This window comes from Lygodium microphyllum, chromosome 9 (assembly GCF_053477565.2).
Source record: "Lygodium microphyllum isolate KBCC chromosome 9, Lygodium_microphyllum_v1.1.10, whole genome shotgun sequence".
Lineage (NCBI taxonomy): Eukaryota > Viridiplantae > Streptophyta > Polypodiopsida > Schizaeales > Lygodiaceae > Lygodium > Lygodium microphyllum.
In genome coordinates, this window is record NC_141143.1 from 31,995,009 (window position 1) to 32,067,097 (window position 72,089).

The window sequence follows — 72,089 nt, forward strand, 5'->3', positions numbered from 1 at the left end:
TCCTCTCAGTCCATGCATCATTTTTCTCTACATCTAGATGATTACTAAGAAGAGAAAATCATCGATGCCTTCCACAACTCTCTTTCCCCTCAATTGGCACCTTATAGAAAGAAGATAAATTTCATGGATTGGCTCCAAAAGAACAAGAATGGGGGCACATAATTTCTTTAATAAAATGATGCAATTTGACAAATTTTCCTTTAGGCATTAGTTGGGAAATCACCCCAATATGGAGGCCCACATATTTTGTGTCTCAAACACCTTCTTCACCAATGCAAACAACATCATGTCACTTGTTAATGTAGTGGTCCACAAGTTTGATATCTATGAGGTGAATTTCATTGATCACCTGACATAGTTCTCCTCAACAGCTTAAAGAATTGGCCAATTTCTAATCACATTGGGTTGCTACTTTATTTTACTTGATGATTGTTATTCTCATGGTTTTGTTTTCAAAAGGTTGATTAAGAGTCTACAATTAGAAACAAACCCCTCATTATACAAAGTCTACATTTCAAGGTATTTGATATCATTAAACATTGAAAATTATAGGATAAAACATTTCTATGAATACATACAAAGAAAAGTGTGAACTCATAGTTGCACTTAGTCAATCATCTAACATTATCTTGGGCATGCCTCTTAGACATCAATACAATCCAAAGATTGACTATCACATACATACCATCACTTTTTTTTGAAAGGTCAATCCATCTCCTTGACTAGTAACCCTAAGACTAAATTGCATCCCCTTATAAGCCATAGTTGATCTAAGGAAGCCCTTAGGAAACAACAAAAAGCATATGTAGCTTCTATCACGACAACAAAAAGGCTCCATAGACGGCTTGTAGATGCAATATTTGAACTGTGTTTAAAAATCTCGAGCGCGTTTATTACCACATCTACTGGCGCGTCTAAAATTTTGCATCTACAAGTGCGCTTATAGGGAAAACTACACACGCATATAGACGCGTCTATTGACGCACTCCATAAATATATAATCATATTTATAAAAAAGTAGATATATTCATATTCTGCATCTATACACGCGTGTAACTGCGTCTCTAAAAAGGTGTATACCCTGTAATTTTTGACGATAATAGACATACATTTTTCCTACAATTTAGACGCGTGGATAGACGCACAAAACAGAGGTATGAAAAAAAAACCAGAGAGCATGCGGCTTTGCAAGCCACATGCTCTCTAGTTTTTTTTCCCCCCATCAACATCAAATTGTATGCTTAGGGAAAACAAAGAAAGATTATTATAATAAAAGCAAAAGAATGTGGAGAGCCAAAGTCCATATATTGATAATAACACATGGTGAGTATACTGTGCTGAATCATTTGTACATATTTCGAAGATTTTTGTACTGAAAACAAAACAATGTATGTAGAACACGAAATTTCATATATATAGATGAAACGTTTTTACATGACGAGTTCTAGTGCTTGTGACCTCAAGCATGGTCATAATCGCAAGCACTAGCTGAAAGTAATATATATCAAAAATGAAAACTACAAGCCAAGGGGAGGTATGCATGCACGGGGCTCCTCTACATCTCCTCAAAAGAGGCATCATCGTCGCTACTATTGAGATATCGAGCTCCACTCGTGATACGCCAGGGTGACCGTTGTGTATTTATGTCACTGACTTGTCAGTTGCAGACGCGGTTGGTACACCGCCCATGAATAATAGCTACATGATTGCTATCCTTATCTACTCTAGTTCGTGGCTCAGTTAGTATGCCACCTTAGTTAGTTGAGTTTGGTTTGAGACCCATATATAGGGTTCTTCTATTTCTTTGTATCAGAGTTCTTTTTGGCTTACATAACTAAGAAGAGGAAAACTGTTTTCAACCTCCACCCTTGTGTGTATTCCCCCATTGTGCAAGCAAGAAAGCTTCAAGTGAGACTCCTTCCTTCTCTCCCACAATCTTGACATGGTATCAGAGCCTTGTTCGTGGTAAGGAGCTCAAGAAAGCAAGCCAAGCTCGCGGTGTTCTGGTAAGAGGAGCAGTGTTGCTTTCATTTTCTGTTTTGGGAGCAGATCTCTGCAGGTAGCATAGCCGGAAAGTGCAGGAGTGCATTGTCTCAGGTTGAGACGCCCTTCGCAGCGACCTTGTTTTTTTTATTTGAGGCCATTTCGGGGCTTGTTTTGGAGGCGGAAGTTTTCTGCACGCACTCAGGAAAAGGCCCAGTTTTATGCTGTGCAGCCACTGTTCTACAGGTTGGTGAATAGTTACTGTAAAAATTGCATTGTATGCTTGTGCGCAGAGACATTGGGAGTTACAGAATCATCCCTATTGCCTATTGATGCAAAATCGTCACTAGGAAGTGACTGTGTGGTCAAATACCACTTTCGCCAATTTTGCAGATTTTCCCTTGTGAGGGTGAAGCTGTGGTTTTTGCAGTGACAGAATTTTTTGCAGTGTTCTGTAATGGCATCTGATTCTCTTTCACAGATTGTCACTGAAAAGCTTGACAAGAACAACTTCCAAGCATGGAAGTTTAGAATGACGAATTTCCTTATGGGAAAAGGATATTGGGAATTTGTTGCAAGAAATGAAGAAGAACCAGTTCTTCCTGATGTTCCCAATCAACAGCAAATGCAGGCATTTAAAGCATGGCATGAGAGAGCCAGGAAAGTTATGTATTGGCTGTCTATCAGCATTTCAGACTCTATGATTGTGCATATTCAGGATGCAAGTGCGCCAAAGGAGGCATGGGATACTTTGTCAAAAATGTATAGCACAAATACGCAAGCCAGGAAAATGCAGCTTAAGCAAGAGTTGCACAATGTGCAAAGAGAAAATATAAGCATCAACGACTACCACATGAAGGTGAAGAAGATTGCAGATGCACTTGCTTCCATTGGGTCACCAGTGGAAGATGATGATTTAGTTTCTGTGACCTTGAATGGTCTACGAAAGGATTATGCACAGTTTCGGACATCCATTTCAGTTCGTGAAAGATTTCCCGACTTTGAGGAGTTGATTGCTCTTCTAATTTCTAAGAAACAGAGAAATGGTGGTGCATCTTCTTCAGGAGGAACTTCAAAAGAAGCTGTCTTCTACTCAAATGCTGGAAGAGGTAGAGGCAAAAGTAGAGGAGGTCAATTTGGAGGCCGTGGTAGAAATCAGAATATGCAGCAAACTCAAGAAAACCAGCCCTATGGAGGAGGATGTGGTAACTCTAGAGGCAGGGGGAGCCAAAGAGGTCGTGGTGGATGGCAAAGAGGTCAAAATGCAAACAGTAATGTTGAATGCTACTACTGTGGTAAAATGGGTCATATGGCTAAAGACTGCTATAAAAAGCAGAATGACATCATGAATGGAAAACTGCAACAAGGGAATTATGCATCTTCTAGCAGACAGGGTGATGACAGAAATGAGCATTTGTTCATGGTGCAGCACATGAACAATTCTTTGACAAGTGTAGAAGAAAGCAATGATGTATGGTATGTTGACTCAGGTGCATCAAACCACATGACAGGTCATGCAGAATGGATGGAGGATGCAAGCAAAATGAAAAAACCAGGATTTGTGGAGACTGGTGATGATACTGCACATCCTATTGTGCAGATTGGAAAAATTCCCTTGTCTATGCAGGATGGGAAAAAGAAATACCTGTCCGATGTATTTCATGTCCCGAATATCACCAAGAATCCTCATTGCTTTCTTCTACACTTGTCAACATACCATACATCATTGCTTTGTCAGATTTAATCCTCATGGATGCTTTGTTGAGGATATGAAAAATAAAGGTCGCTTGATAGCAAAAGGAAAGAAGAAAGGCAGAATGTTTACGTTGGATGCAGACATGCCTGAATTGAACGCAGCAATGTTTGCACATGGGACCGGCGTAGTTGCAGATATTGATATCTGGCATAAACGCATTGGTCATGTTAATGTACAGAGACTTAAATCAATGCAGGCCCAAAATATTGTTGCAGGTTTGCCAAAATTCAAGGTTGCAAAAATGCATAAGGTATGTGAAGCCTGTCAGTTTGGAAAACAGGCAAGGAAACCATTTCCTAGCAATGTTCAAGAGAGTAAGAAGCCATTGTAATTAATCCACTCTGATGTGTGGACAACTAAAGCTGCATCTCTTGGAGGCTGTCATTATTTTGTCAGTTTTATTGATGACTATAGCAGAAAAGTTTGGGTGTATTTTATGAAAAAGAAAAGTGAAGTTTTTGGGTATTTCAAAACTCTTAAAGCGATGGTTGAAAAAGAAACAGGCCTGCAGATAAAATGCCTAAGGTCAGATGGAGGGGGAGAGTACCTCTCAAATGAGTTTGCAAGGTTCCTACAGGAGCATGGCATAAAGCAGCAATATTCATGCAGTCATACCCCACAACAAAATGGAATTGCAGAAAGGAAAAACAGGCATATTGGAGAGGTATCTCGTGCCATGCTCAATGAAAAAGACTTGCCAGATTTTTATTGGGCTGAAGCAGTTGCTACAGCAGTCTACATAATGAACAGGACTCCCACTGCAGCAATACATGGAATGACTCCAGAGGAGAGGTATACTGGTAGGAAACCAGATATTTCTCATTTGAAAATTTTTTGTTGCATTGCCTATGTACATGTGCTAGATGAGCTGAGATCCAAGTTGGATCCAAAAGCTGAGAAGTGCATCTTTATTGGTTACTCTCTGCAGCAAAAAGGGTATAGATGCTATAACCCTTCTACTCGTAAGTTTACAGTGAGCAGAGATGTTGTTTTTGATGAGATGAGTAGCTGGTATAAACTAATAAATGTGATTGATGATGTACATGCACAAAATGGTAATGCTGCACAGAATTCACAGCAGCAGTCACAAAATATTAGTGGACCTGGAGCGTCCTCTAGCAGTGGTTCACATTCTTCGCCATGGACAGGCAGATTGAGATCAGGAGAATCTTCTCAAAGCAATGCAGATAGTGGTATGTAGATATCACGAAAAGGAAAAGAGAAGGTTGATCAGCCCATGTTTGATGTGAATGCAGGTCACTCTTATGTGGATGGTGAATCTAGTGGCTCAGAGCAGAGCATTGATGATGAGTTGGGTATTCCTTCTATTGTTACACCTAGAGTAAGGAAGACCAGGGATGTTTTGAGAGCACCTGGGAGTGAACCTACTTTGCGCAGGTCTACGAGAGCTAGGTATCCTGTGGATAGGCTGAAATATGATGGATTTACAGCCATTCACTATGCATATATGGTCAAAGTGATACAGGAACCAGAACCCACTTCTTTTGAGCAAGCCATGGGAAAAGAAAAATGGGAGAGAGCCATGGATGAAGAAATGGATTCCTTGGAAGAAAATGCTACATGGGAATTGGTACCTTTGCCTAAAGGTAAAAATGCAATTGGCTGTAAGTGGGTTTATAAGGTGAAGCACCATGCAGATGGTTCTGTGAACAGATACAAGGCAAGATTAGTAGTCAAGGGGTATGCACAAACATATGGCATTAACTATGAAGAAACATTCAGTCCGGTTGCAAGGATGGCAACCATAAGAGCAATCATTGCTATGGCTGCATCAAAGGGATGGTCTTTACATCAGATGGATGTAAAGAATGCCTTCTTGCATGGTGATTTGCAAGAAGAGGTCTATATGGAGCAGCCACCAGGTTATGTGCATGATGTTCATCCTGAGTTTGTTTGCAGGTTGAAGAAAGCCTTGTATGGCTTGAAGCAAGCACCTAGAGCATGGTCTGACAAGATAGGACAGTATCTTGTCACTATTGGCTTTCAGATTTCCAAGGCAGATTTCTCACTTTATGTGAGAAAAACAGAGAAATGTATTATGCTACTTGTCATTTATGTTGATGATTTGATTATGATAGGTGACAGTGATGAAGATATCCTTCATGTGAAAATGCTATTGAAGCAGAAATTTGAGATGAAGGATTTGGGAGAGCTGCGTTATTTCTTAGGCATTGAGGTGATTAGATCACCAAGTGGGATACAGCTCTTGTAGAGGCAGTATGGATTGGACATGCTGTCCAAATATGGGATGACAGGCTGTAAGCCTATTTCAGTTCCTTTGGAGCAGAATGTGAAGCTGAGCACAGATGCAGGTGAGCTTCTAGAAGACCCTACTATGTACAGACGCATAGTAGAAAGTTTGATTTATATGACTATTACCAGGCCAGATTTGAGCTATGTTGTTGGATTGGTAAGTCAGTTTATGCAGGCTCCAAGGAAACCACATTTGGATGCGGCTAGACGCATACTCAGGTATGTGAAGTCCACATTGCAGTATGGACTATTTTATGAGACTGGGGTTCAGATATAGTTGCATGGATACACTGATGCTGATTGGGCTGGTAGTATTTTTGATAGACGATCTACCAGTGGATATGTGTTCTCTTTTGGGAGTGCTGCAGTCACTTGGAGCAGCAAGAAACAACCTACAGTTGCCTTGTCTAGCACAGAGGCTGAGTACAGGGGTGCAGCAATGGCTGCATGTGAGGTAGCTTGGTTGCATAAGCTACTTTATGATATGCATCAGTCTACAGATGGGCCAGTTGTCATTTATTGTGACAACATGAGTAGTATACACTTGGCAAATAACCCAGTCTATCATGCTAGAACAAAGCACATTGAGGTGCATTATCACTATGTGCGGGAGAAGGTTTTACTAGGTCTTATTGATCTAGTTTATGTCAGCAGAAAGGATCAGGTAGCTGACATATTCACGAAGGCATTGGGCGCAGAGAAGTGCAGAGAAGCTGCGCAAGTTCAGAGACCTGCTTGGTGTGCAGGAATTGGGATTGAGCTCGAGGGGGAGTGTTGAGCCAGGGTGACCGTTGTGTATTTATGTCACCGACTTGTCAGTTGCAGACGCGGTTGGTACACCGCCCATGAATAATAGCTACATGATAGCTATCCTTATCTACTCTAGTTCGTGGCTTAGTTAGTATGCCACCTTAGTTAGTTGAGTTTGGTTTGAGACCCATATATAAGGTTCTTCTATTTCTTTGTATCAGAGTTCTTTTTGGCTTACACAACTAAGAAGAGGAAAATTGTTTTCAGCCTCCACCCTTGTGTGTATTCCCCCATTGTGCAAGAAAGAAAGCTTCAAGTGAGACTCCTTCCTTCTCTCCCACAATCTTGACAGCTACCACCACTGCTATTCCTAGTCCCCCCTTCGCTATCCTCAACTACATCAGGGTTCACCTACACAAAGGATTAAGGTACATAAATACCATTACAAACAATAAATTAGAGTTTTTTATACCTTTCATATAAAAAATAAAACATACCTCTTCTGGTTGTGGAATAGTCATGGCACGATTATATTGCTCCTTCGTGATCAGTCCCTCCTCGTAGAAATGCTACCAAGTGAACGCCTGGTTATGACCTCGATGGTAGCCTACCTCTCTAGGAGTAGGCATCTTACCAACGATATGATACTACAAAACAATTTTAACATACAATGTATTAGAACACACTACATAATGAGTTGAAACAAATTGCAAAATTTAATTTAAAAAAAAAATCAAATAATACTTACAAACTCAACCTCCCATGACTCCCTGCCACCCCATCCATAATGCGACGATCTCATGGTTTCCATCTGGATACGTCATGCCTCTGCATACTGACGACTTGTTCTTTTCTCTGCAGCTCTCTTCTTGGCCTCTTTCCACTCCCTGCAGTGGCCATTGGGTGGTTGGCCATATCGAGGGTGCCCTTGCTCTTGTCTCCACAGTGACTCCTTGTCGCGCGTCATAAGGTGAGACCTCTTGTTATGAAGCGTGTCTCTCACCTTTGACCATGAATCATCTGAGAATCATGAATTCTCGGGATTAGGGTACCTTCTATGTACTACCCATAGCACCTCTTGCCACAAACCATTTTTTTGGTGCTTGAAGGGAATCATACAATCTTTGTATGTAGCATGCATGACACTCCTTAAGTAGGCTATCACTTCCCTCCCCTGAGAGTTATGCAAGATACCACCAACATATGTGATAGAGTAGTACATTTGTGGAGGCTCACCTCTCTCATTTTCCGATGAGGGTGATCGAGAGCCACCACCTAGGCAACCTCACTCGATTCACGTGGTTCTACAGATGCACGTGCGTCGGCCGATCCATGTACTTCACCTGATCCCTATGTATCAGCTGATTTGTGTGTATGCATAGTGCGTGGAGAACCTGTTAGTAGAGGTGTACCAAGGTTTTGTGTGCCAAGGTTTGGTGCTTGTGCGGCAGTGCTAGGCAAAGATGTGATAGGTATCCCAGACATGGCACTAAAAACCTCCTCTGTAGTGGGAGGGCAACCAAGATAACTGGTTATCTCCCCCATGCATTGCTCCTTGTTCGAAAAACCTCCAAAAAAATCACTAACACCTCTAGAAAACTCCGCTAAGGTGTTGTTTATGCGTTCCAACTCAGGATCAGTGCTGGAAGATCCAGAATTCCACATCTACACAAGCAAAAATCCATTACTACCCTGTGCAGATAAAACATATTACACACTATGTCTATATCTGCATCTATACCCGAATCTGTCAGCGCATTTATATATGGGTCTAAAAACATGTCTACACTGTCATCTAGACGCGGCTACAGATGTGCAAAGTCGGACAATATTTTGCAAACTATTATAAAAACCACACAAAAAACCTCTATAGATGACAATCTAAAGCATGTAAAGAGAGAGAGAGAGAGAGAGAGAGAGAGAGAGAGAGAGAGAGAGAGAGATAAACAGACAAGGAGAAAGCAAACAACATTGAGAGAGAGAAGAATAACTCACCTTCTTTGATTGTTCCGATGGGTGGCGGCTAGGTTGCAAGCTCCTTGTCCTCCTTCTCCCTTCCCTTGGTAGATTGCGTGATTCTTCTTCTTCTTCTTTTCCTTGATGTTTGGCTCTTGTTCTTTACTCTTTGGCTCTTCCTTCCTCCTGTCCTCTTTTTACTCTTATTTCCTTCCCTCATTGTCTTCATGAAGTGATAGATAGACATGATTTGTGATGTCGAGCTCGAACTGCAGAAAACACACAAAAAATGTAGGAAAGCACTGGTTTGAAAAGAAAGCCACAATTTTTTTTTAAAAAAATTATATTTGTGTGGCATTTCTGTAAGCGCGTGTAATTGCACATCTATATACGCAAATAAAACATATTACACACGCTGATAGACGCACAATTACAATTAAACTTATTAAATGCTAGCTTATGGTTATTTTTGGATCAACATGACTTTCCTAGTCTTTCAATATCAAAATGTTTGTCTCCATGTTGTAAGTATGAGAGATGTTGAGCCAACAAACAGTACATCCTCCAGTGAGGACGAGACATTGTGTCTTCACAATGGAGATGCTTGGCTACAATGGAATGTATGTGTGCTTGTTGTTGAGGATGTTTTTTTCAAGCACGTCAAATCACCATGTCACACCTCAGCATGTGCAGAGAGTGGGACCGAGAAAAAGACCCAGTAATTTTTATTGCTTTATTTACACAAATATTATTAGTCTATGTTGCGTCTTTACCATTTAAAAAAACCTCCTTTTTTAATTGAGCACGATGCGATACCACATCCTCAAATGGTCCCTCCAGGGCGTCGAGAGGCTGCCAAGCGTCGACGCGAGGAGGTAGAGTCCTCAAGAAGAGTAGAGATTGATGACGATGATAGTAGTCCTCTTCAAATGTCCCATCAAGTTTTGAAGGAAGAGATTTTGGACAACATGGTGCATGATTTATTTTCCCATGAGGTTCGGGGGGAGGGTGCCACTAGAGAGACAAATGACCTGCTACACATAGCATCAAAAACTCCATTGTACAAAGGTTTCACATACTTCGTTATACATGCATCTCTCGAGATACTGAACTTACAAACCATTTATGGATGGAGTAATGCTAGCTTGAATGCATGATTGAAGTATGTATCATTTGATATTAATTCATAAATGCTTCTAGATAATATTCGCGGTTTGTTAACTCTATTTACACAATATATGCAGGTTATTGTCATAAATGCTTCCAAATGGAAATAAATTATCAACTAGAAGGGAGCAAGCAAGGCGTTTCTTGACATCTCTTGGAGGTCTCAATTACGTTAAAATCCATGCATGTGTCAATGATTGCATCTTGTTTCGTGGGGATCATGCATCTGCACGATAGTGTCCTATTTGTGGTGAATCAAGATACAACCAGGAGATGAAATCAATGGATGTGCCTCGTAAGGTTTTGCGACATTTTCCTATTATTCCACATATTCAACTTATGTTTAAGTGTGATTCTATTGCGAGACTTATGTTATGGCATGCTAGTCACTATTCAAGTGATGGAAAGTGGAGAATTCCTTCAGACACACTAGCTTGGCAACGCCTAGACAATTTGTGGCCTACTTTCAAAGAAGAGCCCAGAAATTTGAGATTTGGTCTAGGATTAGATGGAATAAATCCATTTTGTATCAAAAGCACCTCATATAGTGTATGGGCAGTGGTATTGGTGAACTATAATATGCCTCCGTCCATGGCAATAAAAAAAGGACATGTAATGTTGTCCATTTTGATTCCTGAAAAACACAAAGTAAAAAACATGGATGTTTACTCAGAGCCTTTGATCGAGGAGCTAGAAATTCTATGGAGAGGTATTGAGGTGCAAGATGTGAGTGCATCATTGTCCTCTAGAGATTTCACTTTAAAGGGCATGTTGTTGTGGACCATGCATGACTTTCCAGGCTATGGAGAGTGTTCAGGTAGTTGCGTACTCTATTTTATTCATTCTTACCCTTAATCAAATATATGTAATCATTTACCCACTTGTTTTTACAGGTTTAACTACATCAGGATATCATGCATGTCCATGTTGCGGTCCCTCTCTGGTTTCTTCTAGACCGACACGCTTGAAGAAGGTTATCTATGACAATCATCATCGTTTTCTTCCTATTGACCACCCCAAATATGCACCCCCCAGTATTGGAAGAACTCCACAATCTCTGACCATTCAAGATTGGAAGGAAACTTGGACACATGCCAATGATCATCCTCCACTCGGCATGCGGTAACTAGTTTACTTCTTTTGCTTGTCTTTAAAGTACACTCCATTATGAGAACGAGAAATAATAATGAATGGTCAAGAGAGAAAGTGGTGCTTTATGACATCTAGGTCAAAGAAGAAGCACATAGCCTACTAATAAAATGAGTTTTTGATCGAGTGCTACTTTAAACATTAATATGTTTAATTGACAAAATTGTCAAGTTTGAAAGTTATCATCAAACTTTCATCATCGATCCACTAATTTGAGCTTATGGGGAAGGTTGCGATGTCTTGCTACAACTCCTTCACAAACCATGCCCCGGCTCCATTACATGGATTGTAGCTACCAAAGTCCCAACCCAAGTACTAAGAAGCCACCCTAGAGAATACAAGATGAATAAGGTTGCAACAAAGTGCACTCACATGTTTGCTACTAGTAGTGATGTCATCATTGACAAGGTAAACCGGATAGTTCACTATATGTATACCCTCTATAGCACATGTGTTCAAGGCATATTTATAGATATCCTTATTTGCGATTTTTTCCTTAATTAAACATAACCCTTTTCTATTAAATCTGTAAGTAACTCCTTTATATGGGACCCTTTTGTATGTAAAAAATGTATTTTAAAAATCCCTTATATTGAATCCATCTTATATATATATATATATATATATATATATATACATATATATATATATATATATATATATATATATATATATATATATATATATATGATTAACATCCCTGGGCAAGGTAACAACATAGATCTCCACCCAAATTAAAATAGCTTCACTCAATGCCTCTCACATCATCATCGTCATGACAAATCCACCTATCTAGCTCAACTCTTCAGATGCCACTACCTACCATGTAACGATGTCAAGAAGCGTTGGTACAAGAGATCTGCCCATTTATTCAAGGATTATATATATATATATGAATGACTAACATCCCCGGGCAAGGTGACAACATAGATCTCCACCCAAATTGAAATAGCTTCACTCAATGCCTCTCACATCATCATCATGGCAAATCCACCTATCTAGCTCATCTCTTCAGATGCCACTACCTACCATGTAATGATATCAATGAGCCTCGGTACAAGATATTTTCCGATCTACTCAAGGATTAATAATAATGCACTTTCATCCCAAAGGAAGAAATATAGTAAGATTCCCTATCTTGTTTATAGAAAATGGTTTCCTTAAGCTTCTCATATGTACAATACCAAGTTTTTTTATAATACAAATCATGTGAGTAGGCTATCAGATGTCTCAATTTAAAAACAAGCCTCAAGTAACTAGTAATGCAATCTCACATTTAATTAAGAACTAGAAAATTAATCTAGTAAAAATGTAACTTCCAAATCAAATCAAGAGTTGATGCATCAACTTCCATTCCATTGTCACATGTTAAATTGACCTCCCCCCACCCAATAAAAGAAAACTCATTAGTCATTCATAGTAGAAGCTCACATGTAACATCTAATTTTATCATATTCTTACATCAATGATGTGTTTGTTTTTTAACCTTATATGCATGAGATAAGAGATTCTATGGGAAATTATACAAATGTAACATTTGAAAAGGTTAATTTAATGATGCTCTCATCTAGTGCACCTAGAAATAGAGCAAGTTTTTCTCTATGAAGTCTTCATCAAATATCTAGCTTGTTTCATAATCAAAAGTGTAGAGTGATGTGTCTTCTTCACCCATGCATGCAACCCCGTTCTTATGGCTTACTATCAACATCCATCTCAAGCAAATTTTGAACTTTAGAATCTTACAAGCCTAGATCTAGAAATAGAGCCTCAAGAGGGAACTGAGTATTATAAAAGCCACTATTGGCAAGTCTCCATCCAAAAAGCAAGCCTCAATCTAAATTGAAAGTTTGAAGTATAAGCACGAAGATCTCATTATTTATCCTTCAAGATGGCAATCTATCTTCAAAACTTTTCCTTGATTCTATTTCGTGTCATTGTATTTTTATTTTAATGCCTCCTCATAAATGAAAATGTAAAATAAGATTGCAACAATAATCGCAAGTTTCCAAGGCACCATCACCTTCTACCTTTTGAACTACATGGAATACTAAGTGTATGATTTTACAATAGCACATGTCACTACAAGGATATCAGGGTATAGTGATGCCCATTAGCAACGAGAAATAGTGGCATCGCTATTTGTGTCGCAAATGCAATGCTAGTAGTGATGCAAATAGCGACACAAATAGCAACAATACCCAGAGGAAAAAAACGCGGGCCGAAACCCGAGTGCATCATTTTTCATGCATTCACAAAAGAGAGAGCGAAAGGGAGAGCGAGAGGGAGAGCAAGCATCTTGCTGAGAGGGAGAGAAAGAGAGAAAGAAGGAGAAAGAAGGCTTCTCATCACCACCAGCACCGCTGCCGCCGTTCACAAAGAAGAAGAGGAGGTGTACGGGTGGTGAAGAGGAGCCGCCGTCACGAAGAGGAGCCGCCAAACCCTTCTTCGAGCCTTTATGGTGAGTGCATTGTCCATTCTTGCTTTGCTTTTGTGTTTTCTCTCTCTCTTTTACTTGTTTTTGGTATAATTCATAGGTATTGAGAGAGGGAGAGGAAATGAGAGACAAAGAGAGTGAGAGGGAGAGGGAGGGAGAGGAAATGAGAGAGGAAGAGGAGAGAGAAAAAGAGAGAAAATATGTTAAACATAATAAGGAAAGATAGAAAGAGAGGCTGAGGGTGAGGGTGAGGGAGGGAGAGGAAATGAGAGAGGGAGACGAAGAGAGAAAAGGAAATGAGAGAGAGAGAGAGAGAGGAGAGAGAAAAAAAATGAGAGAGGGAGAGGAGAGAGAAAAAGAGAAAAAAATTAAACATAATAGGGGAAGAGAGAAAGAGAGGGAGAGGGTGAGGGAGGAAGAAGAAATGAGAGAGGTAGAGGAAGAGAGCAAAAATAAATGAGAGGGAGAGGAGAGAGAAAAACATTAATCATAATAGGGAAAGAGAGAAAGAGAGGGTGAGGGTGAGGGAGGGAGAAGAAATGAGAGATGGAGAGTAGAGAGAAAAAGAAATGAGAGCGGGGGAGGAGAGAAAAAAGAGAGAAAAAACATTAAATATAATAGGAAAAGAGAGAAAGAGAGGGAGAGGAAATGAGAGAGGAAGAGGAAGAGAGAAAAGGAAATGAGAGAGGGAGAGGAGAGAGAAAAAACATTAAACATAATAGGGAAAGAGAGAAAGAGAGGGAGAGGGTAAAGGAGAGAGAGGAAGAGAGCAAAAGGAAATGAGAGAGGGAGAGGAGATAGAAAAAGAGAGAAAAAACATTAAACTTGATAGGGAAAGAGAGAAAGAGGGAGAGGGTGAGGGAGGGAGCGTATACGAGAGAGGGAGAGAAAGAGAGAAGAGAAAATGAGAGAGGGAGAGGAGAGAGAAAAAAATGAGAGAGGGAGCGAAGAGAGAAAAAAACCATATATCTAATAGAAAACGAGAGAAAGAGAGGGTGAGGGTGAGGGAGGGAGAGGAAACAAGAGAGGGAGAAAAAGAGAGAAAAGGAAATGAGAGAGGGAGAGGAGAGAGAAAAAAATGAGAGAGGGAGAGGAGAGAGAAAAAGAGAGAAAAAACATTAAACCTAATAGGGAAAGAGAGAATGAGAGGAAGAGGGTGAGGCAGGGAGAGGAAATGAGAGAGGAAGAGGAGAGAGAAAAATCACTAAACATAATAGGGAAAGAGAGAAAGAGAGGGAGATGGTGAGGGAGGGAGAGAAAAGGAAATGAGAGAGGGAGAGGAGAGAGAAAAAATGAGAGAAAGAGAGGGTGAGGGTGAGGGAGGGAGAAAACGAGAGAAAAGGAAATGAGAGAGGGGGAGGAGAGAGAAAAAAATGAGAGAGGGAGAGGAGAAAGAAAAAGAGAAAAAAAATATTAAACCTAATAGGGAAAGAGAGAAAGAGAGCGAGAGGGTGAGGCAGGGAGAGGAAATGAGAGAGGGAGAGGAGAGAGAAAAAACACAAAACATAATAGGGAAAGAGAGAAAGAGAGGGAGATGGTGAGGGAGGGAGAGGAAATAAGAGAGGGAGAGAAAAGGAAATGAGAGAGGAAGAGAAGAGAGAAAAAGAGAGAAAAAACATTAAACCTGATAGGAAAAGAGAGAAAGAGAGGGAGAGGGTGAGGGAGGGAGAGGAAATTAGAGAGGGAGAGGAAGAGAGAAAAGAAAATTAATTATTGTTGTTTGTTGTACTAGTAGTAGTTGTTGTTTTTTTTTTTCTTTTCTTGTTTATTGTTGTTAAGTTTTCTTATTTTTTGTAGTAGTAGTAGTTTTTTCTTCTTTTCTTGTTTATTGTAGTAGTAGTAGTTGTTGTTGTTGTTTTTTTTAAATTATTCTTTTCTTGTTTATTATAGTGGTTGTAGTCGTGATAGTGATAGTGGTACGTAGTCATGGTCGTGGTCCTGGTCGTGGTTGTGGTCGTAGTCGTGGTCATCGTGGTCGTGGTCGTGGTCGTGGTCATTGTAGTCGTAGTCGTGGTTGTGGTCGTGGTCGTGGTCATGGTCGTGGTCTTCATCGTAGTCATAGCCGTGATTGTTAAAGAAAATGAGAGAGGGGAAGGAAGAGAAAAAAGAAAGAACGAGAGAGAGGGAATAAACATACATCATAATAAAGAAAGAGAAAAAGAGAGAGAGATGGAAGGAGAGGAGATAATGAATGGATTAAAAAAAAGAGAGAGTGGTGGCGAGGTCCGATGCAACACCACGAGACGTGAAACACTCATATGTTAATCTGTGGGTGGGTGGGTGGAGACTTTACATATGTTAATTTTTGCTGAGTTACAAGAGAAGAAATCCCTTCTCAAACAATTTAAGAAAGAAAAAAAGAATGATAACAAAAATAAATTGTTTGTTGTAACATAGACAAAATGAAAAACGATGAAGGTCTTGTTGTTCAAGATCACGAGGCGTATCTTAATCAACGTGTCCCATGTCCTTGCTCTCAATGCAAGCTCGCAATTAGACGAAAACGTCGATTGTCTATAGAACATGTACAACGCTTTGGCGAGTTTCAATCTGAGATAATTGATCAGGCGATCTTGGATTTTCAGCAACGGTAAGAAAAGTTAATATCAATCATGCATTGTACTCGCAAGCTAATTAAATACCATATACAAGAAGATTGGGTGTGACTGGTAAATTTTCTATCCAGGGAGGTGACATCTCGTCCCAAGGAAGAGTGCACCCTTTGCGACCAATTGGAAGAGTTTGTGGGCGTGTGATGGATGGAGTGCTTGAGCCAATCCACTACTTCGAAGGTACTACCCAATCTATACCGTCAATAGTAGAGGAGATAGGCAGCCTTCTAGACCTATCTATAATCTTGGAGCCTCAGATTGAGGCAATGATCGATGCATTGATTCCCATGGATGTCGAGACTTCTGATCCGCTTAGAGAGGAAGCATCCATACCATTATATGATGGGTGTCAAGTGTCTCACCTAAAGACACTGCTTGCACTCCTTAGTGTACGAGCAAAATACGGGTGGAGCGATGCGAGTGTGATCAAGTTGTTCAGGTATCTTTTACGCACGCTTCGTTGATTTCTTTTAGGCACTATCATTAAAAAGTTTTGTGCTTTTTCAAGGTGTTTTATGATTTTTTTTAAGTTACTAAAATATCATATATTACCACCTACAAATACCATGCCTGAGTCTCGTGATGATGCATGTCATGTTTTACAAAAGCTTGGCATGGACTACAATAGTACGCATGCATGTATAAACGATTGCATACTGTTTCGAGAAGAATACGAGACTATGGGGACATGTTGAAAGTGTGGTTCTCACAGGTATCGATAGGACTTGCAAGAGCAAACCATCCCTCAAAAAGTTCTTAGACACTTTCCGCTTATCCCCCGCATAAACCACATGTTTCATACGTCCGGCATGGCGAGCTTGACAACATGGCATACGCGGAATAGGTCCACAGATGGAGTTCAATGAATATCAGCAGATTCACATGCATGGAGCCACATTGACTCTACATTCCTAGGCTTTGCCCGAGAGCTAAGAAATCTTCGGCTCGGTCTTGCAATGGATGGCGTGAACCCATTTGGTATGCGCTCCACTTCTTATAGTGTGTGGTCTATAGTCCTTATCAACTACAATATCCCACCATGGCTTTCTACGAAGAAATGATATCTCATCCTTAGCTTACTCGTCCCCAACTGCTACAAAGTCAAAAATATGAAAGTGTATCTTCATCCATTAGTCGATGAGCTTAAGATTTTGTGGGAGAAGGGGGTCATCGTACAAGATATGAGCAAGCGCGATGGTGGACGGTTTGCCAATATTCGAGCCATTCTCATGTGGACGATGCATGACTTTTTGGGATTCAGAGAGTGCTCAGGTAAATAGGCTTCCGTTCTCATTGGTAATATCTATACTTTATCTCTTTCAAGTTTGTATTCACTGGATAGAGGTGTTAGAACAGGTCTAGTTACCTCAGGTTATCATGCATGTCCATTGTGCGGGCCACATTTAGACTCCCGAATGTCACAAACCATGAAGAAGATGGTATATCAAGGACACGCCGCTTTCTTGCCAGAGAGTCATGAACTCAGAGAAGGTTTTCTTGGATGACCTCCAACACGTATGAATGCCGCAAGGCTGGCACGAGCTGAAAATGGTCCACACGGAGTCACATCCAAACAAAATGCGATGGTTGTCAGTTTTCTACGAGTTGCCATATTAGATCCACTTACAAATCAACCACTTGTTGGATCCCATGTATATTTTCAAGAATGTGGGTAGCTTCCTATAAGACCACATCACAGGAAAGAGAGATACTATAGGGGCACGAATGGATTTGAAGGAGGTAGGCAAGATGGAGGAAATTTGACTGCAATCGAGTGCTGATAGTCACATGCAGCTACCTTGTGCTCCTTGGGTTTTGTCCACTAAAGAAGAGCGCATTGTGAAGCAAGTAGTCAAGTCTATCCGCACTTCGACGGGTATGATGTGTTCTCTCAGGTCTACATTTTCTAAAGACGACCAATTATCAGAGCTAAAATCCCATGACTGGCATAAGATATGTTAGATTTGTACTACGAATGGATTGTAATTGGAGTGTGCATTTTGCTATTTAGAGTGTAGCCATTGTTTATAATGCTTTCTCATTTGTAGCAATTTGTACTACCGATCACGATCGCATGATACCTTGCTCCAGAAATACGCAGGCCATTTACCGGTTGTCGACTTTGGTGCAATGGATCTCACAGAAGGAGATTAAGACGTTCTCTATTGAATCTGTGAGGCGGGGAGCAGTGGAGACAGTCTCTCTCTTTGAGAAATACCTGCCTACCAACATGCACATGCTACAAATCCACCTTCTTGTGCATCTTCTTGTAGATAAAGTGAAGATTGCTGGACCTATCCATACGCAGTGGAATTTCTTCTTGGAGCGCTTCATGAAAACCTTGAAAGGCTTTGTGTGACAACGAGCTCGGCCAAAAGGTAGCATGGCTGAAGGTTGGTTGGTGTCTGAGGCACTAGTGCATATTTCACAATGGCTACCAATGGTGGATCCAGACAACAAAATGCTATGGTCTCTGAAGAACGATGATAGACTGACCAGAGATGTGGCGGTTGGAAATGGGATAGAAAAATGAATGGATGTTGCAATGGAGGAGAAGGTAAATCACTTTTGTATGTTGCACCATGTCTCTATGGAGACGTGGCGCTCGCCAGGTTTGTACCAGATCGCTAGGTAAGATTGAGAGGAAGCGCGATCTGAATTTCAAAGTAGTGTGCGCCATTGATCAATTCGATATCCCGAGGGCATGGAAGAGATGCCACGGTTCATGTCAACGCGATGGTTGCATAGAGCTTTGACCGCAGCGTCTTGCGAAGGGGCGGAGGTCTCAATTGAGGAGTGGGAATTCTCGAGGAGATGTAGTCCAAAGGTGATGATGTGTTTAGGATTTGTCGTATCTATATTTTATATACGACAATTAATTTGAGTGTTTCAATATACAGTACAAAATATATAGTGCAGTGTGGTCGCGTGGAAGGTATTTTCGTGTGGAGCATATTGACAAAATGCTATCCACAATGGACTATGGTATCATGGCAAGGTTCGAGCAGGAGAGCCGACAATGAGCAACGGATCCAAACACGGTTATAGATGAGATGGAGTATTTTGGGAACTTGCAAAGTATTGTTACGGTGGATTAACGTAGCTTCTCTGTGATACTATTCAATGTGCAGTGGTTCAAAGTGATACTTGAAGGAGCTGGAGCAATAGTTCGATGAGGTTCATCTGGATTTCTCGAAATAGATTTCGAAAAAAAATGAAAGGATTTGCGCGACACCTTTGTGTTGCTGGTCCATTGTGAACAAGTGCATGAGCTCATTTGTTTGTTAATTATATCACGACATAATACATGCTATAATAGTTTAATCTCTTTGGTACATGTTTGTGAACATGTAATCTTCTATCCAAACCCCGACAACCTCGATGGTGGTATGTTATAACTTCAGCTCCCCAAAGTGTGAGAGTATATGATCAAAGCGATGTTCTAAGCATAGATTATGACAATATACAAATAGAGGGGTCGATATTGCAAGGGGTGGAGGCCACCGAAAGCTTGGAGCATGTAGAGGAGCAGCATCAGTTAACAATGATGGAAATACAATAGTCCAAGATTGAGAATAAGATGGACTCATCTTTTTGTGGTGACTTGTCTATCGACCTTCCAGTATATGTGGAGTTGTGTCAATAGATTGGCATGGAACCATAGGATACTTTATACTTGGAACATCCACTTACTCAATTCGTTGACTAATCTCTTATAAGGGTACATAAGATATGCATTTTAAGTGAGATCATTTTTTTAGGATTTATATTACTGTGCTTTATATGATTTAAATTGTTTATGCTAACATCATTTTTTGTCTGTGCAGGTGACCTTTTCAGGATGAGTTGAGGAATGAGCGATGAGGAGTTACATGATATCTTCATGCACATATCTTCAGATCAGATGGCGAGATTCAGAGACATGGCAGACCAGGAGCTGTCTCAGACATTGTCATGTCACTTTATTAGATCTACTTTGGTGCGATCAGATGCTTCAGCTTCGAGCAAAGAAGGTCGACGCTCCAGACTTGGGCCAGAGGAAGGGAGTGCTTTAGGGTCAGGGGAATACTATAGAGATATGGAGGCAGTGAGCCCATGGTCAGTACAGGATACAGGTGTGACTCCTCGCTCTGATGGCGGTTCCAGGGAACGTGGCTCAGGTGGTTGCTGTGGAGGCATAGATGCGCTATCTCCGTCTCGTCATTCTATTGGAGTTGCGTCACCTCCAGGATTTGTCACACCTGTGGGGACGTCTACTCCGGTTACTGTGGCTTTTGCTTAGCCGTCTGCAGGTAGGTGGCACCCCTATGGATGCTACACTGATAGATACTACCCCGATCGGTACACTGAATGTATAGGGGTCTCTTGGATATGCCCAGGAGCGTGGACGCAAGTGAGAGAGGACCCATCTTAGGCATACCCCAGAGGGATATGCCTATCTTGTCGATGATAGGTTAGGAGCCATCATCATGAATGATGAGGAGAGGAGGGTGATGGCTCACATGAGAGAGTTGTGCCAACAAGTTTTTCGACACAATGTCTTAGATCATTGGAAAAACATATTAGAGGGGAGCAAGGACTACATAGTAGCATCCTTGCATGAGGGGTTTCCAATTTCAGCCATAGCAGATAGATTTTCTATGGGTTGGATGATGGATTGCATGCGTGTATATATGTCACATAGACGATCGGACGTACGCAAGGCACTCAAGAGTGGGGCTGCAAAGCCGGATTGGCTAGACGCAGACGACTAGCGCCAACTAAGGGAGGAGGCTACAGATTCTCCAAGACGTTGGAGTCAGCGCAGCGCGAGGCAGCGAGGGCACGACTAGAGGCCGGAGTGGTCCATCATCTTGGGAGTGGCGGCCACATGACATATCTGGAGGACTTTTTAAATTTTTCTTTTGTTTTACTTTCTTATTTTTTTGCAATATCCTTTGTACTGACTGTCAAGATTGTGGGAGAGAAGGAAGGAGTCTCACTTGTGTCTTTCTTGCTTGCACAATGGGGGAATACACACAAAGGTGGAGGCTGAAAACAGTTTTCCCCTTCTTAGTTTGTGTAAGCCAAAAGAACTCTCATACAAAGAAATAGAAGAACCCTATATATGGGTCTCAAACCAAACTCAACTAACTAAGGTGGCATACTAACTGAGCCACGAACTAGAATAGATAAGGATAGCTATCATGTAGCTATTATTCATGGGCGGTGTACCAACTGCATCTGCAACTGACACGTCACTGACATAAATGCACAACGGTCACCCTGGCGTATCACGAGTGGAGCTCGATATCTCAACACTCCCCCTCGAGCTCAATCCCAATTCCTGCACACCAAGCAGGTCTCTGAACTTGTGCAGCTTCTCTGCGCCCAATGCCTTCGTGAATATGTCAGCTACCTGATCCTCTGTGCTGACATAAACTAGATCAATAAGACCTAGTAAAACTCTCTCTCGCACATAGTGATAATGCACCTCAATGTGCTTTGTTCTAGCATGATAGACTGGGTTATTTGCCAAGTGTATACTACTCATGTTGTCACAATAAATGACAACTGGCCCATCTGTAGGCTGATGCATGTCATAAAGTAGCTTATGCAACCAAGCTACCTCACATGCAGCCATTGCTGCACCCCTGTACTCAGCCTCTGTGCTCGACAAGGCAACTGTAGGCTGTTTCTTGCTGCTCCAAGTGACTGCAGCACTCCCAAAAGAGAACACATATCCACTGGTAGATCGTCTATCAGAAATACTACCAGCCCAATCAGCATCAGTGTATCCATGCAGCTGTATCTGAACCCCAGTCTCATAAAATAGTCCATATTGCAATGTGGACTTCACATACCTGAGTATGCGTCTAGCCGCATCCAAATGCGATTTCCTTGGAGCCTGTATAAACTGACTTACCAATCCAACAACATAGCTCAAATCTGGCCTGGTAATAGTCATATAAATCAAGCTTCCTACTATGCGTCTGTACATAGTAGGGTCTTCCAAAAGCTCACCTGCATCTGTGCTCAGCTTCACATTCTACTCCAAAGGAATTGAAATAGGCTTACAGCTTGTCATCCCATATTTGGACAGCATGTCCAATCCATACTGCCTCTGCAAGAGCTATATCCCACTTGGTGATCTAATCACCTCAATGCCCAAGAAATAACGCAGCTCTCCCAAATCCTTCATCTCAAACTTCTGCTTCAATAGCATTTTCACATGAAGGATATCTTCATCACTGTCACCTCTCATAATCAAATCATCAATATAAATGACAAGTAGCATAATACCTTTCTCTGTTTTTCTCACATAAAGTGAGAAATCTGCCTTGGAAATCTGAAAGCCAATAGTGACAAGATACTGCCCTATCTTGTCAGACCATGCTCTAGGTGCTTGCTTCAAGCCATACAAGGCTTTCTTCAACCTGCAAACAAACTCAGGATGAACAGCATGCACATATCCTGGTGGCTGCTCCATATAGACCTCTTCTTGCAAATCACCATGCAAGAAGGCATTCTTTACATCCATCTGATGTAAAGACCATCCCTTTGATGTAGCCATAGCAATGACTGCTCTAACGGTTGCCATCCTTGTAATCGGACTGAATATTTCTTCATAGTCAATGCCATATGTTTGTGCATACCCCTTGACTACTAATCTTGCCTTGTATCTGTTCACAGAACCATCTGCATTGTGCTTCACCTTATAAACCCACTTACAGCCAATTGCATTCTTACCTTTAGGCAAAGGTACTAACTCCCATGTAGCATTTGCTTCCAAGGCATCCATTTCTTCATCCATGGCTTTCTCCCATTTTTCTTTTCCCATGGCTTGCTCAAAAGAAGTGGGTTCTGGTTCCTGTATCACTTTGACCATATATGCATAGTGAATGGCTGTAAATCCATCATATTTCAGCCTATCCACAGGATACCTAGCTCTGGTGGACCTACGCAAAGTAGGCTCACTTCCAGGTGCTCTCAAAACATCCCTGGTCTTCCTTACTCCAGGTGTAACAATAGAAGGAATACCCAACTCATCATCAATGCTCTGTTCTGAGCCACTGGATTCACCATCCACATAAGAGTGACCTGCATTCACATCAAACATGGGCTAATCAACCTTCTCTTTTCCTTTTCGTGATACCTGCATACCACTATCTGCATTCCTTTGAGAAGATTCTCCTGATCTCAATCTGCCTGTCCATGGCGAAGAATGTGAACCACTGCTAGAGGACGCTCCAGGTCCACTAATATTTTGTGACTGCTGCTGTGAATTCTGTGCAGCATTACCATTTTGTGCATCTACATCATCAATCACATTTACTGGTTTATACCAGCTACTCATTTCATCAAAAACAACATCTCTGCTCACTGTAAACTTACGAGTAGAAGGGTTATAGCATATATACCCTTTTTGCTGCAGAGAGTAACCAATAAAGATACACTTCTCAGCTTTTGGATCCAACTTGGATCTCAACTCATCTGGCACATGTACATAGGCAATGCAACCAAAAATTTTCAAATGAGAAATATCTGGTTTCCTACCAGTATACCTCTCCTCTGGAGTCATTCCATGTATTGCTGCAGTGGGAGTCCTGTTCATTATGTAGACTGCTGTAGCAACTGCTTCAGCCCAATAAAAATCTGGCAGGTCTTTTTCATTGAGCATGGCACGAGATACCTCTCCAATATGCCTGTTTTTTCTTTCTGCAATTCCATTTTGTTGTAGGGTATGACTGCATGAATATTGCTGCTTTATGCCATGCTCCTGCAGGAACCTTGCAAACTCATTTGAGAGGTACTCTCCCCCTCCATCTGACCTTAGGCATTTTATTTGTAGGCCTGTTTCTTTTTCAACCATAGCTTTAAGAGTTTTGAAATGCCCAAAAACTTCACTTTTCTTTTTCATAAAATACACCCAAACTTTTCTGCTATAGTCATCAATAAAACTGACAAAATAATGACAGCCTCCAAGAGATGCAGCTTTAGTAGTCCACACATCAGAGTGGATTAATTCCAATGGCTTTTTACTCTCTTGAACATGTCTAGGAAATGGTTTCCTTGCCTGTTTTCCAAACTGACAGGCTTCACATACCTTATGCATTTCTGCAACCTTGAATTTAGGCAATCCTGCAACAATGTTTTGGGCCTTCATTGATTTAAGTCGCTGTACATTAACATGACCAATGCGTTTATGCCAGATATCAATATCTGCAACTACACCGGTCCCATGTGCAAACATTGCTGCACTCAATTCAGGCATGTCTGCATCCAATGTAAACATTCTGCCCTTCTTATTTCCTTTTGCTATCAAGCGACCTTTATTTTTCATATCCTCAACAAAGCATCCATGAGGATTAAATCTGACCTGCAAGCCCTGCTTAACCATTTGACCAACAGAAACCAGATTCTTGGTGATATTCGGGACATGAAATACATCGGACAGGTATTTCTTTTTCCCATCCTGCATAGACAAGGGAATTTTTCCAATCTGCACAATAGGATGTGCAGTGTCATCACCAGTCTCCACAAATCCTGGTTTTTCCATTTTCCTTGCATCCTCCATCCATTCTGCATGACCTGTCATGTGGTTTGATGCACCTGAGTCAACATACCATACATCATTGCTTTCTTCTGCACTTGTCACAGAATTGTTCATGTGCTGCACCATGAACAAATGCTCATTTTTGTCATCACCCTGTCTACTAGAAGATGCATAATTTCCTTGTTGCAGTTTTCCATTCATGATGTCATTCTGCTTTTTATAGCAGTCTTTAGCCATATGACCCATTTTACCACAGTAGTAGCATTCAACATTACTGTTTGCATTTTGACCTCTTTGCCATCCACGACGACCTCTTTGGCTCCCCCTGCCTCTAGAGTTACCACGTCCTCCTCCATAGGACTGGTTTTCTTGAGTTTGCTGCATATTCTGATTTCTACCACAGCCTCCAAATCGGCCTCCTCTATCTCTGCCTCTACCTCTTCCAGCATTTGAGTAGAAGACAGCTTCTTTTGAAGTTTCTCTTGAAGAAGATGCACCACCATTTCTCTGCTCCTCAGAAATTAGAAGAGCAATCAACTCCTCAAAATCAGAAAATCTTTCACGGACAGAAATGGATGTTCAAAACTGTGCATAATCCTTTCCTAGACCATTCAAGGTCACAGAAACTAAATCATCATCTTCCACTGGCGACCCAATGGAAGCAAGTGCATCTGCAATCTTCTTCACCTTCATGTGGTAGTCATTGATGCTCATATTTTCTCTTTGCACATTATGCAACTCTTGCTTGAGCTGCATTTTCCTGGCTTGAGTATTTGTGCTATACATTTTTGACAAAGTATCCCATGCCTCCTTTGGCGTACTTACATCCTGAATATGCACAATCATAGAGTCTGAAATACTGATAGACAGCCAATACATAACTTTCCTGGCTCTCTCATGCCATGCTTTAAATGCCTGCATTTGCTGTTGATTGGGAATATCAGGAAGAACTGGTTCTTCTTCATTTCCTGCAAGAAATTCCCAATATCCTTTTCCCATAAGGAAATTCGTCATTCTAAACTTCCATGCTTGGAAGTTGTTCTTGTCAATCTTTTCAATGACAATCTGTGAGAGAGAATCAGATGCCATTACAGAATACTGCAAAAAATTCTGTCACTGCAAAAAACACAGCTTCACCCTCACAAGGGTAAATCTACAAAACTGACGAAAGTGGTATTTGACCACACAGTCACTTTCTAGTGACGATTTTGCATCAACAGGCAACAAGGATGAATCTGTAACTCCCAATGTCTCTGCACACAAGCATACGATGCAATTTCTACTGTAACTTTTCACCGACCTGTAGAATAATGGTCGCACAGCATAAAACTGGGCCTTTTCCTGAGTGCGTGCAGAAAACTTCCGCCTCCAAAACAGGCCCTGAAATGGCCTCAAATAAAAAAAACAGGGTCGCAAAGGGCTAAAGCCCTTTCCCGCAGTATATACTGCCCTCTTGCTTCACTCCGAAGGGCATCTCAACCTGAGACAATGCACTCTTGCAATTTCCGACTGTACTACCTGCAGAGATCTGCTCCCAAAACAGAAAATGAAAGCAACACTGCTCCTCTTACCAAAACACCGCGAGCTTGGCTTGCTTTCTTGAGCTCCTTACCACGAACAAGGCTCTGATACCATGTCAGGATTGTGGGAGAGAAGGAAGGAGTCTCACTTGAAGCTTTCTTGCTTGCACAATGGGGAAATACACACAAAGGTGGAGGCTGAAAACAATTTTCCTCTTCTTAGTTTGTGTAAGCCAAAAGAACTCTCATACAAAGAAATAGAAGAACCCTATATATGGGTCTCAAACCAAACTCAACTAACTAAGGTGGCATACTAACTGAGCCACGAACTAGAATAGATAAGGATAGCTATCATGTAGCTATTATTCATGGGCGGTGTACCAACTGCATCTGCAACTGACACGTCGGTGACATAAATGCACAACGGTCACCCTGGCGTATCACGAGTGGAGCTCGATATCTCAACACTGACAATCATGTTTCTAATAGTTAGTATTTTGTTTTCTTTGCAACACTCTATTACAAATCGTGATCCGACTGGCCTTGAGACGCGATATGCAGAGAGCCACAATCTCACTACATTGATCGACCAATTGTATAGAGGCCGCGGCCCTGTAAGTCACTCATCTTTCTTATCCGTAGTTACCATGTTTAATTAGAATGCATTATTGTATGGTGGACTGATGTGTAGTTGTTTTGTTTTTTACAGAGTCTGTTCGATGCTCCTTTGTGGAGGGACGAGCTTTCGGATGGCGAGGATATGTAGCTTGCCCTTGGATCCCTGGAGCTCATACACCCTTATTTTTTGGTCACTTGATCTATGTAGACATTTTCTATGTAGTACACTACAACAGAAACGAGGCATAGACGCGCAAAGTCGGGCGCGTCTATCATTGCATCTACACGTGTGTGTAAAAGACCGTATAAATAGATGCGAATTTTGCATCTATATATCCGTGTAAATAGACGCTAATATAGACGCGCTTCCAGATACGAAATTATTTAACCACTTGAAATTAGACTTAATATAATAAAAAAACCAAAGTTAACAATTATTTAACCAGCTGAAATTGATTCTTGAGTATACACGTGTGCGCATGATAAAAACCATAGAATTAAGAATACACATTGAATCATTGAATTAAAAAACCAGAGTTAATAATTATTTTTACATTGCTCTCTAATGAATGACAGTTCCTCCAGTTGGCAAGCCTGATATAAGTAATTAGCGGCAAGCGACGAAAACTTTATTATACAATTATTAGCAAGCATTGCAATATGTATCTCGTAATTTCTCTACTTGAAGATGATAAAAAATACTTCATTTTTATTATGGAAAATTCAATTTAGCTTTAAACTTGACTATTGATTCTTGAGTATACACGTGTGCGCATGATAAAAACCATAGAATTAAGAATACACATTGAATCATTAAGAAAATTAAGTATGTTACAGTAAATGATCCATCTCATCTTCAATGAGATCAGCCCTTGCTAAACTATCTACTTCTAGGTCCATGTTACCAAGAGGTAGCGAAACAAATAAGTCTATCCCACTATCAGATGTGTTGCTATATTGCTCAATAACTTCATCAATATCATCGACAATCACATTATTATCTTCTTCTGCATTTCCTTGAACATCCTTGCGAGCTTTATCTTGTACTATATCACGCATATCATCCATTATGGTGTCATCATGTACATCATCATTAATTTTTGGATTGTCATCTGCTATCTCCATGTCGGTAGTATTACCATATATTAGTTTTGAACGATTAGATATAGGGATGACATACCACCATCGGTTATTGTTTACCATTGGATGATACACAATCTGTATTTAAAAAACAAAAGCAAGAAACTTAAATACTTATTATATTGTGTATATGTATCAAATGTATACATATTAAAAAATTAGCTTTTGCATAATACCTGCTTGCATTGTTGAGGTAGTACTAATGTGTCATTCTTGTTTTGGTGAAATTTTGTAGAGTCAATGATTACAAAACCACTTGGATAACGTCTGATTGTGCAATGCTCACCATTTGTTACCACTTCTTTAAACCACTTCACATCCAGTACATATATAAAGAATCGTCTAAAGTCAAGCTTCAGAATATCTTGGATCAAGCCACAATAACCTTCCATGGTACCATTGGCATCCTCGAAGTGAGCAAGGACACCACAATCTTGGGTATTTCTCTTTTCATCTATACGTTGAGTTCGAAGATGTTTACCCTCATACCAAATAGCATTGAATAATGTGCACTAGTAGTAAAAGATAAAAGATCAAACATGTAAATTATTTATATAAAATATAACTTATAGAAACAAATTAATTGATAGTATGTCTCACCTTTGATAAGAAACCTCGTACGTATTCCCACTCTTCTTGAGATATATTAATTCCTGCTCTTTTTCCATTCTCTCCATTTCCTCATGTAACCAGTCTATATCAATATGACGTGGGAGCGCATTTAGATGATCTGGAAATGAGACATTACGTCCATATCTGGTGTGAAATGCTTGTCTTTCTCTTTTTCTTCTTGCCCTTGCTTCATTATATAGTGTCACCCATTTGCTCATTACATCACTATTGAGCACACAAAAACTATTTAACTTACGACAATCATGTTTCTAACAGTTAGTATTTTGTTTTCTTTGCAACACTCCATTACAAATCGTGATCCGACCGGCCTTGAGACTCGATATATGTAGAGAGCCACAATCTCACTACATTGATCGACCGATTGTATAGAGGCCGCGGCCCTGTAAGTCACTCATCTTTCTTATCCGTAGTTACCATGTTTAATTAGAATGCATTATTGTATGGTGGACTGATGTGTAGTTGTTTCTTTTTTTACAGAGTCTGTTCGATGCTCCTTTATGAAGGGACGAGCTTTCGGATGGCGAGGATATGTAGCTTACCCTTGGATCCCTGGAGCTCATACACCCCTTATTTTTTGGTCACTTGATCTATGTAGACATTTTCTATGTAGTACATTACAATAGAAACGAGGCATAGACACGCAAAGTCGGGCGTGTCTATCATTGCATCTACATGTGCGTGTAAAAGAGCGTGTAAATAGACGCGAATTTTGCGTCTATATATCCGTGTAAATAGATGCCAATATAGACGCGCTTCCAGATACAAAATTATTTAACCACTTGAAATTGAACTTAATATAATAAAAAAACCAAAGTTAATAATTATTTAACCAGCTGAAATTGATTCTTGAGTATACACGTGTGCGCATGATAAAAACCATAGAATTAAGAATACACATTGAATCATTGAATAAAAAAACCAGAGTTAATAATTATTTTTGCATTGCTCTCTAATGAATGGCAGTTCCTCCAGTTGGCAAGCCTGATATAAGTAATTAGCGGCAAGCGACGGAAACCTTATTATACAATTAGTAGCAAGCATTGCAATATGTATCTCGTAATTTCTCTACTTGAAGATGATAAAAAATACTTCCTTTTTATTATGGAAAATTCAATTTAGCTTTAAACTTGACTATTGATTCTTGAGTATGCACGTATATGCATGATAAAAACCATAGAATTAAGAATACACATTGAATCATTGAGAAAATTAAGTATGTTACAGTAAATGATCCATCTCATCTTCAATGAGATCAGCCCTTGCTAAACTATCTACTTCTAGGTCCATGTTACCAAGAGGTAACGAAACAAATAAGTCTATCCCACTATCAGATGTGTTGCTATATTGCTCAATAACTTCATCAATATCATCGACAATCACATTATTATCTTCTTCTGCATTTCCTTGAACATCCTCAAGAGGTTTATCTTGTACTATATCATGCATATCATCCATTATGGTGTCATCATGTACATCATCATTAATTTTTGGATTGTTATCTGCTATCTCCATATCGGTAGTATTACCATATATTGGTTTTGAACGATTAGATATAGGGATGACATACCACCATCGGTTATTGTTTACCATTAGATGATACACAATCTGTATTTGAAAAACAAAAGCAAGAAACTTAAATACTTATTATATTGTGTATATGTATCACATGTATACATATTAAAAAATTAGCTTTTGCATAATACATGCTTGCATTGTTGAGGTAGTACTAATGTGTCATTCTTGTTTTGGTGAAATTTTGTAGAGTCAATGATTACAAAACCACTTGGATAACGTCTAATTGTGCAATGCTCACCATTTGTTACCACTTCTTTAAACCACTTCACATCCAGTACATATATAAAGAATCGTCTAAAGTCAAGCTTCAGAATATCTTGGATCAAGCCACAATAACCTTCCATGGTACAATTGGCATCCTCGAAGTGAGCAAGGACGCCACAATCTTGGGTATTTCTCTTTTCATCTATACATTGAGTTCGAAGATGTTTACCCTCACACCAAATAGCGTTGAATAATGTGCACTAGTAGTAAAAGATAAAAGATCAAACATGTAAATTATTTATATAAAATATAACTTATAGAAACAAATTAATTGATAGTATGTCTCACCTTTGATAAGCAACCTCGTGCATATTTTCACTCTTCTTAAGATATATTAATTCCTGCTCTTTTTCCATTCTCTCCATTTCCTCATGTAACCAGTCTATATCAATATGACGTGGGAGCGCATTTAGATGATCTAGAAATGAGACATTACGTCCATATCTGGTGTGAAATGCTTGTCTTTTGCTTTTTCTTCTTGCCCTTGCTTCATTATATAGTGTCACCCATTTGCTCATTACATCACTATTGAGCACACAAAAACTATTTAACTTACGAAGTTCTACTTTTGTTAGTACTTTACTCATTCCTTTTCCTTGAGGTATTATAGATGTCATCCTCAAGTCTTCATTATCTTTCCATAGTCGTGGTTGAGAGGGGTCCACTTCAGCAAGATATTCAGAGATATAAACAAGGGATGATTGCACTAACCAACCCTCAGCCATGCTTCCCTCAGGCCGTGTTTTTTACCTCACAAAATCTTTCAAGGTTTTCACGAAGCACTCAAGAAAAAACATCCACCTTGCATGAACTGCCCCACAAAGTGCAATCTCATCAATCAAATGTACGAGTAAATGTAATTGAGTAGTCAAAACGGATCGAGGAAAAATTTCCTCCACCAAACAAGCCACCTCAATAGATAATACTCGAGCATCTTGCAATGTGTTTGGATCAATTTCCTTCGAGCTCACGTATATGTCAGGATGTATTTGAGAATTGTTTATTTTTGTGTAGAAATTCAAATATATATAATGAAAAAATACAATTTATACATATCTCACAAGCTGTCCCATCTTGGAAATGATATCACGTACATCTTTGGATACACAATGGGATATGCTAGTAGGAAGTACGAACTGAATGTAAAGAATATTCATAGATCAAATGATTAGTTGAGGAAAAAGTCATCATACCCCAAAGTTTACACATAGTTACTCCACTAATTACTATATTCATGGTTAGAGATACCCTTACTTGAATCATTTTATGCAAATCGTGGAACTTTAAACCAGATAGTTGCTCCACACCTCTTTTCTTTTTCTTTATGAAGGCTCCCTTGAGACATCTCATACATCCTGTGGGTGTTCGAAAGCTACATATTTGTTCATTCACTATTTTTTCCTCGTTCTTTGACAACATCCAAGGTGCATGGGGTAGCTCAATCTTTCCTCTGGGTCCAATGCGTGGCCAAGCTTACCTCATGTAACCAATGTTATGTAAATCCTCCCTTACATTTACTGAATCACGAGCCCCTATTAAGTGATCCCATAATGTAGATACAACATTCTTAAATATGTGCATGGGGTCCAACACGTGATTGATCTTGAGTTCAGTCCAGTACGGAATACGAAAAAATATAGAGAACCTAACAAACAAACAACATATTATGTAAACAATTCATCATGCTAAATACTTTAAAGTCAATCGAGAGAAATACACTTCTTACTGACTCATGCCGAGTGGAGGGTAGCTGTCGGCATTAATCCATCTCTCCTTCCAATCTCGAATGGTTAGAGATTGTGGAGTCATTCCATTAGTAGGGAGAACATATTTGGGATGGTCAATAGGAAGAAATCGATGATGATTGTCGTAGATAACCTTCTTTAAACGTGCCGGCCTAGAGGAAACTAGAGAGGGACCGCAAATAGGACATGCATGATATCTTGATGTGGTTAAACCTGAAAAAACAAGTGAATTAATAAAATGCAATTGATTCAAGTCTTGAATTTCAAATATAGAGTTGCATACATGTATCTAAACACTCTCCGTATCTTGAAAAGTCATGCAGGGTCCACAACAACATGGCCTTCAATGTGAAATCTCTAGAGGATGCAAATGCGCTTGTATCTTGCACCTCAATACCTTCCCATAATATTTTTAACTCTTCAATCAAAGGCTCTAAGTAAATGTCCATGTTTTTTACCTTGTGCTTTCCAGGAATTAGAAGGGACAACATTACATGTCTCTTTTTAATTGCCATGGATGGAGGAACATTATAGTTCACCAATACCACTGGCCATACACTGTATGATGTGCTTTTGACGCCAAATGGATTGATTCCATCCATACCTAAACCAAATCTCAAATTTATTGGCTCTTCCTTGAAAACGGGCCACAAATTATCTATATGTTGGCATGCCGGTATGTCTGCAGGGATCCTCCATTTTCCATCACTTGAACTATGACTAGCATGCCATGACATGAGCTTTCCAATAGACTTACACTTGAATATAAGTTTTATACGTGGAACAATCAAAAAATATCACAAAACCTTACAAGGCACATCCATTGACTTCATCTTCACTTCATATCTTTATTCACCACAAACAGGACACTCTCGTGCGAACTCATGAATCCCATAAAATAAGACAATCATTGACACATGCATGGATCTTGACATAATCGAGGCCTCCCAGAGATGTCAAGTAATGTCTTGCTTGCTCTCTCTTAGTTGGCAATTTGTTTCCTTTTGGAAGCATTTGTGATAATAACCTACATATATTTTTAAAAGTGAGTTAAAAAACTACCAACATATATTTCTGTCTGATTTTAAAATAGAATAATTAATATTATGATTCATAAGCCAAACTGAATTGATACCTACTTCAATAACGCATCCAAACTGACATTACTCCATTCATAAATTGTTTGCAAGTTAAGTATCTCGAGGGACGCACGAAGAATGGAGTACGTACAACCTTCATAGAACATAGTAGATGATGCTACCTATAGTGGATCATCTAGCTTCGTAGAGTGACCTTCTCCCTGAACCGGTTGCGAAAATAGATGGTGTACCATGTTGTCCAAAATCTCATCCTCTATGACTTGATGTGGCATTTCATGAGGGCTATTATCATGGTCGTGAGTCTCCACTCTTCTTGAAGACCCTGCCTTCTCGCGTCAGCGTTTTGCAGCCTCTCGATACCTGGGAGGGAGCATCTAAGGGTGTGGCACTGCATCCTGCTCAACCACAAAAGGGAGTTTCATGTACGTTGATATATATTGAGTAACATAGACTAGCAATCTTAGTGTTTAAAAAAAACAATGAATACCAATGATTTTTCTCGGTTCCATTCTCCATACCAACTGAGGTATGACATTGCAATTCGACGTGCTCGAAAAATACACCCTCAACAATGATCACACATGCATTTAATTTTTTGTCATAGCCATGCATCTCGATTATGAAGACCTAATGTTTCATTCTCACTTGAGGATGTACTCGTTGACTCATCAGCATGCACCGCACTAGGTGATGACGACGACATGATTAAGCCTAATTCATGACAACATCAAAATATTTTTTATTCATATGTTTACATAAAAACTTTAAGTTGACGTATTAATTATTCTAAGATCTCAATTTTAAATACACAAAACTCATCATAAATACATTAAAACTTATGATAAGAATTCACTATCAAAACTTATCTTAAAAACAAAAAATTATGATAAAACCTAAATGCACGTCTATATCTGCGTTTACATACGCGTCTAAATTAGCGTCTATTTGCAAGCCTAAGTTTGCGTCTATACGCGCGTTTGCGTAAACTTAGACGTGCATATACATGCCAAAATAGACGCACACGTCAAAATTCAAAACATACTTAAATTATTTCTTTCCAAATTGTGCCTTTTCTTTCCTGCATTTTTTGCGGTTCTGAAGCTCGAGTTTAGCCGACATGCAGTCTCTTCATGCCTCACCTAGTCTCTTCATGCCTCACCTCCTCATGACTCACCTCTTCTTTCATTTCAAATACACAAGAATGGAAAAAGGAAAGCCAAGGAGAGGAAGAAAGAGAGAACAAGAGAGAGGAGAACAAGAGGAAGAAGAAGCAGCAAGCAACCAAGCAAGCATCAAGGGAGAGTAACTTACCAAGGAGAGGAAGAAGGAGAAGGAAGAAGCGCCACCACCCGCCATACCAAACACCCAAGGTGAGTCCTCTTTCTCTCTCTCTCTCTCTCTCTCTCTCTCTCTCTCTCTCTGTATTAGGATTTATGATTCCATTAAGTATTGCATTTTGTAAATCATGAAGGGCGGTCATCGGACTAAAATCAACCGACTGAGCACGTGAAGAAATGTTTTCTCTCATTGCGTTTGAGGCCGTATCTCAGAGCGTGTGTATTCTGCATCGGAGATGCGAGAATACACGTGCTCTATACAGAGGCTTTGACTTCAGAGTTGCATCTCCAGGTGCGTGTACTCTGCAGTCTACATGCGATGATACACGCGCACGCCAGAAGCATTGACCTAGAAACCGCGTCTGACAGCGCATCTATACTGCATCTTAGATGCGGATATAAACGCGCTTTGGACAGAGGGTTAACTTTAGGGACGCATCTGAGAGCGCGTCTATCTTGCAATTTAGACGCGGTTATACACGCGCCAGTGCCAGCTTTGATAAAAAACAATTTTCATTGCCTAAACAATATATTTTTGCAATGATGAATGTGACCAATCCCATGTTTGTGTTTATCAGTTTTCTTGTTTCTGAGAAGCATTATCACTTAAGTTTTGTGCTCAATGTCTAAAGAAAGCTAGATTATTAGCACTTTCAAGTGCCATGAGCATCCATGTATTTTTTCTATGTGTGAGCATCAAAAGCCTTCTCTTACATAATGATTCTAGGCTCACTGAATGATTTTTCATCATTAATGTTGGATTGAATCAAGGATTATGGCTCTTTGAAAATGTTTAGGTGTGGATGAAGGTAATATATGATTTTTTGAATGCAAACAAATTTATCTTTTTCCTGTGTTTTTTTGTAGATGTCATATCCTGGTTCATCTAGCAATGACCCGGATTTGGATTGCATGAATGATACATTGGCCTTGTTCGGCAGGGGGGTCAATGCATTTTTGGGAGATTTTCCTAGTAGGGAAGACTTCATGGGAGAGATGACCAGATACCTTGGCCGCTCTCCCACAATAGACAAGGTGTACAGCATCATGTTTGGAACGCCTCTGACGTCTTTGCCTGGCACTACTTTCTAGACTCCAATTTTATAGGTACTCCACGTGCAGCACCTGTACATGCATCGGCTGAAACACAAGCGTCAGCCAACGCACGTGCATCCCTAGAAGCACGTGCATCCAGCGACGTAGAGGGTAGTCGAGAGAGAGGGAGGAGGGAGAGTCAAGGGGGAGGACAAGGCTTGTATGGGGGTTGCCTACAAGGTATCTAGCGATCACGCTCACTAGTAGATCATGTAGAGGAGCCTGTACGCCAGTACTATAGAGTTACAGATACTGGTGGCATCTTCCATGATGATAATGAAGGAAGGGATGTAATGGCATACATGAGGAGCATACTGCATGCGACGTATAAAGATTGTTTCGTCTACTACAAAAATCAGAAAAGTGGCTTGTGGTAGGAGGTGTTGAGGGTAATCCATAGGAGGTGCCCAAATCCTGAGGGTCAGCAATTCTCGGATGATTGGGGACACACAAAAGTGAGGGATTTGCTTCACAACAAAAGATCCTACCTCATGACATGTGCCTGGGACTCACTGCGGAGGCAAGAGGAGGAGCGTGGAGCCTATAGCCAACAACCTATGTGCCACCGCATAGAGTGGAAGAAAGACAAGAAGAAAGCAGGAGAGAAAGTGAAGAGTCGCTAGCACACAGAGGCGCGATGGATCCAAATGGAAACCATGGGATCGGTCGCATTACGGATCGGGCGGCAAAGAGTCGTGGGAGGCGGAGTTTGTAAGTATATTTTGATTTCTAGTTTTTTAAATTTTGTATTTCTTTCAATTCTTTATATAATTTGTTCTAATACATTGTGTCTCATAATTGTTTGTATATATCATGATTGTTTTGCAGACTACTATCATTGGTAGGATACCTACTCCTAGAGAGGTAGGTTACCATCGAGGCCATAACCGCGCAGCCACATGACTTCACTTCCATGAGGAGGGTCTCATCACTGAGGACCAATACAATGGGGCTATGAGGATTCGACAACCAGAGAATGTATGTTTTTCTTACTTTCCTATTAAAAGTATAGCTAATTATAACTTTTTCTCCACCATGTTTACGTAAGCAACCTTGATCTTTTGTTTGTGTAGGCGAACCCGGATGTGGAGCATAGCGAGGAGGGGAATAGCGACGCTAGTAGCCATGGTGGTGCTAGCGAAGATATTTATTCTTCAAATTTGTAAAGGAGCACCATACCTCCTCTATGGCCTTGTTTTCTTATATATGTATTATCCATCTTTGAGCCTACTGCTTGTGGCCACGCTTTAGGTCGTAAGCACTTAAACTCTCCATGTAAATGCTTTTGATCTATAATGAATACATTGACTTTTATTTTTAATTCTCGTGCTTTTAGTTCCATTGTCTTTTTCCCAAATGCACAATCTGATGTATGGGAGGGGAAAAAAAAAAAACTAGAGAGCATGTGGTTGCATGCTCTCTGGTTTTTTTTCTAGTTCTGTTTTGTGCGTCTATTCGGACGTCTAAATTGCAGAAAACGCGTGTTTATAAGCACATCTAAAATGTAGAGTACATGCGCTCATACATGTGCTAGATAATTCAAATTTAAAAATGAAATTAAATATCCTTTTTTTTAATGAGATTTTTTTTTTCCGTTCGCGTTTACGAGTGCTTGTAAAAGCGCGTCTACGAGCGTGTCTATATGCCCATTTAATTTGCCAGATAGACGCGCTAGTAGACGTACATAATAAATTAAATAAATAACAATTTTGATTTTCTTATGCGCTTGTATTCACGTGTGTGTATGTGCGTCTGTTGCGCGTCTATTTTTGCGTGTAAATCCCTTTATACATGCGATTATAGACGCGAGGCTATAGACGCGCAAATACATGGGCGTATAGACGTGCCCGTAAGATTTTCTCTATATTCAAAATTTGCATCTAAAAGTGTGTGTAAGATGTCTTTTTGTTGTAGTGGTAGTGATATTGTATCATGATTGTACCAGTCGCTTTCATTATGCGATCATGTATTTATTTCATGTATGAGTATTATGATTTAAGTACACTTTGTTTTTGTTTACATGAGCATTGTATACAGTGCATAAACTATTTTGTATGGCCCAAATAAAACACACAGTGCTATAGCTACCCTGCCACAATTTTTTTTTTCACTGTTACTGTTGCTATTAGCGTCGCAAATTTACCTGCAAGCGTCGTTATTTACGTCGCAGAGCGTTGGTATCAGGGTCACTATTTGCTTCAGTATCAGCTTTAGTGTCGCAATACCGACACAAATAGCGACGCTGATACTGACTGTTCTATGGCGTTGCCAATAACAACGCTTTTTGTGACAACGGGGGTAAATTTTATTATTTACATTTTCGTCGCTTTTAACGTCAGTATAAAGCCTATATCTTGTAATGTGTGAACCCAAAGAAAGCCTATATCTTGTAATGTGTGAACCCAAAGAAGTCTATAGTGTAGCTTACCATATTTAGTTATATTTTTGTCCTAATAAGACCATCAAACGTGGTGAACCTCCAAGTACAGAGGTAAGAATAATTGCAATCTCTTGAGTAAGAGTTGCAATGTTAAAATCCAAGATCACTACTTTATGAAGAGAGTTGATAACTACATTGCAATCCAAGATCACTACTTTATGAAGAGAGTTGATAACTGAAGTTCCATGATATCTAATTAACAAGAGGTGGCCGCGGTTTGAGTTAAGTTATTGCGGCGACGTTTTTTCTCTGTGCGTGCGTGGACATGGCCAGGGCTGCACGCATACAAGCACACAAGGATTAGTACTTACTGCCAACAAAGTAGTTTTTTTTTTTGGGGGGGTTGGGGGCGGCGAGAAAGAGAGAGAGAGAGAGAGAGAGAGGGAACCTGTATCGGCTAGTTCCATCCCCCACCGTGGCCTCCTCCTTCCGCCTCCGTGCTGATGTCCTGCTGTCGGTGGCCAGCTCCACCCCCGCCGCCCAAGCCCCCTGCGCCACCCACCTGGCCTCCGATGTGGTGGTGGCCAAAGTCGACGCCGCCGCCGAAGCCCCCGCCTCCTCCAAACCCTCCCCCAAAGCCAAACCTCGGCTCTGTCTCTTGCGGCTCCCCCACCTCATGCTTTTCCTCCTCATCTGTATTAACTAACTCACGACCACCTGCCATAGTTACCCAGCTGCCGCCAGCTTCTGTCGCCACAACCAATACCACAAGCATGCAATAATACAATTGCGCCCGACTGGTCGCCATCCTTCCTATCATATCCTACCTTAATATTAGAAATAGCTGCGCGGATAATTGCGAGAGAGATGCAAAACTATCTATAACCTGCCATCAACGACAGGACAAAACGAACGGTTATATAGCAGCTGAAGCAGCTCCTCCTCCTGTTGACCCAATGTCTCACGCAATTCTCAGCTAGTGGTGAGTGGCGCACTATTGCCACGACCTGCACGCACGCGCTTCTGCACACGGTCGCAGCTAGTTTTGACGGGGTCGCAGGTTGATTAGAAAGCAGCGTCTAATCACGTTTTTTGACTTATCCCAGCTCCCTCCACAAAGTATGTGAGAATCTAATCAGTTGCTTTAATTCGACAGTGTGCAAATCGTAAGGCCACTAATTTGTGCGGCGCTATGAGAGAATCTAATCACTTGCTTTAATTCGACAATGTGCAAATCGTGAACCCACTAGTTTGTGCGGCCCTGACTCGAAAAACGAGAAACTAGAGCAGTGGGCTACCCCATGATGTTAGCCAGAAGCAACGCAAACCGTTCGATGGGGGTGACGTGGGGAAGATCGGGCAACTCAACTTGGTTTAGGTGCACTTAACCTTGGTTAAGATCGTTCCGTCACCTTCTAAAACACCGTTGAAACTCTGGTTAGATGGCTACAGTGTACATTCTTAGGATTTTTCGCCCTACGTTAAAGCTGGCTAGAGTTTCATTAAAGTCTTCTCAAAATTATATGAGAAAGAAAAATATATTTTCGAAATTACATACTTTTAGTTCCAATCTTGAGAAGACAGGCATCAAATTTGATTTATTTTTTAAGTTCTCTCTATATGAAACAAGAAGGACCACCTACATGTGGCTAGACAAAATATATTTCTAAAGCCTATGGAGCTACATACATAAGAGTATGACAAGTTCAACACTAGATTAACTAGATCATGTACCTACATCTTCAAGAAACCACCACGTCTCATTTGGAGTAGATGTTTCCATTTCCTTCCTTCCTATATATAGCTTGCCAACAACAGGGCTACTATACTTTAGCATCACTAGTGTTGTCTTGTCTTTTTCCTTGACATTCAAATTCCAATGCCACTCTCTCTACTTAACCATGCATATGTGAATAATATTATGCTTAATGCCTAGTTTCCAAAATCTATTTAAAGTTATTCTATAAGATAGAATATCCACAATCATAAGCGTGAATGTGATAGCCAAGCATCCACCACTTGCTAGGGTTTGGGAAATATTTCTTAGTAAATTACCATTATAGCTTTGGAGTCCCACCCATCAAGGAGATGACATGGCCTAGATTTTAGAAAATGGACTACCAAAGAGATGGCATGGTCTAGATTTTAGCGTGATAGGCTACCAAAGAGATCCCTTGAAAAGGCACAAGTTTGAAGGTTTTTGTAAAGCTAGGCCTTACCAATCAATACTAGGAGAATGCTTCTATAGATTAGGCCAAGATGGGATCTTGAAACATGTGTGTACAAATGCAAGTAGCTTGATGATGTTTTACAAGAAACACAATGTTGCATAGTGGTGTTATAGAATTTTGTTTATCACAGTATTTACAAAAACTCACTTTGGAAATAAGTTGATTTTATTTATTATGGATTTTTTTAATTTGCTACCAGCATGATCTATGACTTATCACACAAGGTGCATGTGCATGATACTTCTTACATTATGCCTGGTAGATAGATGGATACTAATGTACTTTGTAACGTAGCAAGCACATTAGTATATAAATGATCTTTAGCTTAAAGAGTAAGCATGATATATAATAATATATATTCACATGATATTGTGTATTGTTAAAATTACTTGTTTATTCATCAATTATAAGTTTAAGCTTCATTAGTAGTAGTTTTAAATGAATCATTAGTCCTTCCTATTAACTATTTGATTCAATATCTTTAATATAGATTATATTATAATAATATATTTAAGATATGATTTTATTAAAATAATATTTATTTATGAAATGCTTTGCTAAAATTTTTATATGGTTAAAGCATTCATAGCTTTCTTTGCAAAAGCAAAAAGATATCATGCAAAATAGGAGAACATGATAAAAGTTTTGTTTTGTTTTCTCTTCCTTCCAAAGAAAATATTCAGAGCCTTTGGAGTGGTTTTGGGGGTTTTGACATGTTCTGGATGCGATGTTGATTTGGCACATAGAATTTTCAGCATCAACTGCAATAAGCTACAAGAAATTTCTTCATATATAAAACATTGCAGTTTGATTGATATTTCTATTTTTTTGTAATTAGATATATGATATGAATGTAAATAGTTATGTTATCAATATTTCATACTTGAGGATGGCAAACCATGTCTTTTTTTACAAGGGAGGTTGGGCCCTATCATGTGTTTTTCTCTTGGTCTTTGTGAATTTGTTAACTTATTCAAATTCTATGTTTAATTCAGTTGTTTATTTCTAAGACTTAAGATCCTAGATTTAGCACATGGTCCATTTGGCAACAAGTGGGAGGTCACTTTGACATAGAGACATTTGCATGTAAGATGCTTCAACCATACATTGGGTGGCCAACCTTATTTATGAATGTAAATTGATTTGTTAAGTGACAAAATCTTATTTACGAATGTAAATTGATTTGTTAAGTGACAAGTGATATAGAAGTTCCTGTCAAAGAAGGACTTGATGCAAAAACCCATAATAGCCCACCAACTCTTTAAGAAGTAGGGTATAGGCTTGATTTCCCTATCAATTTAGGCACTCCATAGGGACTCGATAAATACAAGCACAATACATCATTCTTACCATCAACTATCTTACAAAATAGGTTGATTCAACTAAAGCCACTAGAAAGAAATATGCCTATACTATGGCAAAGTTCTTATGGGAGCAAGTTATCTTATGATCTAGGTATGCCATAGAGTTGATGAGTAACAAAGAAAAATATTTCTTGAGTGAAGCTATGAACTAGGACATTAAGTTCATAGGGAAGAACTCCAAGATATTCCTCAAGATTGAGTTTTTCAGCTTGGAATACAAATAAGGAGAATATCTAAGCAAGTTTATTTCACATATGGAGGGGCTTATGGCATAGCTTGCCTCCGATCAACCTCCGATCAAGCACCCATCCATGATGAAGATGCCCTTGCCATCCTACTAAATTCTGTGAGACGAAGGTTTTTCCAACCCTTGTGACTACCCAAATTAACATCCCGAACCCAACCTTGGCAAGTATCATCCAATTTTGCCTGGATGAAGAGAAGAGAAACCATACTGAAGGAGCTTCAGTAGTCACTTCCCATGAGCAAATGTTAGTCCATACCGATTCTACTAAGTGCTCCTTCTGTCACAAAAAATGACAAATTGTAAGCAATTGCTGGAAGAAATACCCTGACAAAATGAAGTGCAAAAAATGCAAAAAGACTAGGCATATCACTAGTAAGTGTCCTAGTGTTCCACCAATATCTAAGGAATTGGAAGCCAATTTTGTCTCCCAATCTACAGATGATAGACTCTTTTGAGTCTTGTAACATCCTCTACCTATGAATATCCTTGTAGTTCAATTTATAAAGGCATCCCATTTGATTGAGGGGGGGGTGTCGAGATGAGTGGATCTAGAGTATGGCTATGGCAGCTTGTAGGCATAGAGTAAACTCATGATGATAGAGACAAACACATTGTTTGTTATACAAGTGAATTAGGTTCCAAGATGGAAGCTTGGATTCATAAACACAATCTTGTGTATGACTGACAATGACAAGACACTTAACTGAAAGTACAAAGCATCATGACATTGTATTCATTCTATATGAAAATTGGTAGTCAAGTACAATGCTTTATAGTTGTTGGATAGGTAGAAATCTTCCCTCTCTGTGCATATGGGATTATTGCAGTCTGCATGTCCTAAGCCTAGACTACCTCATACAAAGAGGCTATACTAGGTGTGATTGCAAATATCTCAACACCCCTCCTCAATCACAACCAGAAAGTGCAAAGTGTGTTGGTGCGCAGATCGGTCACAGATAGCTCACGTAGTGAATCCCTGAAGGTCCCCAAGAACAATGAACTCTACCTTTTTGCACAAAAAACAATGTAAAAGCATGCACGACAAGAGGCAAGAGACAAATTGGGTTCAATCTCCCCCATGCCTTGTGTGAGCGCTTCACAAAGCATGTATTTAATGTATATTTCCAATCTTCATGCTCAATAATAGCCCAATTACAAAAATATGACAATCTTTTTAGCTTTTGAGTTTGCTTTCTACAAAAATAGGAAAATAAAGCTAATGGACGGTGCCCATAGAGTCTGGCACGCCCAATCTCAATGTCCAAATAGAAATAACATATCCGGGCGCATAGGCGCATACAAAATAATAATCAATAATCAATGTCTCAATGGACATAACAAAATATAGGCGTGGCGCCTATCAAAATATAATCCAAAGGTCGAATACTCGCTAGACTCCAATGCTTTCCTCCGCCACTGCTGCTATCTCTACACATCAACTGAAGCATTTACAATCGTTAGTAAAATAATACAATTAAACCGACAAAAGTGAATACCTAGCATTCTTCAGCTACATAAATAAATCAACTGGTTAGAAATAAATCCTAACCTTAATTTATTACGAGTGCGCACTCTAAACTCATAAACGTTTATTAATTTAATATGCATTTTGCGGAATCACCCGCTATGGAATCACCCATGTACACACTAAATTAATGAAACGCCTGAAAAGGACAGGCGTCCCCATCAACTTCTCGCACAAAGAATCCTCTTTGTGTATGAGCCCCGGTCATCTAAGTTTACGGAATCCACCGTAAAACCTCACGGAATCCACCGTGGAATATGCCTCCTGGCATCATACCCCCGGGGTGGGATAGCAATTGACCTCAATTGCTATTAGCTCAATGTGGAGCTAACAGAGTGGGGAAAGCATTTAAGTCTCTAGCGTGCATCCATTGTGCTTCCTCTACAGGATGGTTCTTAAATTTGACTAAATATCTAGAATACCTTCGGCCACTTCTAGTGGTCATGTAATCAGTGTCTATGATGGCTTCTGGTTCAAGTATTTCAATCTCTTCCTCTAGTAAAGGTGGGTTTTCATAAATAGGGTGGATAGGTAATTGGCCTCTAAATGGTCTCAATAAACTAATATGAAATGTATTATGAATTTTCCAATGAGATAGCAATTCTAACTTGGAGGCATTGTCATTAATCTTATGAATAATTTTAAATGGTCCATAGAATCTAGGAGCTAATTTGATAAATGGATGTCTATCGACACTTTGCAGTCTACGCTTTTCTATTCTAAGCCAAACATAATCATCAACTTTGAAATTCATGGCTTGTCTTTTCTTGTTGGCTTGTTTGGTATATGATTGTTGGGCTTTAGCAATCATATCCTTAACCTCATCAAAAATACTATTATGCATAATAGCAATATCATCAGCACTCTGAATTCTATTAGACAAAGATGCAACAGGTGTAGATAATCTATATCCATAAATGACTTCAAAAGGTGCTTTCTTTGTAGATGTGTGCGGTGTATTGTTGTATGCAAACTGTAATAAATGCAAATGAGTATCCCATGTATTAGGTTTAGAGATAGTATATGCACGTAAAAGATCTAAAATAGTGCTATTTGTGGCTTATGTTTGTCCATTTGTTTCTGGATGAAATGCAGATGAGAAATCAATCTTTGTGCCTAGATTTACAAACAGTGTAATCCAAAAATTATTACAAAATCTAGAATCTCGATCTGAAATAATCACTTTTGGCAATCCATGGTTAGTAAAAACAGTTTTCAAAAATAACTGTGCTGCTTGTGATGCTGTTAAAGTTTTCTTACATGCAATGAAATATGCTTGCTTACTAAATCTATCTATAATTGTCCAAATCATGTCATGGTTAGATTTAGTATTTGGTAAACCAGTAATGAAATCCATAGATATATGTTCCCAAGGTTTAGATGGAATAGATAAAGGCATTAATAATCCATACTGTTTACCATGATGTCTCTTTATTCTTTGACAAATCAAACATTCAGAAACAAAATTAGATACATCTGCATGCATATGCGGCCAATAAAAATCTTCAGTTAACATGCGTAATGTAGATATGATACCTCTATGACCTTGATATGGGGGACAATGAATTTCATTCAAAATAAAAGATCGGAATGGAATAGTAACACACAGTCTCTTTTCAAAGAACATAAATCCATCATTATATGACAATGAATCAACAGGAATGAAATTATTTTGAACTAATTTTTGCCAATCAGAATGAAAAGTAATATCCTGGTGATATGTGTCTTTCATAGCAATCAAAGAATCAAAAGATATGATAGAAATATTATGAATTGTAGGTCTTCTACTCAATGCATCAGCAACTACATTTTTTTTTCCAGGTTGGTATTGAATAATAGGATGGAAACTTTAAATGAAGGAAGCCCATTTGATATGACGGTCAGAAATTTGGGGTTGGCTGAGTAGATGTCTAATGCTTTGCTGGTTAGTCTTTATCATGAATTCTGAACCCATTAAATAATGCTTCCATTGTTTTAATGCTTGTACAACTGCTAATAGTTCCTTGTCATAAGTGGAATATTTGAGCTCAGAGGGTTTCAGCTTAGAACTAGAATATGCTATTGGATGATTGTCTTGCATTAATATGGCTCCTATTCCTGATCCGCTAGCATCGGTCACAACTAGAAAGAATGGTCTGTTAAAGTCAGGCAGTTGTAGGACAGGGGCATTAGTTAATGCACGTTTTAGTAAGTCAAAGGATTTCTGCTGAGTTTCAGTCCATTGATAAACAATTCCTTTCTTAAGAAGTTTGGTTAATGGTAAAGCAAGTAATGAGAAATTACGTACAAACTTCCTATAGAAACTAGCAAGACCAAGGAATGAGCGTAATTCATGTACATTTTTAGGAATAGGCCAATGCAATATTGCATCAATTTTCTTAGGATCAACTTTAATTCCTTCTTTTGATACAATATGACCTAAATATTCTATTTCTGTCTTAAAGAATTCACTCTTTTCAGGATTTGCAAACAATTGATTTTCTTTCAGTAATTGAAAAACTAATGATAAATGCTCATAATGCTCTTTTTTACTTTGACTAAACACTAAAATATCATCAAAGAAAACAATCACACAATACTGATATTTCAGAAAAATACGGTTCATCATTCTGCTGAAAGTAGCAGGTGCATTAGTTAATCCGAATGGCATGACTAAGAATTCGTAATGGCCAAACTGTGTTCTGAATGCAGTCTTAAATATGTCAGTTCTATCTAGCCTCACCTGGTGATATCCAGACTTAAGGTCAATTTTACTAAATATAGAAGATCCTTGCAGTTTGTCCATAAGGTCATCAACTCTAGGTATAGGATACCTATTCTTTACAGTGATCTTATTTAATGCTCGGTAGTCAATACACATACGATAGGTATTATTCTTTTTCTTGACTAAGAGCACAGGTGCACCGAATGGAGAACTGCTAGGTCGAATTAGCAAATCATGTGCCCAAATTGCAACCTTCAGACTTGGCCAAGCATTCTATCCAACTGTAGACCAAAAGTAGAAGCATGTACACTCGCATAAGCATTTCGGACAGCCAAGTCTTCCATCAACTTTTACATAGCTCCCTTTCCAAAATTCATAGCAAGAGGCAATCCTATTTCTTGTGCATGGATCTTGCGATCTTTTCAAAAGATGAGCTGTTATGCCAAGGCCTCCTGATAAGCAACACAATCCTTCCTTTCATGTTGCAAACTATCACACAACATACATCCCCTTGGTTTAGGGGCTGCTGCTCGTCCCCTTTCCTCTTGTCCTTTCTCATCCAATTTTGCAACCTTCAACTAAAGATTCCACATGTCTTTGACTAATTCATCTAATACATCTTCTCTGATAGTGGAAACAACAATAGGTGCAGCCATAGGGTTAGCCACACAAGTAGGTGGCTTACTAGATATATCAAATGTTTTGCTCGTAACAGTGGGCAAACTAGATACATGCAATCTTTCTCTTCTTCTATGCTTTTTCACCAATGTAGTAACAAATTTCTTAACATGCCTCCACTCTTTAAGACATATATATGTATTCTGATCCTAAAACAAATCATCAAGATTCTCTTGAAGCTCAAGATTTATTGCTTGTAAAAATAATTCATTTTTCTGACTTGCAAGAGCTTGCTATTTTGCAAGATCTAACTACTCAAAATTGACTTTCAAATTCTGTTAATAACTCTATAGCCACAAGACCCTTATTGGTTTGTAGAACCCACTCCTCAAAAGTCTTATGGACAATAAAACTAGTGTCTTCAATGTAAAATTCCTCCTTATGTGTCTTCTTGAAAGCTACCTAGTTAGCATCCTATATGTATAATTTAGTAACTTGGGCTTTTAATTCATGTATAGTGCCCTTACAAAATACTGGTTCCTTGCAAGTTGAGCCACCCCAAAGAACTTCATCTTTTGAGCATAGATATACAAATATACATTCTTGACATCAAACAACTTCATCTCATGCTCTATTGCTTGCACAACATTCATTACAATGGTTTTTGTTTAAGCAGAAGCCTACATCATCTGTTGTTGTACCTGCATAAGCATGTTCATATTCTACACCAACTACTACAAAACATCACTAGAAATTGTGCTTGAAGGTTCTCCCATCTCGTCTTTTCTTCTGATGACCTTTCACATCGGGTTCACCAATGTCGGAGGGGCTTTAGTCAAAAGGTCATATCCACCAAGGATCTGAGAGAGAATGAAGTAGAGAATAGGAGATAGAAGAGAATAAAAAGAATAGACAAGAGGTACACAAGATTTAAAAAAAACTCAATGAATCAAAGCACTATGTATTGAAAGAACCTGAGAATATGAACAAAATCCTTGTATGTGACTACTCGAAAGCAATCTCCAAACATTAGATCTCCTAGAGCTCCCCTGTAGACCAAAAATATGCACCAAATACTAGCTTCTTCTCTTATGCTCAAACCGAAAATCTGATTGTTCCATTGGATCTGAAAGGGGGGTAAAATCTCAAGATACCTGCACAGGATTCTTCCAGATCACTCATTCTTCCAGTTTGGAGTGTTGTTTACTATCTCTAAACTGCGATCGCGAACCGTGCGATTTCGCGAGTCCTTTCTTTTTGCATGAAATCTCCTAAACAGGTTTCTTTTTTGCATGTCACCCTATTCTAGAAGTTTTCTATAGCTTGTTAGGATATTTACAATGAATAATATCCAAAATATCAAAAATAGGCTAAACTTTTCCAAACATTGTGTATTTTGGAACTAACAATACTATGGACACTAGCACTAATGACTATGATGACATTGACTCTCTAGATCAATAAGAGAGCTGAATGATGATGCACTCCAAGTTTTTTCACACTATGTCCGCATAGCGGCACGGCAACGTAATATATAAATATATTCATGAGTGACCCCTTGAGCAATGTGGATGTTTTCTTGGTTCTCTCATTTATTTTGAGGAAGATATAATGAAAATACCAAGTTGGATTTCAATCACTACATACAAGATAGTATCTCAAGGAATATTGATGTTTTCAATATATAAGATAACATTTCAACTCACTGCATTGCTTAATTTCTAAAGAACAAGTCATTAAAGTTCCTCTATAAGAGTTGCAAAATTGCACGATTGATGCTACATTTACTTTTCTAGAGTTTGTTTAATGTCAAGAATTGTATAAAGTAGTTACTATGTGTGGTTTAAGTGAAGATCTTCATGAGACATATTATATCAATCGATGCAGCCATTAGGGGAGTTTTGAGGTCTCGAAAATGCCTTTTAGGATGTGGAGAAAGAGTGCTCTAGACCAATAAGAGCAAAGCCTCCGTAACGAAACTTCTATTTTTAAAAAATTAAAAAATCATTTTACAAAAATATATAAATATAATAATATTACGAATTTGTATTTTGCTTATCTATTTTTAGTCTCTTATATTCGTGATTATGACATCTTTTGCATTAATGGCATAGAGTCTCGGCTACTTTTATTTAATGATATATCTAGATTAATGGTAATGACTGATGTAATCGAAATTCAAATTAGTGAAAAGCATGGCGCTCAGTTTTTTCCCTCCTTTCTTTTATTCCTCTATTGTTTTTTCCTCCGTTATGGTAGCCTAGTCCTCTCTCTCTCTCTCTCTCTCTCTCTCTCTCTGCGTGTCTCTCTCTCTTCTAACATGGATACAGAAATTCGACCTTCAACAAGGCATCCAAGCTCCCAAATCACATCCATATCAGTGTTTAACTCATTCCAAACTGATGGAAGATGGATTCCTACTATCATTAGCAAAGGTAGTTGGATCACCATGCAACAAGCAAAAAGTGGAAAAAGGCAAAGACATGAGAGCTCGTTTATCTCTGCTTGGAAGGACAGAATCCGAGATTTTAAGCTTGGAGCAAATAAGAATAGCATGAAAGAGGTATTAGTGCAACATGTGTTCATGTATAGAGAGCTGTGTTTGGAACCTGGATCTTCAAAGTTTCCAATACATAGACCAAATTGTAAGAATTTGATTCTTAAAGTTTTTCCTTTCTTAAACATGGTTTAGGTTTTTCCATTATAATATTTGTTTGTCTTGTAGATGTCTATCCCCCTAATCTTGAGGAATGGCAACTAGTGGAGTCTATTATTGATGTTATTGATGTTATACATGGTTCAATTGGAGAAGAAATGTATAGAGGCAAAAAGAAGACAGAGCTTGCAGAGAATGGAATATTCTTTTATGACCATTCTTATGTTATTCCTATGTGGCATTGCCAATGGGGATCAATAAACCTCCTTCCTTTGCCAAAATTTTCAAGCTTTGAGTGGCCTTTGCCAAGTCCAGCTACTAGTAAGGGCTATAGATGTAAGATATTTTCTGAGATCCAGAAAGCACTAAAATCTAATATCTCAAGTAGGCTAAGCAAAGTTACTTTGTTTATGCCTATTAATATATTTATTGATTTCTTCTCTAATATGGAGATACGAATAACAAAAACCATGCTTTCAGTGAAGAGACTAACATATGATCATATCATACAATTTGTTGATGAAGGATGGGATACAAGGATAGAAGGAAAAATTATATGTAAGATAGATCAAAACTCTATAGCTTGTAAATATATGATTGCTACTCAAAATTTTATCCTTAGCTTTTACTATAGTCGATGGCATTTTGTTGGTAGTAGTCTAGTTGCTTTAGACCAGAATCTTGATGATTTTAGCAAAGATCCTATAGTGGATCTTGATATTTGGTTCAACGAGGATATTATTGCAATCTTAAATATCAGAAAATCATGTACGCTACATCAAGTGAGGATGGATTTACAAAATGAAGACATTGAACTACCATACTCCTTTGTATTCCAACTTGACAAGAAACGAGCAAGTTTTCACATCATATTATATCTACTTAGATGTATATCAAGATCTCACTTCCTAACTAACAAACATTTGTAATTTTTTTTTGCAGATATCGAAAAGGAGAGAAAATAATATACACTGCAAGGACATTCAAGAAAAGATATATTTACTATCAATATAAAATATATGTACAAATTTTGTAGCAGATGTCTATCTACCATCTCTATGAGATATACAAGGGCTAAAGGGCAAATTTCTATATATGAAGGCTTACAAGGCGATATGGCAAAGCTATTTCTTTTTTTGAGAACTATCATTTCTAGGAGTCCTTTTGTCTTTCTTTGATGTCTTGGGTATAAAAGGTGTGGGTAAAGATGTTGAAGTTGTGGCTTCACCTTCCGTAGTTATAGGCACCGCATCTCCTTCATGGTGCAAATCCCCACCAATCTCTGTTGTTGGTTGTATACAATTGACCATTATATACTTCAAGAGCTTTGCTCTGACGTACCAAACGTGCTCACATGCATAGCAATCCTTCGAAAAGTGTCACACATTTATAGAAAAAAGAGTTTTAGTTCATTATTATTCTTACAATAGACTATATTTTTATCATCAATGGACTATTTGCAATGAATATCTATCTTAAAGTTTAGCATCTTTCATATTACCTTTACATGTTTATCATCATTAAGATAAACAAACTTAACCATTCTTCTAGCATTTGCAATCACCCTCTAGCACCACAAGAATGGCTATCATCGTGATGAGGACAATGCAACCACCAACACAAAGTAAAACTATAAAATTTACAGATGGTAGTTCATAGAATAAACTTATGTTTCAATTATTTTAATCAATAACTTACCGCAACCTGTCTATATTGCATTGTTGCAAGCAAATAAGACGGCATAGGGGGCCTTTTCTCTAGCTCTTCAATTAATCTTTTTGCACCTCTATATATAAAATATATTGAAATTTAGAGTACTTACCAAAAAAAAAATTTGAAATATCAAGGAGCCCTTGGATAATATAACTTACAATTTAGCATTTCCATGGCTTCCTTTCATAGAGTTGATTAAAAAACATTGCTTATCCACACAATCTATTGCAATCAAGCTCCAGTGAGAACTGAAAGCAATCATATCTCAACAAATTAGTAGGATAAAATCTCAAAAACTCTAATAGAATATTGAATCACTTAATTTTCATTATATGGAATTATAAAGAGCTCCAAAGTATCGAAGTCAATAAGATTGAACCATTGCTCAACAAAACTTGTATCAAGCTCGTTTCTCATAAAGAATGACATAGATGGATCAAGAATCTCAATTTCTTGTTGCATATTCAAAGAAAACTCATGCATTACACACCTAGAAAAGGCATAGAAATAGTGAGTATAAACAAGAAAAATCTTATTGTTAAAAAAATATCAAAAAGTAGAAATAATTATGGGTGGATATACCTTAGGACAGCAAGAATAATACGTCTGTCATTTATTTCTCTTCTTTTATCCTTAATAATTTGAACACATGTAGCATTAAAGGAGATAATCTCAGTTCTTTTGCCTAAGTCACCAAGTAAGAAACAAAACACATTGAATCCTTTTGGATTAGCTGCTTCAAGAAGGGTGGCTAGCTCATTTTCAAAGGACACTAGTTGCTCTACTTTCCTTTCTTCAGCCCTTTGCCTCCTATACTCTCTCCATTTATCTCCATGTTTCTCTTTAGCATTCTCCTCTTTTTCATGTTGCCTTGTATCCCTCTCATGGGTGACATCCTCAACCTTGGGACCAGAATCATCTTTCTTTCTCCTAGCTGGGGGCACATTAAGGATATTAAATGTCTTCTCATCAATGAGGGGAATTGGCTCAAGGACCTTTGAAAATCTATATCTTAGCCTCCTAAGAATTACCATGTCATTGTCCATGAGCGTGAGCCTATGAGCATGAGCAACACAAATATAGGAATCTTGAAAAAACTCAACTAAAAAATCCTATGTGGCTTCTTATATACAATTAAGGGATGTTCTTGTCCATTTGAAACTATCCAAACTATATTTGTCACAAATCTCCCTGACAAGCGTTTGAAAAGACAACTTTGGAATTGCATTGTTAAGAGCCTTTATTGCCTTCCTAATCTCCCTTAGGCATCTGACATTTTGAGAAAACTTTCTCTTTGTCTTTGACTTTCTAGAGAGCTTCTGAGGCTTTGAAGATTGTTGAATCTTTGATATTAAACCCCTAGGATCAATCTTCTCCTTCCTTACTGTTGCTTTAGTGCTAGCCATCTGCCAAAAAAAGACATGTTACTTCTTGTCCAGTGTGTCCAGTGAAACGCGAGTTTCAGATAAGAGATCTCCTTGCATCATGTTGTTTTCGCGTTTCACCAAACAACACATAAATAGCAAAAGAATCAACAAAATGAAGAAAAATAAAATATTAATCTAAGGAATGCTATTACAATTACCTAAAATCTCCACAACATTAAAGCCATAGAAGCAATGTTATAAAACATTAGGGAAAATAATTCTTTATAGTGCTCATAGGCTCACACTAGGGAAAAAGTCCGTTTATAGTGCTCATAGGCTCATAATAATATAAGACATTAAGGAAAAGTATCAAAAAATGCATTGAATGGATGCCTGGGCATTGAGAAGGACGGACATAGAAAACCATATCTTCTTTGGTGCTTTGCTGGGAAAAATATGTTTAGAACCAATTTTGTCAATAGCTCTGGTGAAACGCGAATACGTTCTTCATAACCACAGCTCGAAGACCCTACTGCATGACCACGAAAATGTGCTCCATGACCATAAAAATATGAAACGAATTTGGCCATTGTTTCCCTTTATTGGGGGATTTTTTTAAAATCGATGTTACACGCATTACTTGGCGAAGTGTTAAGTAAAACACGTGCCACGTGTTCTTGAAAAAAGGGAGTGCGCACATCTTGTGAGAAATTTAATATGGTGTGTTAAGTGAGACACGTGCGCACGTATTCTGAGGTATTTCGTGCGTGCAAAAGTATTGGAAATTTTGTCCAAATTTGCGGTCGTGTTTATTTTGCCATCATAACGTAAACTTTTTCGTTGGAACTATCAATACACATTTGAGAATCAATATAAAAGCTTTTCGAAGTCATCCTCTCCGATATTGTCTTTCTTTCTCCCGAAACTTTGTTTCGATTTCCCTTCAAGGTCCTTGCTTCTTGTTTGAAGAGCAGTTCAACAATTTCTGATAGGTAACAAAATTTTATTATTACAAGTACTTGAATAAAATCTCGTTGATTAGTATAGAAAGAATTTTTAATAACACTTGAAAAATTACAGATATCATGTGCTTTATGTCTTTTAAAAGGAGCATGGCACTTCTAGAAAGGATTTTATCATAAATTTATGTGTTTTAATAGAATTAATTCATAGTTCATGTTTCTCTTCTTGTTCTGCATCTTTTGACCGATGAAACGCGAAATAATGTCTCTGGTTAGTGGTATGTTGCTAACTATCGCGTTTCACCGGTGAAATTTTGAAATAACTTTCGTTTTCAAGTAGTGTCCGGTGAAATGCGATTTCTTCACTGGCTTTTGCCTCTGGACACCTTGTTTTCGCATTTCACCGGTCACTTTAAAAAAAATCTTCTTTTTTTATTTTTTGTCCTGAAAAATGTAATTTTGGGGCCTCTTTCCATGGTTGCATCATGTTTTATTGGACATTGTTGCCATTCTGCTTTGTTTTCAGGGATAAATCTTTTGTTGGTCAATATGACAAAGAGAAAGCTATCTCTGGAAGGAATGGATGAGGAGGAGCTAATAGAGACTTTTGATGATAGGTTCTTTGATTTTTTACACACAACTAGAAATTCTTCCAAGTTTAGCTATATCAGGGAAATTTTCAATGTTCCTTTTAATTTGAAGGAGTTATTGGAGGATCCTAAAGATTAACTTAAGGAGTACAGATATTTTTATGATAGATATGTGCAAGGTTTAGAAGTCAATGGATTTGTTCATTATAGTGATGTCATGGGAGCCACTAGTACAGCCAGGTCAACTTTGCTAGGCAGGTTCAACCTCATTGATGAGGAATTCAAGAAGAGAGAAACATGTTGCCCTTTTCACAGGTATCAACACCAATGACTTTTGATCCACAAGGACGTTGGATTTATTGTGTATCTTCAGTACATGGAAAATTCTTCTCCAGATATAGACCAACAGCGAAAGCTAGAGGATATTGCAAGTATGGATAAGGAGGTCGAAGAGAAGGAGGAGATGTTGCAAGAAGATATTGAGAATCAACTTGTCCAAGGTTTTGATGTAGGTTTGTTCAAGAGTGACAATATCACAATGGTGGAAAAAAAGGAGATCGAGCCAAGTGCACAGGTTGATGAAGAAGGTCCTCTTGCATGTGTTTCAACAATTTCCACTTATCTTATCAACAAGAAGAGATATGTGTTGCTAAATGATATTCAACATCTTTTTGATCTTAGAGAAGATTATTGCTGAGCAATCCTTGCAGGTTGGGGCCAAAATGACATGAATTTTATAGGTTATGAACAAGAACCACTAGCAAGTCTTGATGTTGAGGGAGAGAATTTCCAAGACAGCTCTATAGCCTTACATACATGTATTAATCAGATCGTAGAATATGAAAAGGGGGGCTACCTATAGAAGAAAAGTTCTTGCAGGTCCAAAAGAAACTTCATATTGATGATGTAGGGTATGAAGAGAGATTGAAGTCTCCATCAGATGAGAAACCCAAGAGTTCAATAAATCTTTATGATGATAGTCTTCTCGAAGAAGACGAACACCCTAAGGTATGAAATATAATTCGAAGTTACCCATTGAGTTTATGTTAGACTTTATTATGCATTATAGATAAATATCTTATATGTTATACTGTTGTGGTTTGTTGTGTAGATTGAGATTGAAGATCTGGAAAACTTTCTTGGAAGGGCCAAGGGCTCTAGGCCAATGAAGCTTGGGAAAAATCAAAGCCTTGGCCATTATATTGGAAACTTAAACAATCAAACAATTGTAATATATCATAGTAGATTTTCAAGCTCTCCAAGTCTAACAATGATGGCTTTGAGAGCTATCTCAAAGGTAATTGGATCTCAAGTTTTCAGCAAAGGTTTGGACAAGATCATTTTAGTGGAGAAGGAAGAAGCCATAAGAGTTTTTGGCTTCATGCCTGGATACAGTGGATCTAGAGCTGGATATTTTGGATTTCTTAGCTCCTATTTGCTCTCTTATGTAGGAGATAGTAAGAATTTGAAGCTTCTTCCAGGCTATCGAAAACAAGAGTTTTTGAAATACAGAGGTCTTATTGAGTGGGATGAAACAAAAGATTCCTCTAGAGGCCCTATCGAGCTACTTGAAACCAAGGACTCCTCTAAAGGCCTTGTTGAGGTGCTTGAAACTAAGGACTCCTCTGGAGGCCCTGTCGGGGTGCCTGAAACTAAGGACTCTTCTGCAACACAATCTGACTAGAAGATGCCAAAGATCAAGGGTTTCTTGAAACCCATCTTTTCCCAAAACCAACTCTTTGTTTGGTTTGTAACCATTCTGTAAATCTTTGCTTTGCGCAAGAATTTAAATATCTATCTTTTCTTCTTTGGGTAACAATTTGTATAGTCCTTGCTAAAGATGATGTATTGCTTGATGTATATTTAAGCTTGAACTTATGCCAGATTTGTCAATAGAACCATTGAAAGACCTCTAATAAACTGTTGCCTTTGTGTCTTCCACCTCCATGTCTTGTGTGTCTGAAATATTTTGTTCTTGCTTGATAATGTGATTTTTCCATACCTTGGGTTGGCCAAATAGATAGAGATCCATATTGTTTAATAAAGTATGGAGCATGGTTGTATAAAATATGCTGCATAGTCAACAAATAAAGAAAGTTATTAAAAAACATTATATGAGTTCGACAATGAAGAAACAAACATATACAAACTTCTTACCATATAGTGACTAAAGTGTTGATCACCCCAAGCTTCTGTCATCGCCTTTTTGAAAAGGTTTTTTAAAGTCTTTGAGATCATCATCATTCCATTCAATCTTATCACAATTAAAAAACAGTTTGTTTAGTGTTTCCCAAACTTTAGCTTTTCTATTCCGAGCTTGTCCATTATCAGTGTGATCCTTAACTGCATTATGTAGGGATTTCCACTTATTAAATTTAATAGTTGAGCCACCATTTCTTGAGTTTATCTTGCCAAGTGTCCCATGAAAGCCTAGAAACCTTCTAGCCTTCACTCCACCAATAGATGGTTTTTTTGGGACACAATTACCATCCTTAGACTTCTGAAGATCTGGTTCAATAACAACATTGCCACCATGCAAACCAATTGTAGAGAGAACTTTTTCAACCTTTGTTATAGCATCTGTTCTAGTTGATAATAGCTGCAGCTTCCATGCAAATCCTATATAGAGATGAACAATCTTTTCAATTATCCTGCAAAGTGTATGAAGTGTACAAATATGGGCATTCGCTAAAGGAATGTCCAAGACTGGTTTAAACTCATGTGGATTCTTATTGTGCCTAGAGGGAGCTCTATTCCAATTGCTTGAGTTTAACTCTGCACAGCTGGCGACATGCAATATAAGCAAGGAGATCTCGAGTTGGCTCCCTTTGATACATTATACATACATTTGAGTGTCTTTAGGTCACCGGCTATGGGCCAATCAATCCTGTAGTTCCCAAATCCTTCAACAAATAGCTCTTCTCCTGCTTGTTGCCTTTAAATAACATTAGATATTGATGTTTGATGAAAAATCCAATATAATATATCAAAATTCTCAATATCTACCTCAAATGCTCCTAGCCACTAGATGTTATATTCAGATTGAACACTAAATGATGTTGAGTGATTGCAATGAACTGACGAAAGTGCTCTATTCATCAAGGTGATAGAGATTCTCTCCAATTTTTTACATTTCAAAATCTCACTTTCATCAAGTTTAATCACAAATCTAGCCACTCCCTGTGCCTCTGCTACTACTGACAAGTCATAAAATTTGATCATTAAGCATTGTAGGGTGGGCAAGTCAATGAAAATATTGTTAAATTCATTGAATGTAACCTCCTTTTTCTTGCCCTTGAAGGTAGCCTTGATATGAAAAGGCTCACCTAGAATCCCCATCACTTTGTTATTAACTCTTTGTCTGATAGTCCTAACCACAAATGGCTTCAGAAGTATGCAATTGTGTACCTGTCCTTGATTCATATTTGATTGTAAAAGCTAGAAAAGTTGCATATAAGCATCTCGATTGATACCAATACTATCCAGTGTCTTCTGTACTAACTCATAATCCAAAGAATGATCCTTTACAAATGACTCCAAGCATTGTTTCTTTGCCTTTTTAAATTTCTTCTTCTCCAAAATATCCTTTGAAACTACTGAAGGAAGAAGATGATAATAAAACTGAGTTGCTTTTAAAGAATCTCTTTCACTTGCATTTGGCTGTAGAAGAGATCTAAGCAAAATTAACATCACAAATCAATGCAAGTAATTTAAATAAAGCCATATTTAAGGTTTTTCAAGTGAAAAAAAATATACCTTGTTGCTTGGATTCTTTTACCATAGCCTCCTCCTCCTTGTTTGAGATTCTCAATATTTTTAAGAGCTCTTTGTCAATTTCCAAGGCCTAATAAAGTTTGCTTTCATTGATAAGCTTTGATACGCTTTTCCAATGAATGAATTTTTTGTTGACAATCCTCTAGCTTCTGCAACAACTCTATATTGTGTTTCATCAAAAGATGATTCTCTAGTCCAAGGATATCCTTTTCTGCAACAAGGTTAAGTATATAACCTAAAAATCCATTGTAGCCATCACCAATAAACCTCATTAATGATGAGCTATTATAGAAAGGAGGAGTGCTATTTCTGCTAGGATCTTTGGGATATAGCTTTCCATCTAACCAAAGATCAATATTCTTCTTTCCTTCAAACCTCAGTATATGTTTCATAGACTCTGTAACCATGATAGATTTTGTTCTCTTTCTTATTGGTTCATACTCACTATCCAACTCAATATGAAGATGATAGAGAGGTCTTTTATGAGAGCTACAGAGATCATTGGATGATTGATCCATAGCTGAGTTACAGAGATCATTAGGTGATTGATCCATAGCTAAGGATATGATTAGAAGCAAGAACGAAAACAAAGAAGAGACTACTAAGAAGGAGAAAAAAAGAAGAGAGAAACGATGGAGGGAGGCAATCGAGTATCCAACAAAATTCAAATTGAATATTACTTTTCACTTTAATGAGGAGAGGTAAGATCTTCATTATGACAACCTTGCCAACTTTATGGCGACCTAGATTTCTAGGTTTGATGTGACCATGAGAATATCACGACAATGGCTTATTAACGAATTTTGATATTTTAACTTACCAAAATATAAACCTGTTAAAAATTCTTTAAAATGATTTTATTTCTTATATTGTTTTCTCTCTCTAGGATCTCTTATAGGGCATTTTTGAGACCTCAAAAATCCCCTAATGTAAGATGATTCATCAGCATACTTGTGAGATAGAAAAGGAAATGAATACAAACAAAGTTGTAGAAATTGAAGCTTTATATGTCATTAATTGACTTCAAAAGGAGGAAAATTTGCTACAACGAGAGGTTTATCAAATGAAGAAGGTAATGGGCTTGCAAGTTTCTCATTGTTTTAAAGCTATTAATACTCTTGAGAAGTTGTTTATAGAAGGATAATGAAGTGACTAATTTGCATACTCAATTAGCAATTTTCATTATTCAAGTTAAGATGTTATTCTTGAGGATATGTATTATGCATTGAATGATTAAGTTGTTGCTATTTCAATTTCAGTCTCATATTTTCAAATTGTTACAGGAGTCTAATCAATTTCGATCAAGTTGAAACAAATGAAATTATGCAAGTGCCAAAAGTGAGATCTATGTTGTTCATGCTACAAATAGTAATGGTTTATCATGTTCGCGTGATAAGATTTTTACCATGAATGTGATAATTTTGAACAAGCTAAATGCTAGTACTAGAATTATGTTACAATTGTTTGTATCAAGAGGTATTTAGGTTGTCTATGTGCATGGAGATTTCAACATTTCAAGAGTTTTCAAGTTTGTTGAAAATGTCAGGCTTACATGATGGACTACAAGAATCTAAATTTTTGCATGAAGATCTACAAGAACCTATAATCTTGCAATTTTTGTACAGGTTAATTTGGATTAATGTTGATAAAGACTTTACAGATGACATTATGCAGATTGAAGTTGAGGAAGCTTATGATGCATGTTGGAGTGATTGATGTGATTATTCTTTACCATTAGAATAGTAATTTACTTATTCATTCATGGTTCCATGTTTTTATTCTCTATGATATATTGTGGATGTCATTGTACTTGATGGGTTCCTAGCCATGGCATATTGTCTTGAAATGCAATGTTTCTATGCATGATGAGTTCAAAGAGAAGAAGCAATAAGATGTAGTCACTTTTTATATGCAAAAGAAAGTTATTTTTTCAAAGACAAAGATTGATACTTCTATGAGAAAGAGTGACGATTTTAGTAATATTATGTCTACTATGCATGAGAATAAATTGTTCTCAAGTTGGTCTTCCATGCCTTCAAACTTGGATATGGCTTCTACATGGACTAATGGTTTTCTTAAGTTTCTTATGGGCCTTCAAATTACGGGAGCAGTCAAGTTGGATGTTGTTGAGATATTGTAGAGGAAATTACATGTGAATAAGGGAAAAAAATGCAATGTTGAATTTGGATTCAAAGAAAAGGAAGGTTGCTCATGCTGATGAGATAGTTGATTGAACCAATCATTTTGAATATCATAATACTATGCACAAACTAATGAGAAAATCAACCTCCCTAGCTTGTCTCCTATATCTAATACATACAACCAAGTGTAGATATAACAAACCAATGAGCCTACCACCCTTAGATCATGACCTCTCTCTTGATGCAAACCAATGAGCCATCAACCTTAGATCATGACTTCTCTCTTGATGCAAACTAATGAGCCCACCACCCTTAGATCATGACCACCCTTACATCCAACCAAGCGCAGATATAGCAAACAGGTGAGCCATGACCCTTAGATCATGACCTCTCCTTGGAGATCCAAGTTGGCCATGATCTAGAGTTGCATTCACAAATGAGTTGGAATATCCTTCAGCTTATGAATGCATGAATTAGAAAGATACACTCAAGGCCACAACTCTTGTCATTCAACCATCCTTGGAAACTCCATCAATACCTCTTTTCATGATGGATGCTGACTCTGCATTGCACTAGTTCAAGGCTATCCAATCCTAGAAGATAGACTAGCATTAAGGAAAATCCTAAGTCATTGGAGGCCATGTTTCTATGATCGTCTAAATGCAAATCTGACAATCTTTGAGGAATTATTGACTAGCCCCACATGGCAATGGACGAACTTGCATTAAGTATTATTCAACTTTCATAATAAACTCTTTGTCTCACTAGTAAATGAGCAAGGCATAGAAGTTGATGAGCTTAGTGACTCAGTGGAGGATCCCAAATATGTTTTTGACTCAGAATCAGTAGATTTTGAAATTGATGGCCACATGATTAAGGAAATTCAATTATACCCTAAAGCATCTCAAAACAAGCCGATGCTCATTGATGTTGGCATTGTGAACATCACTTTTGAAGGACTATCTCAAGGTTCTAGATCATGGCCAACTTGGATCTCCAAATGACAACTTAGACCCTAATCTTGAGTTACTTCTAGCCCAACATAGCCAGCACGACCCCCTTTATAACTTTCAATTCGAACTTATATCAAGATAGAAACTTTGACCCTGAAATAATTCAACCATCCTAGTCCAAGAGTGCTAAATTCAAACTTTTGATTCCATCTAAGGAAGAAATAGTTAAGGAAAGAGGGCTAATAAAAATCAAATTCTCAGTGTGAAGAAAAACCACAAGATTTACTACCCTCTTTCACCAAGTTCAAAAAAAGTGATAGAGCCATTATTCTGTGTGGATCCAAGCAAGAAGGTGCATCCAATGAACCTATCGAGGGACCAAACAAAGTTAAAGAACTAAGCATTACTAAAAAAAAGGAATCTCCCAAACCCGTCTACATGAGTGAAGAGCTTTGTAAGGAGAATGAGGCACGGCTTGTAAAACTTCTCATGGAGTATAAGGAGGCATTCATTTGAAGCTATTGAGATTTAAAATGAGTTCCACCTTGGGTCCTAACTAATAAAATTCCACTCAAGCTAGATGCTAGGTCTACAAACTAGCAAATCTATCCAATACATCCATGCTATGCACATCATATAAAGGAAAAAATCAAGAAACTTCAATACACTAGATTCATGTACAAAATCAAGCATCGTGGACTGGGTATGCTCCATTGTTGTGGTGCACAAAAAATATGGTAAGATTCAAGTATGCATCGACTAAAAAAAGCTACATGCACCTACCGTGAGAGATCATTATCCCTTGCCTTACACTAATCATATGATAGAACAAGTAGGAAGGAAGGAAAAAAGCATATAGCTTCTTATATGGATTCTTAGGATACAATCAAGTCCAATTCCATCTGAACAATCCATCTAAAACAACTTTTACAATAGAATGGGGAGCCTTTGTCTATATAGTCATGCCATTTGGTCTTACTACTGCACCTATGATGTTCCAAAGACTCAAATGTACCATTTTAAAGACATGCTTAGGAAATGGCTTGAGGTGTTTGTGGATGATTTATGTGTCCACTCTAGTTGGGAGGATCATCTCAAGAAACTCTAACTTTCTTTGAAAGGTGTCCACAGTATAACATGTCCTTGAAGCCTCTTAAATGTCAATTTTGGGTCAAGCACGACATCATCTCATGCCACGTCGTACCCAAAAATGGCATTATGATAGACACTACTAAGGTTAGGATCATCATCAACTTACCACTCCCATCCATTGCTAAGGGAGTGCAATGGTTACTCAAACACATTGGGTATTATTGCCACTTTGTGTTTAAATACACAGCTATCGCTTGCCCTTTTACAAGCTACTAGTTACCAGGGAGTGGACTGTTAGACCTCTTATGAAGCATTAGAAAGGATCTCATGATAGCTCCTATCTTATGATCCTCACACTATTGGATTAATTTTCATGTGCATATTTATGCCTCAAAATTGTAACTGGGGCAATATTGTGTGAGCCTAGAAAACTTAACATGGATTTCCCCGTAAGCATTACTAGTCAATAGCTTTGGACACCAAAATAGATTATTCTACCACCAAAGGAGAAGTCTTAGCTATGGTATATGTCATTTAGAATTTTTACAATTATTTATTAGCTACATCATTCACCTTTTTTGTCAAATGATTGACTAAAACACGACTACTAGCCACTCATGCCCTACTTGTAGAGAAGGCAAGACAGAAATCTTGGTTTAACAAGCATATCAAACAACATTCTTTTGATAAAAGGGGAACTTGTCCTAGTTTATTTAATCAAATGACACAAGCAAAAACTCAAATTATGAGGCCTCAAAAATTTTAATGTTCACATGATCAATAGAACTAGGAATGTAGAACTAGAAACTCTAGATGGCTAGCCCCTAAGCCCCTTGGATACCCTTTACATAGACCATTGACAATAACCACAGAGATTTCCATGCTATGAACACTATGAGAAAAGTTAGTACATGACTTTACTTGATTCAAAAATTGTGAACATAATAGTTGTGACCATTAGTAGTATTGCAAGAATGAACCTCTCATTCCAACTACAAATATTTGGATTCGACTCATCGTTGCTTGATTAGTGATGCTCAACACTCTCATTGATGAGAAATCTAATTATAATAACTTGCTATATTGCTATTGGAAGAACGTAGGGAAATCCGCATTACACCCTACCGATGCAAGGCTAAACCCTATGGAGGACAACCGTAGTCTTTGTTGGGTGGGTACAAGCTTAGAATCATAATTGAGACAAATACCATTCCGCTCTGTAAACGCCCCGAACAACGTAGTATGCTTAACAATTATGATATTCGCTTGTTTTCGAGATTTAATATAAAAGAGAATGAACACTTAAAGCTGAAAATGAAAATTACTCACAAAATTACAGCCATGAAAATGTAAAAGTAATGGAGACAAGATTGAGGGTTGAAGATGGGCAACCCCCCCTCGAAGGAATGTATTTCTGCTCAACCCAAGTCCCTTAGGGAAGAGCTCAGTTACAATCAACCTGAGAGTGAGAAGAAGTAATTCTCACTCTCACAAGATCATGCAAAGATGTACAAACACACATGCATTATCTATTATGCAATGATAAGAACCGATTTCTTTACAGTATGAGAGAAGAAAAAGGGGAATTCAGCCTTTCTCCATCGTTGATCAGCAGTACAGGGATAGAGCTTGCTTCTTGTAGCTAAAATGGAAGAAAGAGCTCAAGAAAGAGGTGCTGTAATGAATTTACAGGCTTGCTGTCTTGTAAAACAGCAGTGATAGAAAAGGGAATATGGAGGAATTTGATAATGGAGAAGTGGGGGATGATGATGGGGATGGATGGGGCCAGTTTCTGGCTATCTGTGGGTGCTGTACATGAGTTTACAGCAAAGAAAACTGATGTTGAATGAAGAAAAACGAGCTCTTATTTATAGGAGAGGGGAGAGCTAGTACAAAAGGGGAAAGTGGAGTAGCACAAGACAAGTGTCCAGCCACATGTCATGAGATGTGACAAGTGGTGGGACACTTGGAAACTTGTGTGACAAGTGTCTTGACACTTGTCTCTTCTCTATGGCCTTCCTTTTTGGGTTGAATACTGTCAAGAATAGAAACAACCAAATTTAGTAAGCACTGTCAGAGTACAGAACTTACTATTTTTAGAATGACATCCCTATTTTTTAGGACTAGCATTTTTAGGCTAATTCGAGGCTCCTAAAATTTAGGGACCTCCTAAAATTTAGGGATCTCCGAGAATTTAGGAACCCCCCCAATATGGGTATCATATGAAAGCTTTTTCCGTGTACATCGCAAAAATGGTATCCGAATCTTCATGTGACTTTCCTATGCAAAGAAATGTGCATTTCAAGCTTTCAGCCCACACATGCACATTATACAAGCATTTCATGATCATGCCATCTTGTTGATTGTAACTGTCTGTTCTGGTGGATCTAGCCCACACTTCAAGGCATCAATCCTTTCTGTGTGCGAGTCTAACCCTGATATGCGTGAGTTCTAGTCACAGGCGCCCAATCGGGTCATATAGGTGGAAGTGTGAACTATCTTTTCTCTAACCCACCGTGTGGGTCCACCATAACCTGTGACCACTCATCAGTGGCCAGCTCCAATGCACTTTTCTTTATATCTAATTAGTGCAAAGGAAATAAATTTAATAAATCATTATATAGATAAATTAATGAAAAAGGATACAAATTCTGTTTCTATAGAGTTGTGACAGCCCTCTAGCTTTTATTCAGCTGTCCTCAACTGAAAAGCTTCTTGATATTGTTGTAGAATATTTGGGTAATCCTTCATGAAATTTTCATCTACCCACTGTGTATCTGTTGTGGGTAGATTTTTGAATTTTAGCAAGAATTTTCGTGTCACAAGGCCACTTCTCGTGGTTCGATCCTTGAGAAACAAAATCTTTTTAGGTTCCAAGAGTTGCTCTGTTTCTTCAACTTCTGGGGGATCTTCAATAATGGGTTCCTTTGGTTCTGGTCCTATGTAAGGTTTTAGCAAACTTACATGAAAAGAATTGTGTATTTTCCAATGAGTAGGAAGCTCAAGTCGATAAGAAACTTCATTTATTTTCTCAATCACTTTGAAGGGTCCAAAGTATCTACTGGAGAGCTTTGGAAAAGATGAATTTTGACCAGAACCTTGTTTGAGCCTGCTTTTATCAAACTTTAGCAAGACATATTGACCTTTTTCAAAAGCCAAAGGTCTTCTTCGTTTATCTGCTTGCTTCTTTTGTCGCTCTTGCGCAACTTTGATAGTGGCTCGAACTTGATCCATTGTTGTTTTTAAATCTAAAGCAAACTCATCAGCAGCAAAAATCTTATCTTTAGTGCGAATAATTGGAGGAGGAATCACTTTACCCTGTACTATTTCATTTGGAGCTTTCCATGTGGATGAGTGCACTGTATTGTTGTAAGCAAACTCCAATAATGGAAGATATTTCTCCCATTGTGACTTATGTTCACTAACATAAGCTTTCAACATATCCAAAAGAGTGAGATTCATCACCTCTGTTTGGCCGTCAATTTGAGGATGAAAAGCTGAGGAGAATTTTAAAGTGGTTCCCAAATTCTCAAATAAAGCACGCCAAAAGTTACTTGTGAATTTGGAGTCTCTATCTGAAATGATCTCAGAAGGCATACCATGTAATCTGAAGATATGTTGAATGAAAAGTCTTGCAGCTTGTGCGGATTTCAATGTTTTATGACATGGAATAAAATGTGATTGTTTGCTGAATCTATCAATTATGACCCAAATCATATCATGACCTTGAGGTGTTCTTGGAATACCCGAGATGAAATCCATTGTGATAGATTCCCATAGATCTTTGGGCACTGGAAGAGGTTGCAACAATCCTGGAATCTTCTGCCTATCATATTTGGATTTTTGGCATACCAGACAAGCCTCAATGAAGTTATGTGTATCTTTTCGTAATGTTGGCCAATAAAAGTAGCGCTCAATTGCACTTAGAGTGGCTGCCCTCCCTCTATGCCCTGCATAAGGGGGTTCATGACTTTCTTTAAGCACCTTTTGTCGAACAGGAAGAGTGACACAAAGGCGATTGTTCATGAGAAGGTAACCATCTTTGATGGAATAATCTGGATGAGAACCTCCTTGCTGTAAATTTGACCAAATTGCTGCAAAATCAGTATCTTCATCATAAGTATTCTTCATCGTTTGAAAATCTTCATGATGAGCCACTGTAATAGTTGCAATGTGAGGCACTCTAGAAAGTGCATCAGCAACTACATTTTGTTTCCCTGGAGTGTACATAATTTGAAAATGAAACATAGACAAGAAATTTTCCCATCTCTTCATTCTTTAATCCAAGATCTTTAGCTAATTGCAAGGAAATAATATTTTCATTCGCCCCAAGATCTATCAAGAATAGTGCTTGCTTACCTTGCAACTGTCCCCAAGCTTTTAATAATTTGCACGTCTCTGGAGTGTGAGTTGTGTTTGCAACTACATCACTAATAGCATTAATTTTCACTGGCGACTTAGGCTTGTTGTCAGAAACCTTGCTTTGTCCCTTGTTTGGACATTGCTTCGCTATGTAGCCTGTTTGTCCACATTTAAAGCACTTCCCTTCTTTCATGAAGCGTTGCTTTTCTTCTTCGGAAAATTGCTTTGCTTGTGGGTATAGATTGGAGCGAAATTGAGGAGCATTAGGAGGTGCATAGGGCTTCATCTTCTTTTGATTTGATAGCTGCTTTTGCCACTGTTTTTGTCCTTCATTTGGGGCTGAATACTCCTCATCATCAGCTACTCTCTTCTTATCATTCTTTTGGAATGATTTGTTGCCATTGTGCTCCATTTCCCATGTCTCAGCATGGTCAATGAGTTCCCTGAGACTAGAACAATGATAATGATTAAGAGTAGTACGAAGTTTAAAATGCAAACCTCCTTGAAACTTCCTAAGCTTTTCCGAACTGCTGATCTTCTTGAAATGTTGGACCTTCAAAAGTAGCTCCCAAAATCTCTTGGTATAGTCACCAAGTGACTCATTTTTCTTTTGCCAAAGCCGATCCCATTCCATTTTTACATCTCTTTTGAAATAAACAGGAAGAAATTGGCTTTGTATCAGGCGAACAAAGGACCGCCATGATTTTGGGGCAGCATGATCATATTCCAACCCCGTCCACCAAGTATGGGCTAAGTCGGTTAAATGTAAAGCTGCAAACTTAATCATTTCTTTTTCTTTATACTTGTCACGACCATACAAAATTTGAAATTGACGAATAAACTTCAGAAGAAGATCAGGATTTCGGAAACCATCATACATACTGAACTTGATCTTCTTTTCAAGTTGAGATAGTGACTTAGTCTTCTTCTTCTTCTTATGCCTTCGTCCATGCTCGGATCTTGAGGTTGAAGATGATGAAGTGCTTGATGGGGATGAAGGTGGAGACAAGGGTGAAGAATGTCGACGCCTTTGACGATGATGAGGTCTTCCATGAGAAGGGTGTGACTCTTCATTACTAGAAGAGGATCCATCAGAATAGGCGCCAGATGACTTTGAAGAAGAGGATGAGCTTCGATGCGATCTCTTTCTTTGTCTTGAAGTAGAATGGGACTGCCTCTTAGAAATAGTTGGACTTCTTGATCGGCTTCTTTCATTGGTATGGCTTTGTCTCCTTGAAGTAGATGGGCTTCTTTCCTTGAATTCTTTGGGATTCTCAACTTTTCTAGTTTGAGAAGTTGCTCACGAATTTGCTGATTCTCCTCTCTAAGACTTTGAATGGCTTGAAGGATAGCACTCGATTGATCCATTGAGACTAAAAAAAAAATATATGCTCAAGCACTCAATGCAAGGGCTGAAAACAAACAAACTTATAATTGTAAGCACTACCAGTGTTGGGGGTGAGGACCGAGCCAAAGCTTTGATACCACTGTAAACGCCCCGAACAACGTAGTATGCTTAACAATTATGATATTCGCTTGTTTTCAAGATTTAATATAAAAGAGAATGAACACTTAAAGCTGAAAATGAAAATTACTCACAAAATTACAGCCATGAAAATGTAAAAGTAATGGAGACAAGATTGAGGGTTGAAGATGGGCAACCCCCCCCGAAGGAATGTATTTCTGCTCAACCCAAGTCCCTTAGGGAAGAGCTCAGTTACAATCAACCTGAGAGTGAGAAGAAGTAATTATCACTCTCACAAGATCATGCAAAGATGTACAAACACACATGCATTATCTATTATGCAATGATAAGAACTGATTTCTTTACAGTATGAGAGAAGAAAAAGGGGAATTCAGCCTTTCTCCATCGTTGATCAGCAGTACAGGGATAGAGCTTGCTTCTTGTAGCTAAAATGGAAGAAAGAGCTCAAGAAGGAGGTGCTGTAATGAATTTACAGGCTTGCTGTCTTGTAAAACAGCAGTGATAGAAGAGGGAATATGGAGGAATTTGATAATGGAGAAGTGGGGGATGATGATGGGGATGGATGGGGCCAGTTTCTGGCTATCTGTGGGTGCTGTACATGAGTTTACAGCAAAGAAAACTGATGTTGAATGAAGAAAAACGAGCTCTTATTTATAGGAGAGGGGAGAGCTAGTACAAAAGGGGAAAGTGGAGTAGCACAAGACAAGTGTCCAGCCACATGTCATGAGATGTGACAAGTGGTGGGACACTTGGAAACTTGTGTGACAAGTGTCTTGACACTTGTCTCTTCTCTATGGCCTTCCTTTTTGGGTTGAATACTGTCAAGAATAGAAACAACCAAATTTAGTAAGCATTGTCAGAGTACAAAACTTACTATTTTTAGAATGACATCCCTATTTTTTAGGACTAGCATTTTTAGGCTAATTCGAGGCTCCTAAAATTTAGGGACCTCCTAAAATTTAGGGATCTCCTAGAATTTAGGGACCCCCCCAATATGGGTATCATATGAAAGCTTTTTCCGTGTACATCGCAAAAATGGTATCCGAATCTTCATGTGACTTTCCTATGCAAAGAAATGTGCATTTCAAGCTTTCAGCCCACACATGCACATTATACAAGCATTTCATGATCATGCCATCTTGTTGATTGTAACTGTCTGTTCTGGTGGATCTAGCCCACACTTTAAGGCATCAATCCTTTCTGTGTGCGAGTCTAACCCTGATATGCGTGAGTTCTAGTCACAGGCGCCCAATCGGGTCATATAGGTGGAAGTGTGAACTATCTTTTCTCTAACCCACCGTGTGGGTCCACCATAACCTGTGACCACTCATCAGTGGCCAGCTCCAATGCACTTTTCTTTATATCTAATTAGTGCAAAGGAAATAAATTTAATAAATCATTATATAGATAAATTAATGAAAAAGGATACAAATTCTGTTTCTATAGAGTTGTGACACGCTCCTCTTATATGTTCTCCCCACAAAGAAGAAGTAGGTACCGAGATTCTCTTGGGACACACTTTTAAGTATCTTACAAATTGCATATCATCTACCTTGATAAATGCATCCACCTTCAATTGACCGATACTCATGTGATTACTATGTTTGCCTTTTAAGGGTGGATAGCCTAGATCCAATTCAAATAATTATCATTCTCCACCTAGCCAACCCACCAAGACAATGACCTTGTTGGCTCGACTTCTAGAAGATTATGCTAGAAAGTAAACTCTTGTGAACACCATAAGAGAGTGGTAGAGACAACAAAAAAACTTGCCACTTGCTTCTCTAACACTTGGGTGGCCCTAAGCACTAGCCCCATTACTGCCACTATCATAACATGTTCTTTACACAACACCAGGTCACCAAGAAGCTTCTAGAAGCTCAATGTATTATCAAGGATCCCACAAAATATGGTTACCCATGTTGCTTAACCCTCACACTCAAGCACGCATTGCCTCTTCTAGCACTTTTGCTAGGATACTTCACCTTCACCCTAACTGCAATTCTACCATGCTTTCCCAATTGGTTCCTCATCTTCCACCACCTTCCCAAAAAGCCTAAACCCCACCACCTAAATCAACACAACCAATTCAAAAACAAATCCTACAATAAGACCTCCTCCCCTAAGAGGAGAACATTTTGTTGGGCATTCCCTCCTTAGCCCCATACCAAATTAGTCCATATAGACCCCTACCACTAGCCTATATTCCTAAAACCCAAAAATGCATCCATATATCAAATGGTTGAGGACTTATTGGTGCACACCCAAAATCCTATTTCTGAGTGCTTTGTCCTCTTGGAAACCAGTTTTTGCACCTTTGCCAAACTCTTTACTATGATGGACTTAGGTATGGTAGAAAATCGTGTGCTCTCATTAGCATCTTAGTGGTCTCAAACACGGGAAGATCAAGAGCATCTATTATGCAAAAACATCACCATTCTAGAAAAGTTAGCGGATGAGATCCCACAAGACTAGTTAATGAGATGGTGACTACTTCCCTCCTATAAGAGCAACACACTCCTGAAGGAGCCGAGTGCTTTTTCTAAGCTACAATCGTTATGCAGCTCAGCATGTCACTTTTTGAAAAAATGGTTTACTCTTTGCCATGAAGTGGGCACACTTGGCAACAAAGTGGTTACAACTAGAGAGCACCAAAAGGTTGTAAGCTTCCCAAAACATGATCCCACTTATTATGAGACCATGTCTCTTCATGCCGTCATCGAATCTTCTGCCTTCACACCCCCTAAAGAGTTGCTTCATCACCCCCTCATCACTAAATTGCTGATGCTGGAAGAAGTCCATGTAACCAGTTGCTTCAATGGACCATCACTCTTGGATGACTCAACTTCATATCTTTGAGAAATTCTTGTTCGGTTAATTGACTTGGACTCACTTGCTAAACAAGAGTACAATCCCAACTTTTATGACCAGTGGATGCTATGAAGTGGGCACACTTGGCAACAAAGTGGTTACAACTAGAGAGCACCAAAAGGTTGTAAGCTTCCATAAACATGATCCCACTTACTATGAGACCATGCCTCTTCATGCTGTCATCGAATCTTTTGCCTTTACACCCCCTAAAGAGTTGCTTTATCACCCCCTCATCACTAAATTGTTGATGCTGGAAGAAGTCCATGTAACCAGTTGCTTCAATGGACCATCACTCTTGGATGACTCAACTTCATATCTTTGAGAACTTCTTGTTCGGTTAATTGACTTGGACTCACTTGCTAAACAAGAGTACAATCCCAACTTTTATGACCAGTGGATGCTAGAACCCTCTCTTGTATACAAATAACTTCCAACCTTTGTACATACCAACAATTATGCCTACATACACTTGACCCCTCTCCCAAGCTGAGAAGCTTGATGCATTTTTGTAGGAGGGAGGGAGACCATACCAATAACCAACATGCAAACTGGACCAGCTAACCAATCTATAGAACCCTGAGTAGACCAATGATTATGATCCATGATCAAGCAATAAATCATTGATAGAAAAACTACCAAAACCATGACCCATCCAACCAACTAGATCCAACAAGTAATAATTTTTGTTTTCAAAATGGTAAGCTAATGGGTATTTTATAATTTCAACTATAAAATAGATACAATAATTAAGTTGCTAGTAAGGTCATGCTAAAAATGACAGCATAGTAAATAGTTTTCTTTGCTTGAAATGAAATTTCTTATAGTTTAATTCTTGGCTTGTAGGAGTTAGAAAAACATGTGATTGGAAATGTATCAGTATTGGTCAAAGGTCCCCTCCCTTAATGAGGACAAAACCATCTTTTCTCCTCTACAAAGGTAGCTTCGGCCATCTATCCCGAAGGAGGATGACACATCAAGCATCTATCAAGCACTAGAAGGTACAAACCATGAATATCAATATCATGAATGCATGACCAAATGATGATCCTTCATAAAAAAACACGTGGGATCATGTACCATCACCATTTGGCAAAAATATTGTAGCTTGTATATGTGAGAATTTTTTGTGAAAGTACAATTGTGATGGCACCATTGCAAATTCCAAAGCATGACTTGTCACTCAAGGTTTTTGACAAGTACACAATGTGAATTACAATGATACATACTCACCCACTCTAAGCATTACTTCTTTCATAATTTTCATTGCTCTAGCTACGAAACACAATCTTCTACTCCATCATGTTGACATAAGAACTACACTCTAAAGTTCACTTATTTCTTCGCCAGTTTTCAAAACTTATGTAAAATACCATGGGGACCTAATACTTTGATACCCCCTATCTAATGTT

At 38.6% G+C, this 72,089-nt stretch overlaps 1 protein-coding gene and 1 long non-coding RNA gene across 2 annotated transcripts; both read right to left on the minus strand.

Moving 5' to 3' along the window:
* Positions 1–31,502: 31,502 nt before the first annotated feature.
* On the minus strand, positions 31,503–33,097 carry LOC148030924 (uncharacterized). The gene is made up of 3 exons (XR_015691963.1): positions 32,924–33,097; positions 32,094–32,325; positions 31,503–32,012 (listed from the first exon to the last, which is right to left on the minus strand). It is a non-coding gene; the product is annotated as an uncharacterized LOC148030924 (long non-coding RNA).
* Positions 33,098–38,064: 4,967 nt separating this feature from the next.
* LOC148030925 (uncharacterized) lies at positions 38,065–38,934 on the minus strand. Its single transcript, XM_087685643.1, has 2 exons — positions 38,473–38,934; positions 38,065–38,359 (listed from the first exon to the last, which is right to left on the minus strand). The coding sequence occupies exons 1-2, from the start codon at positions 38,715–38,717 to the stop codon at positions 38,281–38,283; spliced, it is 324 nt and encodes a 107-aa protein (XP_087541769.1). The 5' UTR covers positions 38,718–38,934; the 3' UTR covers positions 38,065–38,280.
* Between the last annotated feature and the right edge of the window lie 33,155 nt (positions 38,935–72,089).

Bases quoted from the DNA above. Each gene is read 5' to 3' on its own strand.
- LOC148030925 (XM_087685643.1), bottom strand. From the start codon at position 38,717: ATGAGGAGGAAAAGCATGAGGTGGGGGAGCCGCAAGAGACAGAGCCGA. The intron at 38,360-38,472 runs GTTCCCTCTCTC...GTATGCGTGCAG, and splicing joins GATGGAACTAGCCGATACAG to CCCTGGCCATGTCCACGCAC.